Raw genomic sequence first — 72,089 nt, forward strand, 5'->3', positions numbered from 1 at the left:
ACCTGGCTACAAATGATATAGGCACACTTTCACTCACGAAATTTTTTATCACATAATGCCAATAAAATAATCAATATAACAAGCATCGGGCAGAGAACTAAATATATAATGGCTTTGCCTTCACTAGTTTCTTTCAAGAATTGCCACTAACAATTTAACAACACATTTGAAAATCTGTTTTTTTCCAACCACTTTCTTCATCAGCTTCATGGCTGTTAATTGTCACCAAGATTCACCATTCTTACATCTATCTAGCAGACTGATACACCAATTTGTGGCGCCTTTCATAGCATCCCTCGATTCCTCACATGCAAAATAAATTATAGAGATTTCTTTTGTTTCAGCATACACACACACATATGTATATAAGGGCATTATGTCAATATGTGCAAAATAGATCTTCAATATGCAAGCTGGTTTCTGTTTGTTTTGATTCAAGAACCATAATCTCGAATCAAATCAATTCTAGTAAGATTAAACAAAACTAAGTTACCAAAGAGCATATATTTACAAAAGAAGAGTTGGAATGATAACCTGAATGGCTGAATCAAGACCTTCGAATCGTTTAACACACATAAGATTGTTGCTTAAATCGAGATGAACCTGAAGTGATGATGAAATCACGGTCTGAATGTCTAAATTTTCGATGATAAAACAAAAAAAAAATTGACGGAGGAGGCGTCTATTTAAACGAGTAAATATTAATCCCGACTAATCGCTAGTCAGTACCCACCGACTGACTAGTGCCTAGCGATTCCTACAACACGAGCATCATACCATTGTTGGTTTATTTTCCTTTGGCCTATCATTAGCAGTCCCAACACAGTATCATGCTTCTTGCCATCTGAGATTAAAAAAAAACAAGTATAAAACAACCCTATTCTAATTGGTTAATAGTAAGTGGATATGAAATCAAATGTTAAGTCATCAAACAACAGATAAAAATGCATTTCACAATCTTCTATGCTTGACTGATTGTACTTTAAACTACATACCAGAGATGAGATTGTTCTTAATGGCATATAGGGCTAGTACAAAGTTATCATATGCAACTTCTCTTCAATGCATCCAGAATGATCCCAAATTGACATAAAACTGATTTTAATTTGGTCTTTTTATAATCTCATCATAAAATAAATCCTGGGAAAACAATTAATATCAACAGTTTAACTCAAGAAATAAATACAAACAACTAAGGCCACAAGTCTAAATGTTTGTAATCTATAAATAAATAAAAAAGAACCAGCTATCATTCCAAATGTTTGTAGACATCATCCCTGATGGTAAATCAAGATACACCTGAACATGTACTACAGGTTTGAGTTGGGAAATTTTAATGGCATGGTGTTTTTACCTCAAAATTAACAGACAGAAAATCATTCAGTCATTTCTACAAACACCTTACTTGCAATAGAAACCGTCTTTCTGTAATACAAATTCATATAAAACCCTAGCTAATTTTTTAGCAGTTGATATGGTATGAGCAAAATTTAATAACTTTGTGCCAAATCAATTCATAGAAAACTGATTTGAGCAACGAGCTCATAGAGATTCACAACACATATCTAAAAATCAATCCAATGAAATTCTATGGTATGATAAAGATGCAACTGAAAACACACCAAAAATGCTCTATTAAATTCAACATATACAAACAACAATCTACTCGGTTAACAGACAGTATAAGACAAATCTGTAAGTTTCTCAAGATAGAAGAAACGAGAATGAGGCATACCTCTAAAGTTTATAATTTTGAAAGTCAAGAAAGTAACTGATTCACCCATAGGCCGGAGGGAGAATGTAAAGCGAATGAGATACGATTGAAGAAAGAAATTGGCCGGAGTAGGCAAGTAAAAATGACCATTACACATATCGACGCCGTCGCATGGAAGGAACCGACAATAAGAATGAGAGGGAAATCAAAAAAGTTTTGGGGAAAGGGGCGTTTGTTTGATATGTGGGGAGGGAAAATAAAACCACATGATAAACTTATACAAAAAGATATAATCTATTTTGAAATTGATAAAACCACATGATAAACTTATACAGTTTGAAAAGAAAATAGATTATGATAACAAGTTTTTTGGTGGGGTTTTTTTGTGGGTTTATCAAAAGTTGTTCAAACAATTTTTTATCAATTTTAGCATGTCAATTTAAAAACTACTTTTTTTTCTAAAAAGATTAAAATGTATTATATATTTCGTCAGATCCGTCAACAATTTATCATTGTCATATATTTCATAGCAAAAAGTATTATTTTAATATTTAATATCACCAAAACAACAATGAAAGTTTTTTATTATTTACAAATCAAAACTAACTATATTATTTTTGTCATATTTATTGAATTACGCAACCTTTTAACATAACAATTGCATCTAAGTTTTAACTATGAAACATTTCAAACAAAACTTGTATATATCCATAAAATTGCAACCTTTCAAGAAAAAAGTTGCATTTTTTAGAAAAATTTGTAACTTTTAAATAAAAAGGTTGCAATATCTATAAATTTTGCAACTTTTTATGAAAAAGGTTGCATTAGATCTTTTAATGCAACCTTTATGTTGAACGAAGTTGCATTAGAGTCAAATGCAACACACTTAAAAAAAGTTGCATTTAAAAAGTTGCATTAGCCTCATTTTCTAGTAGTGTTTGAAACACGTGGCATGGAGTCGTTTTGTAAGAATATTAGCAAACTGAAAATTAAAAGGCACATGAAGGACTCGTATATGACCAAGCTAGATGAAGTAGATGCTAATCTCAACATGCTTGGCCCGTTGATGTTGCACCGGATTCTCAGACAAGTAGACAACGAAGATGTCATAGACAAAAAAAATGTTATCATAGTAAACAATGATGGCTCCTCTAGACTGGAACGTAAAGTTCAAGTAGAAGGTTGCATACCAGCAATGTTTTAGCAATTGTGTTTACAAGAAACTAGCCTCACTGAAATGTGAGATTGTTGGTTGTCGTTTTGATGACCAAGAAATTAAGTTTTGACCTAAGTAAACATAATATATATGGAGGTCGATTGTAGAATCCAGGAACCTCACCAACCCAATCGCCATCTGAGTAGGACGTGAGAGAGTGACTTGGGAAGAGGTAAGGTGCAAACTATAGTCTGTGCCATTACTGATGTGATTAAGTAAAAAAAGACAAATTGGGCAGCTATATTAGTGAGATGTGAGCGAGCTGAGTACAAGTCACTTAAACTATTACAGTGGGAAAAAATGTATCCAATCTTAAGATCCTCTGATGAAAAACCAAACGAGACAAATCCTATGGAAACAAGGTTGTCACGAGTAAATATGCAAATAGAAAGAAAGTTTTTAACAATATTAGGTGCAAGGAGGATATTATTTAAATGGGAGATGTGATTGGGTGTATAGTAATAGCCATTTTTGGATCTTGTAAATCATAACTTGTAGCCATTGCAAAAAGTATTATGTTGAAACGACGATGAGAAAGGAGTGTGAATCTTAACCACATCTGACGTGAAATTTGAGGACGCTTGAGTATAGGTGCATGAGTCTATGTACTAATTCTAATCTAGACTATTGATATGCATGGTGTGTAGGGTTTTTTTTTTTTTTAGTTTTTGTGGGGTTTATTGCATCGACGGGAGTAGTGTGGAACCCCTTTGTTATGAACTATATTAATCTACCACGAGCCCATCTTAGCAGCCCATTGAAGGAGCCCATCAAGTGAAAAGCCATCACAAAATATAATGCAGGAGAGATTGGGAGAATAGGTGTCACGGAGTGATTCTCGAACTCTCGTGCGGCATTTAGAATGCATCTAAGTTCAGCCTTATCGTTGGATTTGGTTATGTTTCACAGCAGAAGTCTTTTTTTGTGCGAACACAAGAACGATTTTGTAGTGTAATACTACAAGAAAGATAAAGATGGTGTTTTGATTACTTGAACAAAGTTACAAGTATGGAGTTTACAAGAAGTTGGTTATGAATGAGTTATGAGGGGGTGATCTCAAAATGAGATCCTAACACCTATTTATACTAGTTTACTACTAGTTCTAGAGAATTCTCAATCTAGATAATATCCAAGATATTTATAAGTTGAATTCTAGAACATTCTTGCCAAAATATCCAGCATGTTCAAAGTGTTTTCATGAGTCTTCTAGAGAGTTCTTGGCTGCAACTCTTGGGCAGAATTATGCAGCCCTTTCTAGACTGTTCCGAGCACTTTGAAGGCTGATCTAGGACCTTCTAAGGGTGCCAACACGTTCCAGCATTGTCTAGATTGTTCCGGAGACTTCCGGGCAGCCCTAGACGCTTCCTTAGTGTTCCGGAAACTTTTGGAATGCTGAAATTTTGAGTTAAATTTTTGCAGGGCGTGACATCCTCTCGCACCTAAATTCGCAACATCCTCGTTGCGATTTCGGGTTATGCCTCGTTGTGATGAATGCGTGGTTGATCTTGTTTTTGAACCAACCTCCATTTGTATTGATTTTATTGACATACCTTGACGGCCAGTTTCATTGTGTGAACTTGGTTTCCGTTTGTGATGCAAAACTTGTTGGCAAACAGAATAAGGAAGGCCTGTTCCTTTTCGAAGAAATCCTGGCCAAGCACAAAGTCATGTTCTTTCATTGGCACCACTGAAAGGTCGATCATACCATTCGATTTGCCGATTGTGACTTTGATGTCGTATGCCATCCCAAGTATTGGTTTGACGGGTCCATTCGTGGTCTTTATCATTTCATCTAGTTTTGTGACTCGAACACCGAGTCTTATTGCTTCATCCATTGAGACAAAGTTATGCCTTGCTCCTGCGTCAACTAGTGCTTTAACGGGTCTCCCTTTTACCACCATGTTGATGAGTTGAAGTCCTTCTTCCGACTTCTTTTCTGGTTTTGCGGTTGTTGGTCTTTTCTTTCCCTTGTTCGGGAGCTTTTTGATGTTATGTTTTTCTCGTGTTTTGGGAGTTTCTTGCGTATTTAAAGTGTTGAGATGACTTACTTGCATGGACCTCAGGCATGCTTTTGGTTGTGCTTTGTTAGCGTCGTTCATTTTTGCTTCCAACTTAGTAAAGTTTTTGTGAAGGTTGTGGATCCTGTCGTCTTCCTCTCTCCGCAGCGTTGCGATCTCCTCTTGGATCATGGCTTGCATCCCGAGGCGTATGACATCGATAGCGGTTTTAAGATTTTTTAGTCCTTTTAACTCATCTTGCAATGTTCCCAAAGCGTCTAGCTTTTCCAAGGAACGATTGGCAAGAGTTCCAAGTTGTGTGACCGATGCTTCGACATTAGTCTTCATTTTGTCTAAGGATCCGGTCAAATCCATAGACCTGCTTTCAACTTCTTGTTGATTTTGGTTGTGATTGTGTGTCTCTTCTTTACTAGAGACGATTTTTTTGTTTGTTGCTCCCTTCTTGCTTTTCTTGTTCGCCATCCCAATGAACCGACGCGGCTCTGATACCACTTGTCACGGAGTGATTCTCGAACTCTCGTGCGGCACTTAGAATGCTTCTAAGTTCAGCCTTGTGGTTGGTTTTGGTTATGTTTCACAACAGAAGTCCTTTTTTTGTGTGAACACATGAACGATTTTGTAGTGTAATACTACAAGAAAGATGGTGTTTTGATTACTTGAACAAAGTTACAACTATGGAGTTTACAAGAAGTTGGTTATGAATGAGTTATGAGGGGGTGATCTCAAAATGAGACCCTAACACCTATTTATACTAGTTTACTATTAGTTCTAGAGAATTCTCAATCTAGAGAATTCCTTACATGATATCCAAGATATTTATGAGCTGAATTCTAGAGCATTCTTGCCAAAATATCCAGTATTTTCAAGTGTTTTCATGAGTCTTCTAGAGAGTTCTTGGCTGCAACTTTTGGGCAGAATTATGCAGCCATTTCTACACTATTCCGAGCACTTTGAAGGATGATCTAGGACCTTCTAAGGGTTCCAACACGTTCCAGTATTGTCTAGACTGTTCCGGACACTTCCGGGCAGCCCTAGACACTTCCTTAGTGTTTCGGAAACTTCCGGAATGCTGAAATTTTGAGTTGAATTTTTGCAGGGCGTAACAATAGGGCATGAAAAGATTGTTTAAGCTAATTCAGTATTCTTCTTCCTATCTTCTATTGTTCTTCTGTAATCCCATCTTCTTCTTGTGTTGCGTTCTTATTCTATCAATTAATCAATTCGAGATCTAGCTTATAACTTGTCAATTGATTAATTCTTAGTTAAGTGAATATCTGTTCACTTCATTGGTGCTTTCATTGAGTTGTTTGTAATCAGACAAAAAGCTAATCTATGAAATCATGGATAACATCAGAACTCTACTCGAGATTAATGTTGTGATGCAATGTACTCTGAAGAGAATGTCAGGACACTTGGATACACAAGTAGGTTCAATTGCTGCTATAGGGTTCGCGCTTGCTGTTCCTCTTCCTTCTGGCACAATTGCACTGATTCTATGGGAGTTCCTATTCAATCAGATGTTGTCGAGTCTGTTCCGCATGACAATCCATCCATCCACCATCACTGGAGCGAATTCGGCTCTATGGATCGTTTCTGAACCAAGCTTGGATGCCCCTGTTCTGAGTATATATTGCATATCGAAAATGGAGCATCAACTGCCCACTCTGTACTAGATTATAAACTAAACTTTATATTTATTATTATTATTATTATTATTATTATTATTATTATTATTATTATTATTATTATTATGTGACATATGTAATTAGGATGGTTTGTATTATTTATTGTATGTATTAACTTTGAAACGGTGGTGATGGTTGAGAGGCACCGGTTGACTGTCAACGACAGTTATTTCCTGCCGAACATAACCGTTAATAACCGTTTTCTATTATGTATATATGTTGGTTGCCGGCAATCTTTGCCGGGCACCAAGACAATTCCTACTATTATCAATTGTCCACTGTTTCTTATGAATATGCAATATGATTCGAGTGATTATGTGAGAGATATGAGTATAATTTCCGTTGCGACGATGATAACGGCTTCCGCTAACATGTGATATCAGAGCGCATGGTTAGAAAACGAAGAATTAGGATCAGAATTACATGATCATGGGAAGATACAGATGAAGAAGATGGAAAACAAACACGGGAAGAAGCGAGAAACAAATAGCGATTCAGATCACATAAGTCCGCGATTACGCGCGATTGCAATCTTAAAACAAGAGATTGCAATAATGGAATTGCAATACGAAATTGCATTACTGGAATACGAATCGGGACATCTCGAAGATATCGGAGATAAAGGCGAAGTCATAACACTGAAAGAAGAGAATTCAATGATACAAGAAATTGAATTCGAGAAACAGGACAAAGAAGAAGGCGATCCCAAAAATGAAGAGATATCCTGTAAAGATGTTCAAAAACTGAACGGTAAGATGCTGGAAGACAGGGACGGTTATTATAATAGAGAAGACCACAAGGATACGGAATCAAGAGAGAAATCGGTAATTAACTGAAAGCATCACAAGAGAAAAGAAAGGGATTACAACGATGATTGTAAAGATGATTGTGAAGATCAAGGAAGCAATCGGACACGAAGAACTAGAATGATAAAGGATGTGACGGCAAAAGACATGATGCTCTGTTTTTTAAAGTAGTTTATACAAGAGTTACTTCTGCAAACAAATCCAAAATAATGATAAAGAGAAGAAAGAAAGATTTAGTGACGAACTTTAGCGACAAAGAAGGGAAGGCCTTAGCGATAGCAGAAGAACTTTTAGCGACAGATGGACTATTAGCAATGGAAAGGAGATTTAGTAACCAGAATTACCTTAATTTCTGGAAATTTAGAAGACCTACAATGGAACGGAAAACAAGGGAACAACAAGCACATTATTGCTATTGACTACCAGGTCATACAATTCACAATGGTTATATCAAATTAAGAGATAGTGGGGTCTATGATAAATACAAGAGGAGAAGAGATGAGGAGGAGAGTGATGATGAGGATCGTAAAATTAGGAAGAGGGGACGAAAGGGTAAGGATAGAAGGAGCGATGACGAAGATGTTCGTAAAGACCGGAGGAGACGCGACCGGTATAAGAACAGGAGTGATGATGAGGATGATAAGTATAAGAACAGAAGAGATAGCAAGAGGGATAGGAGAAGAGGTGATGATGTGGCTAATAAAAAGAACGATAAAAACGGGGAAACTGAGAATGTGGACGAAGGCCCACGATTCCAAAAGCTGGCCGAAATGCAAGAAAACATGACCAATTTAGGTAAAACCGGCGGGGTGTATATTCCACCGTTTAAGTTAGCTCGTATGATGAGTGGAGTCCAAGATAAAAGCAGCATGGAATATCAAAGGATGACATGGGATGCGTTAAGGAAGAGTATAAACGGGTTGGTTAACAAGGTCAATGCAGCAAACATCAAGAATATCATCCCCGAGTTGTTTGCTGAAAATTTGATTAGGGGAAGAGGTCTCTTTTGTCGGTCCTGTATGAAGTCGTAAATGGCCTCTCCTGGTTTCACAGACGTGTTTGCAGCACTCGTTGCGGTTGTCAATACCAAATTTCCCGAAGTCGGTGATCTTCTGCCGAGAAGGATTAGTTTGCAGCTTCAAAGGGCGTATAAGCGAAATGACAAGCATCAGATTATACACTATATATGGGAGGTGACTAGAATGCAGCGAAGCGGCTTAGTAAGAAAAGAAGATATGACTTTACAGAAGTCGTGAAAGCACTCAACCAAGCCAACAAAACACTGCCCAAGAAGAAGCATGATCAAGTTTAGTTTAAGGGGTGGTATTAGATTATAAACTAAACTTTATATTTATTATTATTATTATTATTATTATTATTATTATTATTATTATGTGAAATATATAATTAGGATGGTTTGTATTATTTATTGTATGTATTAACTTTGAAACGGTGGTGATGGTTGAGAGGCACCGGTTGACTGTCAACGACAATTATTTCCTGCCGAACATAACCGTTAATAACCGTTTTCTATTATGTATATATGCTGGTTGCCGGCAATCTTTGCCGGGCACCAAGACAATTCCTACTATTATCAATTGTCCACTGTTTCTTATGAATATGCAATCTGATTCGAGTGATTATTTGAGAGATATGAGTATAATTTCCGTTGCGACGATGATAACGGATTCCGCTAACACTCTGGATGCCATGTTCATAGCGAGTCTACACGTCGCATATACATCAATCCTATTAAGTATCTCCTACCCCACCCACTATTGCAGCTGCGTGTGCAAAGCCTAGCACCATTGATAGTTTTGCTAATTTATTTTTTGGCTCTAGGTTGACTTTTGGGGTCGATTGGTTAGGTAGGACCTTCAGGTTTGGTCCTGGCCCGAATTTTATTAACACGTCTTATTCTATTGTAATAATTCACTCATGGAACCCGTACCTCGTGTTTTTGCTCCTATGGAGCATAATGTTGCACCTCCTGTTCATGCTGTTGGTTTTATAAAAACAAAAGATGATCCATGTGGTATTTGGGGAGATAATAAGGGTGGCACATAAAACAAGGGGTTCGTTACATCGTTATATTTGAGTCCTTCCACTGGAAATTCACATCCAGGTTAGGTTAATATCGATTGTGGTTCTCTTGTTGTTGTTACACATTTTAGTAGCCAACAAATTATTCATCACTTTGGTTTTGTTGACCTATCGAAAACTCACGGCATTTTCATACTTTTTGCCTCTTCGAATTTTGATTCAAATTACTCTAGTAATGCTTCGTTTTTGTTTAATGTTTGCGCCCCTACTTTCATTGCTACTTCAGGTGTTGGTATAGCTACATTAGGGCTTGGGAAGGGATTAATCCAACATATTTGCATTGTTACTGATTCAATTCTGGTTGTCGTGGTGCCGTTTCAATCCAATATCTTGACTATTTCCCTTAACAAGTCTGATGCTTCTAGTATAGGCTGCCATGATTCGCTTATGTGTGCGAATGACTCTTTTCATCATATTGTTTTCAGTGCTGCTGATGCGAATTTTGACACTATATTGCGATGGATTGACTTTGTTTTTGATCCTGGTCCGCCTTTTGTTAACATGCCTTATTATAATTACCTTACTAGCATGTTTGACCCGATTTCCACAACTTTGCTTGCGTCTTGTATGTCGTTTTTTGGACCCTATGCCTACTTTTATTGTTCCAATCATGATAAATTTTGCATTCCCTGCTCATAAGCTGTTTGTTTTGGATATAATGATTCGATCTCTATTCATTTTAGTACTCCTAATGATGTGTTTCAGTTCCAGACACACCTACTAACTTTAGTTCTTGATGCTTTGGGGTCCAGTCTTTATTTTAAAAATATTATAATCCAAGACTTACTAAACCCCCTTCCGTATGTCACCACACCACAAGATCATAAGGTGACTGATATCTGGTTGTTGCAGTTCAGTTGTATTAACTATGGATTATTCCAAAAGTATGTTGCATAGATCCTAAGGAAGGAATTCATTGAGGGCTCTCTCCAAGAAGTTGTACTTGAGTTTGCTCATTTGATTTTGGGTCCTACACCTATGGTTATTACTTAGATTGTGCCTGATTTTAACCAACCTCTGTGGATGCTTTGGGCTACACACCTTAATGCAGTATATATATATATATATATATATATATATATATATATATATATATATATATATATATATATATATCTTAGGCCACACATGTTTGTACGGGATGCTAAGGGCATTGTTAAAGCTAAAGTTGGTTATGGGGTTCTTTTGTTTCAAGTCAGAGATAAATGCCTTCGTCGAAAGGGGGTACCGCACTTACATATATGATGTCTAATAGTTTCTCTATGAATAAGGAAACCCCAACTCAGTTTAGAATAACTTTGGTCTCTTCATCACAGTGTCATGCTACATAAGTGGTGTCCCACAAGTCTTCAAGCTCTAGTTTACATGATTCCATGACACCGACTCAATGCCCCAAATCGGTTCTTTTTGTTACATGGGAATCTATTGCTTGCCTCGACAAGGCAAACCCTGATTTTCTAACATTGATAATCATGAAGGATGAGTTGGATGTACATAACATTAAACCAAAATAAGTGCACTCCGTCTGTCCAGTTGACTTTTTCAGTCAAGGACTGATGGTTTTGGAGGCTGCTAAATTGATATATAAAATTTCGCGGATGCTAGTTTGAAGATTTTGGGAGAATTACTGAAGAATTGTAGCAGCCTTGGAATTATTGTGGTGAAGATGACGCTTAAAGGTGCACCCCAATGTGCAGCACGCATCAAACTAATTATTGCTACTGTTTTGTTATATATGCATGTCAAATGTGGTGCCAATGCATACACTCACAAAGTATTCAACTTACTACCGCCTAATGACAATTTTGCTTGGAATACCATGGTACTTGTCATGGGAATGCATGGCCATGATTCAGATGCTCCATTTGTTGTATATCGAATATTTAAGTGGGGTCCATTACAAGATTCCCTAAAAGCCATTCAACTTTATGTTGCGACCTTAGTGGCAGATGACTACCAACTATTTCTTTTGGTCAACTTTTAGAGGCTTATGTGTTGGGGAATTTTGTAAACTCGGATAAACAGAGAGGCGTGTAGTCTCTCTCAGATCAAATTATTTTGGTGGTTCTTCCAAATAATTCAATCGGATACAACTTTGATTGAGAAATTGAACAACAACATGTGTGTATTGCGAATTCGTGAATGAACCAAAAGAACCTGTGAAGAAAACTGTTTGAGAATTTTATGGTTAGGGATGAGTAACTGCCATCAAACATTTAACTTTTTATTTTTAAATAAAAGCCTACAAAATGGCTTGTTTTTTATTTAGCTCGATCCAGGCAGGGGCTGCCGCCCCTTGGACCCTACTCCCAGGGCTGCTGCCCTCGGAGCCCCGCCAAGGGAGCATTGCCCCCTAGAGCCCCCATTTGGAACTGTGCCCGAACATTCGGAATTATAACCACTTGAAACAAGCGTGCACTTCCGTACCTCCTGACTTGTTCGATGTATATTATAATTCTCTTTGGTCACCATGTTAATCCCGATTACACTAAAATATCTAACAATCCTCCCCAATTTTAGCGTAATCCTTGATTAACTTAAAAAATTCGCAACAATCAAACTTATGCATAAATGAAATATCGTGACGATTGAATTTCACATTAGTATATTACACATTCCAAATATTCGAATATAGGGGTGTCGCTAAGGATTGAACACTTTCTATTCATAGTGAATACATGAAGATAATATACACACAAGTTTACATACTTTTTTGTTCTTTCTTGACACTATTTCTACTTACTTGTGTCCTATCCTTCATGAACATATCAAAGCCAAGTCCTAGCTTCTTAAAGCAGAAAAAATTCATGCTCATATAGGCAGCTCTTTATTCTTGCACCCGCATATGCAATTTCTCAAAGAATTATTAAGAAGAAAACCTTCAACCTCCTTTAACTTGCAGGTCTGAACAAATACCTTAGGATGATGCTAATAATGTGTTCCATGTTCTAGATGTTAAGCTTTCCACATTAAATTAAGCACCTACGTCATATTAGGTAGGAATTGGGTATTTTAACATGAGAAATTTCATATGGACTTTAATCCCATCGCTACAGCCGCCTTGTGCACAAGATCTCCACATAACTCTTTGGTTAAATGGTCGGCTAAATTTTGTTAAGTTCTCACAAACTCCCGATATCACCCCATACATGATGAGCTCACAAATCAAGTTGTGTTTAACACCTAAGTGTCTAGACTTCCAATTATACACTTGGCTATAGGCCTTAGCCAAGGTAGTAGCACTATCACATCTAATAGATATTGGTGATATAGCTTTAGGCAATAATGGAATCTCATAAATCAAGTTTCTTAGCCACTCAGCTTCTTTGCTAGCTGCTGCTAATGCTACAAACTCATATTCCATTGTTGAGTCAGTTATGCAAGTTTGTTTCTTAGATGCCCAAGATATGGCTCCTCCAAGCACAAAAGTCCATCTACTTGTGGAAGAATGATCTTTCTTGTTTTAATCCAACTTGTATCCGAATAGCCTTCTAAAACTAAAGGAAATACACTGTAACACAATCCATATTTCTTGGTTCCTTTCAAGTACCTGAATACTCGATCCATAGCTTGCTAATGCATTGCACTTGGATTTCTAGTATACCTACTAAGCTTTCCAACAACATAAGCTATATGCGGTATAGTGCTTATCATAGCATAGATCAAAGATCCAATAGCCCTTAAATATTCTAGTTGACTTACAACAACACCTTTATTAGGTGAGAGTTTAAACGCAGGATCCATCGAAGTGCTAACCAGAGAACTATCATGAAAACTAAACGTTTTTAGCATCTTCTCAATATAGTGGGTTTGAGAGATCGATATACCATTACTTCCCCGTTTAATCCATATACCAAGGATCACTTCCGCCTCCCCATGTCTTTCATGTCGAAGCAAGATGACAAAAATTTCTTTGTTGTTTCAACTTGAGCTTGGTCAGTACCGAAGATCAACATGTCATCTACATATATGCAAATTATGACTCCTTTTTCTAGAAGCATCAAATTTGCTATATACACCTGTCTGCTTGCTTTAATAGAAAACCATTAGAAACACCACATCATTAAACTTTTGATGCCATTGTTTAGGTACGTGCTTTAAGCCATACACTAACTTAACAAGCTTGCACACCTTATGCTCATTACTAGGCATAACGAAACCCTCTGGTTGTTTCATATATATCTTCTCATCCAAATCACCATTCAAGATGGCAGTTTTCACATCCATTTGGTGAATCACAAGATTGTGTATTGCAACTAAGGCAACCAACAATCTAATTGTGGATATTCTTGCTACAGGAGTGCATGTATCAAAGTAGTCTATTCCTTCCTTTTGTTTCTTCCAATACCATATCCAAATCGCATTCACCAAGGCACACCTCTATTTGCATTTTCCACCATGCAAAATCAGTACCGTTGAACTTCTCGATCCGAAACTTCTTGTCTTAAGCCATTGCAAACGAGAAAAAAAAACAGAAACAAAGCACCCAAAACCCGAGCAACCTTCAATAAACAAAAAATCCTAATTCCCAAGAGTAATACTAGTGATAAACCAGGCTTCAAGAACCGAAACCCTAATGGCAAAACACCCTTGAAACTGCGAACCAACAACACTAGAACAACCATAAACCCTAAACCCTACGGGCCGTACCGAGAAACTGGTACGAGTCGTACTCAAGTCGACGACGACACAATAACAAACCTCTCTTGTTTTTCCCTCTCACTCTTCTGCGATAACCTTGTGAAATTCGTGTGATTAACTGAAACAGAAGTTCTGATACTAGTTGTTAAGTATCATACCAAAGTAAGCTCATGTGGAAGCGAAACAAACACACACACGCACACTAACAGGTACTTTATTACTTTGCTTTTTAACCGAGGCAAAATAGATATTTTACATCCACTTAACAAAAAAATTTAGCAGCCATTAGGGGTAAGGATCACTTGAGTGCAATATTGTATATTACTAGGACCATCTGTGTTAATTGGGGGCATGTATACAATCCATGCATACCACAGAGACTATAAATGTAGTTAACTCTTGAAATATATGCGTGAGTATAAAATATAAAGAATTTAATCTCTTAGGTATACTTTAAATTAGGTTATAAACCCATGTTACACAGGTTGTAGAATAAAAATCGATATGATTCACAAATTTGTAATTGCTTCTTATTAAAGCGATAAAATACATATTATACGGGTTTAATAATAAACGAAATGTTTAGTTTATAAAAAGGATAAATTACACTTTTCGTCCTTTATATTTGTATCGGATTGCAATGGATAACCTTTAACTTCAATAATTACAGTCATAATCCTTTATTTGAAAAACTTGTTACATCTTTGGTCTTTTGTCACTAACCAAGTTAAAAATTCTAGTTAACTCTAATGACTTAAGGGTAATTTAGTCATTATTTCCCTTTCTCTTTTTCCCTTTCCCTTTCCCTTTCTTCTTTCACTGTAATCACCGCCACCACCAATCTTCTAATCTAATCTCAGTTCTTTCTCTCCCCTCTTATCCCTCTCTCCAACCAACACCCACCACCACCTAATCCGCCGGATCTACAACCACCGTCGGTGACCACCACGCTGGATCTACCGCCACCACCACTTGTCTACCTCCACCGGATCTACAACCACCTCCATGGCGATGAAGCATTCTGCCACCACCACTTGTATACCTTTCGAAAACATTCATTTCGATCATCTTCCAATAAACTCCGGCGACAGCGATGTCAATGGCGATGAAGCATTCTGCCACCGCTGCAACTCATGTTATTTCCTCTGTACCTCCGCCTCCATCCTAACCGGAGACTTTCATGTAAGCACCATAATTTCACCCACTGAATCCCTTACCGTACTCAATTTATTTTCTCTATGTTGTCACTGTATTCATTGTTAATATAGCTAAAAATTTGTCTATTTATTAATCGATTATGTTAATGTTTTTTTTTTTTTTTTTTTTTTTTTTTTTTTTTGTGCTTATCTGCACTGAAAATCTCGATATTACTTTTGATGATTTAGATAATAAACTTCAAATCTTCAACTCTGTTTTTGCTTTGGTGATTTGGCTATTTTGGTTGTACGCATGTATATTCTGTCACATAAAATTGTGATCTAATTTTTAATTGTAAATTGTTGTGGTTGGGTCTTGATTTAGTTTGTTGTTTTAATTTCCATGGCTTCGAATTTTGGTGGGGGAGTGAGAGGGGTGTTGGATGGATTTGATGGTTGGTTGGAGAGAGCTAGAGGTAAAATGACATAAATGCCCTCACATGAGGTGCACATGATCTGATTTAACATAAAATTTTAACATGGTTAATGCTAAAGGACGAAAGGTGTAACGAATTTTTTAAATAAAGGATTGTGACTGTAATTATTAAAGTTAAAGGGCATCTATTGCAATCCGATACAAATATAAAGGACGAAAAGTGTAATTTATCCTTATAAAAATGTTTCGTGAACAAACTTCATTTTTTATAAATAAAATACATTTTATAAAAAATTGTAGAAGTTATCATTATTTAATTATTTAATGGGAGAGAGATGGTGATAACAAATAAAAACATATAAAAAGAATTAAAGAAATATTTATAATGAATATGTAAAAGGAGAGGGAGACAGGAAAATACGGGTGAGAGTACACATAAAAATAACACGTTTCTTCAAACACTTTTAGAGCATCCACAATAAGGGAATATGTTGGTGTTTTTACGGAGAGAGAAAGTGATGTGGAGGAGAGAGAGTATGAAGATGTTTGTGAGGAAAAATAAGAAAAAATGGATAGGTGTGAGTTATGTGAGTGTAGAGAGGAGAGAGGAGAGAAAGAAGAAATGTGTTTGTGAGAGGGGCAAGTGAGAGAAAGAAGATGATTAGTTGGGCATATGCCAACTAGGCACCCTCAAAAATGAGAAAAAATACCCCTTATCGGGGATGATCTCATTTATTATAAAGCTTAGATTAGATAGGTATAAATTAACATATGTTTATCACTATGCGAACTGACCAAACCATTTATGGTTTTACAAAACCATCACCGGGTACTCATTCACCCACACATACATTAGAGAGAGAGGGGGAGGTGTAGAGAGAGAAAGATAGATAGCAAGAGATAGAGGATTGGAAAACAGGTGGGTTTATGCGTACCGAGAAAGTCAAATTTTTGGGCGGCCAAGGTGGCTCAAAGAAATTCAAAATAAAAATTAAAGATTATACATCACACGTCTTTGTCTCAACTCCTCGTTTTCTCTTTTTAACTTTCTTTCTCTACTTTCTATCTCACACATAATAGATACACAAACCTTCCATCCTTTATCCATCTCTTACCCAAAAAACTTCATCGATTTGTTAGTGGCTAGTCCATCGTTCATCTTTTGTCATTCATCGTCCATGGTCTTCGCTCAGGGGGACATTTTCAAGAGAGACGTCGTGGTCAGATTAGGTTGTGGTGGTTGACGATTACCAATAGAGTCAATGGTTCTTGTCATGACAATTGGTAAGCTGAAATGGTGGCTGGACGGAGAATAAGATGGTTAAATAAAAAAAATCAAACCAAACCCCTGATTCTGTCAATTTCCCCGCTTTGATTTGTGACATTTCAGGTGAGGAAACCAAAAGTGGTTGTGGTTTTTTAATGCCGAATAGGGTTTTTGTGGATGATTTCGGTTTGTACACATAAGCTGAGGCAGTGGTGGTTCAGTGATTACCGACGACTATGGTTTTCGGGAAGACAACGGAGTTGTGTGTGTGAGAGAGATAGAGAGAGACTTTTACCAATTATCGCATAAAACACTTGTACAAATTGCAAATACAGTGCCAATCGACGTCTTAAAATTGATCTGAAATTCCAGTTCTCTCTTGAAGAGATCAATTACACACATATATAGGACAAAGATCCGTTAGGAACCACCCTTTATTGCTAGAACCGCGAAAACCAATGTGAACACAACCAAAAATACTTAAATATAGCTAAAAAACACACCAATTTTTTTTAATATTTTTTATATAAAAATCGCTACTAGAAGTAGCGATTTTAACATAAAAAATATTAAAATTTTTTTAGGTTTTTTAAGGGTTTAGTTTTTAGCATTTTATCTTGGGATGGGGGGGGGTTAGGTTTTTTTTAGGTTTTTTTGAGGGTTTAGTTTTTAGCATTTAGCTTGGGGGGGGGGGGTGTTAGGTTTTTTTTTTTTTTTTTTTTTTTTTTTTTGGGGGGGGGGGGGTTAGATTTTTGGGGGGTGAGGGTTGGGTTTTTTTAGGGTTTTTTTTAGCTATTTTAGGTTGTGTTCACATTGGTTCTCGCGGTTCTCGCAATAAAGGTGGTTCTCGCATGAACCTTACCCTATATATATATATATTATATATATATATATATATATATATATATATATATATATATATATATATATATATATAGGCCCATGATCATTTCCGAACCATTTGTATTTTCAGAACTTGCAGAACTTATCTGAACCATTAGATGCTTTGATCAAGGACTAATATTAAAGATGGCATTTTAGTAATAAACCAGAAGTTTTAAGAATGATATATTAGCTAAAAAGGGTACTTTAGGGATATCAAACAATAAAAATATAAAATCACTAAATATTTCCCATTAATAAGGTTATCAGTTATATTTTTTCATCACTTTCGTACAACAATCTTCTCTCGCGAAACACAATCAAGCTATTAAACCATGTTCTGTATGTTTCACCGTCCATTACATCAACGGTGCTTCAATTCTTATGATGACCTCATATAATCTATTTCAGTTTAGAATTTTTTTTGGTAGCATTCTATTTATAATGTTGCATATGATTGGTGTTGTATTTTATTATTTTATTGTGGCATACTTTTGTTTATGGAATTGACAGAACTAATAGCATATTATTGAATATGTTATCGCAAATGGATTCTCTATTATATTATGTTGAAGAGTGAAGACGGTATTTAATAACTTCAATCAGTAGAATAATTGAAAATATCTCTTTTTCTTTATGGTTGTTGTTGCGTGTTTACGTAAATAGTTGATGTTTTAATTGATTAATTTAGATCGATATATAACAAATCTTTTGTTTAACTACAATAAATGGTATTTTTTTTTAGGCTCAACTCAAGAAGATTCAAGATTTTATAAATCTAGTACTTGCATCATCCTAAACAATATTTAGATCTACAATTATGGGTGTTGCGAACTTTCTCATGTTAATTGCATGTCTGTAAGCAATTTACTTACATGTAAAAAACAAGTTACACTTACGTACTTAGTTAACAACTTACACATATGTAAATAAGTGTCTTACATGTAAACAATTTACTTACATATATATTAAAAAAGTTACACCTAGGTAATGAGTTAACTTACACATATGTAAAAAATTATCTTACATACATGTAAACAAGGTTCAAAGAAGAAGAAACTCAATATTAGTTTGAAAAAAATTGATTATCACTAAAGTTACGTACATGTAAGTCTATGTAAATAGTACACATAAATATATAAAAAAACTAAAAATATATATAAATAGACTGTATTAAATTAGCTTGTATAAATGAATGAGCAATGAAAATACTTACATATGTATAAATATTAGGCATATGTGTATGTGCATTTACATATATGTAAATAACGTCCAATATGAAGAAAATGTGGACCAGTGTAGATATATGCATACTGGTAAATATTAACCTTACACGTATGTTAAACATGTCATTAAGTGGCGGAACTAGACCTTCAACTCAGGGGTATCCCAAAATTTTTTAGGGGTGTCCTCGTACTTGTTCAGGGTGTCCTGTGTATAAAAATCGGAAATTTTTTTTTTTTACACTACTCGTAAAAACTTGAGCCGTAGCCCGGGCTACGCCCGTTTACACTACAGGTCCGCCCCTGTCATTAACATATATAGGTAAACAAACTATCGGTTCGAAAGATGAACGATCAGTATGAAGATATACTTATAGCCACATAAGAGATGAATTTAAATAGTTAGCTAGATTTTCATACGATATTTCATTAGTTTGAAGAAATGAAAAATTACCATAAACCCATAAAAGTTGGAGCATAATAGATAATAACTAATTGTCAGAAAACAAGCAACAATTTATTAAAGAATTAGTCAACATAAGAGAGAAACAATTTTCTAGATTACTATTATACCCTTTGTAGTTTATTTCTATATTTATTAAATTATAAGATATAAATGGTTCATGTTAGTTCTGAATAAAAATGGGTTCTGAAAAGAATCCAACCCTATATATATATATATATATATATATATATATATAGGGAGCCGCTAGAATGAAAACCACTTCCAGTTGTAAGAACCGCGAGAACCACTTTCAAATAATCAGGTTATGCCAACATAAAGGGTATGTTGGTCATTTACCTCAAATGTTAAATCTCTCATCTCTCCTCAATTAAAATCACTATCTCTCCTCAATTAAAGTCACTCACTCTTTATATATCCTCTGTCCTCTCTCCTCTCTCACCATTTTCATCTACCTCAAAAATCTTCTCTCTGCACAAGAAACCCAATTCATTTCTCTCATCCCTCTCTCTTAAATAACCTTCACCCCCTAATATCTCTCTCTCTCTAAAATCGTTCAACACCTAATCTCTCAGTATCAGACCCTCCTCCGACACCCAACGTCCCTTTCGCCGCCACCACCGCCGAAGATGCAGACTCCAACTCCGGATAACAGCCTTCAAACCGTCGTGTCGTGGTGGCTGTGGGGGCGGGGGTTTTTTCCGACCCCCGATGATGAACTCGCCGCCGACATCACCTGGAGTTGATGAACTCGCCGCCGACCCCCGATGAACTAGCCGCCGACATCACCCACCCCGAGGTTGATGAACTCGCCGTCGGTTCTCTCTCTCGTTCACCACCAGGTTTCTTCGGCGGAAGCGTCGCCGTGAGCGGCGGCAATGAACAGAAGCAAAAATGAGCAACCAGGTGGTGGGTGGTGGGTAGAGGTGGTATCCATGGTGCTGATTCAAAGATCATCTTCATTCGTAATACCATTGGTGGTGGGTGGTGGGTAGAGGTCGTGCTGGTGGTGCTGATTTCTAAATCAGGAGGGGCAATGGAGGTAGGAGGAATCATCCATTGCTTTTGCTTTAATTGAGGAAGAGGACAAGCAAGTAAAATAAAAGTGGATGGGTGTCTGTCGAGTGTGGGGTTTGCACTTTCCATCCATTATTATTATTATAATTTTTATTATTAATGGGTGAATGAGATAATTGTGAAGGGGTAGGGTTACAGAAGGTTGGGGTGGAAATATATTTGGGTGGTTTTTGTTCTTTCTGTTGGTTTGTGTTCTTTGATTCTTTGGTATTTTTGTGACAACTGCAATTATGTCGACGACTCCGATGTTGGGTTTTGACGTCGATGGCTCTGATGTTGGGGGTTGAATCCGATGGTATTCTTTGATCTCTGTGTTAATTTGTTTTGATTTGGTATGTTGGGGTTTTTTTATTTGTATTCTTGAATCTGATGGTTTTTTGATATGTTGTGGGTTTTGATTTGTGTTCTTTGAGTATGTGGGTTTTGATCGGTTGGATTTTGGTGGCGATGATGAAAAAAAAAATTCGTAGACTTTGATGACGATGGCGCGGCAAGGTCGGCGGAGGGTAGGTTTTTTGAACCTGCAACCCCTCTTTTGCAGCCTTTTGATTATCGGATAATCTGAGCCGAACCCCGTTTTTTTTCGAGATACACTTTGTTTTGATGTTGTTGGTTTTTTATTCCCCCCCTAGTCGATGATGATAACAATATATCTGAGACACCTCCAGAGTTTGCGATTTCTGGGTGCATTCGTTTTTTGCGTAAAAATGTTTTATAAAAAAAAAGTTATACCGTAAACTTTTTAACGTAAAATGTAAATTTTTTAACGTAAAAAACGTTAAACGTAAAATGTAAAAAGTTTTACGTAAAACGTTAAAAGGTTTACGCAACAGTAAAAAGTTTTACGTAAAAAGTTTTACGTAAATCGTAAAACGTAAAAAGTGTTACGTAAAACGTAAAAACGTAAAAAGTGTTACGTAAAACGTAAAACGTAAAAAGTAAAACATAAAACGTAAAAAGTTTACGTAAAACGTAAAACGTAAACAATAAAACAAAAAAAAACCGGCGCGTAAAACGTAAAATGTTGAGGTAAAAAACCGGCACGTAAATCGTAAAAAGTTTACGTAAAACGTTTTTCTAAAAAAAAATTAAACCGTAAACTTGTTAACGTAAACCGTAAACTTTTTATCGTAAAACGTAAAAAACGTGAAGCGTAAAAAGTGTTACGTAATTTTTTTCGTAAGTTTTACGTAAAACATAAAACGTAAAAAGTTTTTCGTAAGTTTTACGTAAACCTTTTCGTAAGTTTTTTTCGTAAGTTTTACGTAAACATTTTCGTAAGTTTTTCGTAAAACGTAAAAAGTTTTACGTAAAACGTAAAAAGTTTTACGTAAAACGTAAAACGTAAAAAGTTTAACGTAAAACGTGAAAATTTTAATGTAAAACGTAAAAAGTTCAAATTTTTAACGTAAAATGTAAAAAGTTTTACGTAAAACGTAAAAAGTTTACGTAAAACGTAAAACGTAAAAAGTTTTACGTAAAACGTAAAAAGTTTAACGTAAAACGTAAAAACTTTTACGTAAAACGTAAAAAGTTTAAATTTTTAACGAAAAACGTAAAAAACGGCGCGTTAAAAAAACGGCGTTAAAAAACGGCACGTTAAAAACGCCGCGTTAAAAACGGCGTTAAAAAACGGCGCGTTAAAAACGGCGGGTTAAAAACGCCGATTGAGAACGGCGCGTTAAAAAACGGCGTTAAAAAACGGCGCGTTAAAAAACGGCGTTAAAAAACGGCGCGTTAAAAACGGCGCGTTAAAAAACGGCGCATTAAAAAACGGCGCGTTAATAACGGCGCGTTAGAAACGGCGTGTTAAAAAAACGCCGATTGAGAAAAACGACGCCTTAAAAAAACGGCGCGTAAAAACGGCGCGTGAAAAACGGCGCGTAAAAAACGGCGTTAAAAACGGCGCGTTAAAAAACGGCGTTAAAACGGCGCGTTACGCTTGAAAACGGCGCGTAAAAAAAACGTCGCGTTAAAAAACGGCGTTAAAAACGGCGCGTCAAAAAAACGTAAAAAGTTTAACGTAAAACTTAAATTTTAAAAAGTATAAAAATCTTTTAAAAAAAATCTGAATTTAAAAATGTTTTTAATAAAGAAATTATGTTTAAAAAATAAAAGTAATAAAAAGTAATTAATAAGACAAAAAAGGTAATTTAAAATTAATATATATAAAAAGACAAAATTGAGTTATTTTACTTAAATACCCTTTTGTATTATATTATAATATTAAAGAGATAATAAGACAAAAAGCTTTTAATATTAATATTAACTACTTTTAATCACATCCATCCATCTAGTTGATCTAAGGGCCATAAAGTGGTTCTCATTGTTTTTACAACTAGAGGTGGTTTTCATTTTAGCGATCCCCTATATATACATATATATATATATATATATATATATATCTACTACTTCTAATAAAGCAAAATAATTTTAAGCTATTTGTCATAGTTTTAACCTATTACTTGCCACTTGGCAATTGACTAATCCATTTTTGTTTCTAATGACCGCCAAAACCAAGAATCCTCACTTTTCTTTTATTTTCCTTTTTCTTTCTCTAACCTAATTAATTCACCACCGTTTCACAAAGAAATCTCTTCATCTTCACTCCAATCATCTTCCCAAAATACATTTGGTTTCCTTACATAAGAATGAAAATCGCTGGATCTAAATTCGATTGTTCTGCTTCTTCATCGACGCATACTTTTTCTTTTATCGGCGATTCATAGAAGATTCTGAAATCGATATACAAATCCGTAAGTTGTTTATGTTAAATTTCTTCTTTAATCATTATTTTGTGTTTCTTCGTTTCTTTACTTTCTTAAATTTATGTTTATGTTGAATAAACCCTAAATATGATTGTCATTGATAAATCTGTTGATTTTGGGGTTTTAATTTATGTTTACCTTTACAAATACGATGTTTATGAATAACCCTAAACCCGATGCATGCTGCTGAATTATCTTAATTTATATTGTTTTTTCATTCATTCAACTTTGTATCAAACCCTATTCCCGATTTGGATGCTGAATAACTTTGAATTCTATAATTTTAACTTTTGTATATTAATATTATTTGATTTTTTGATCTGTAATTGTTAATAATTCTGTGATTCTGATTCAACAGTCTATATCCGATTTTGCATATAAAAATGAATTGATTTTGGGGGTTTAACAATTTGTTTTGAATTAATATGTTTATATTGGTTTTTCAACTTTATATTTTCCTTACTTTTTGTGTTATAGAACTACTTATTAAACAGATTGTAATGTGTAATCAGTTTATTTTTTATGCTATCATAATATGATTATATAATTAGTTGTCATAATTTTTTTCCACATTATGTTTATGAAGATAGTTGTTTACAGAAATTTATGTTTGATTGCATAATTTGATTATTTTGTTTGTAACTACGTTGAATGCATAATGATTTATCTGATGTCGTTTGTTTATGTAAACTGTATTTTAGGTATTTACTATGGGTGATAGTTCATCAAGGTATTTTTGTATTCATTTTACTTATTTTGTTGCAATAACCTAAACATGTTTTACTTTATTAACATTTGTTTTTGTATTGTATTCTAATTCAGTTACAGAGCACCCTGGTTCTGTAGGGAAATGAGTCGAGCAGACCAAGTTATTATGGTAGGTGAATAATTTTTTATTGAGTTTTTGTTTAGTTTTTTTCTTTTTATTTTATAAAGTTTACTATAATTTTTTTTAAACCTTTTGAGTATAATTATAATTCGTTTTTCCATTCTATTGTTACATTAGGCCATACCAGATGACGCTGCGTCTAAACTATGGGGTGTTGACAAAGGCCCTACTAATGTTACGATACACACTGAAGATGGCAGTGTCTTTAATGTTTTTTTAAGCGCTTCTAAAGGGAAGATATTTTTTTTAATGGTTGGTCCAATGTTGTAATACACTTGGGACTAACCAAAGGGTGTTTGGTAGTTTTTAATCCACTGGATCCTACAACTTTTAAATTAACAAGTTTCATTGATGGGGTTAGTCGTGGCTCTTTCTGGACATATATGCTATCTCCGTCATGTAATTTTTATGTAAGATAAACTCATATATTACTTTTTCCTAATGTGTAGAATTATTAATTTATTTATATTAATATTAACCTTTTTTTCTTTCCTTTTGTATCATCCTACAGGACATCCCTCAAAGTACTTTGCCCAAAAGTTACGATTATTCCTCAAATGACGTAACCTCTACTGTAATGATAGACAACAAAACATTTAACGTTTCTATTGTAACATACGACGGTAAAGTCGGTTTTACCGTTGGTATGGACGTAATTGTTAGTCTGTTTCAGTTGGAGGTTGGTTGTTTATTGTTATTTACTAAAGGTTTTGGTCATTTTTTCTATTTAAAAGTTTTTGGAAAAAACGGTGTTGAAATCAATTATCCTGATGTAGATGCTGATGAGGTAAATTACATATTGATAGCAATTTATACATTATATATATATGCGAACATGCTAATTGATTACAAATTATATTTATTACTTTTCAGGCTGAAGTTCCACCCTTAGATGCTGAAAACGAACCTGATGAACACATAGATGGTTGTGTTACAACGTTTGTTCGTATGGCTGGTGAAGATTATTTTGTAAGTTTGAATATACTTTTACAAACTCCTTAAAAACAAGTTATCTCATTTTATTTTACTCTATAAAGATATAAAGAATAAAGATATAAAGATAAATAATCATATCTATTGTTAAAGATATTTTTACAACAATGCAGAGAATCCCTGATCCTGTTTCACGCAAGGCTAGACTTGATGAAGGCTTAAAGGATTTGAACATAAGATTTTTGCATATGGATCCTCCACTGCAAATTACCAACGGTACAAGACGTGAAAAAAGACCCAACGGTCGTGGTTATCGATACGCTTTAACCTGTTGGAAGAAGTTCATGAAAGCCGCTCGGATTAAGGTCCGTGACCAGGTTCACTATTCTTTTGATGAAAATGAGCAGGTTTTGAGTGTTGAGAGGGTTGTACCTTACGTTAAGCGTACTAAGTAGTTATATGACAATTACGGCATGTTTTTTGCCTTATCCATTTATTTGGTTTTAACATTGGTTTTGGTTTTCAATTTCAAGGTTTTTTTTTTATTTTTCATATCTTAACTGTTATGTTATTCACTATATGCCATGTCTTTAAAGTTCAATGTATGTTATTACTATTTTTTAATCTCACTACATTAATGATGTATTTAAAACAATATACAAACTACTTATAAGGATAAAAGAAGCTGATATATTCCAATATTAACTGATTAATGTTTACAAATTATATAGTTTTTATATAACTCACGGTTCAAGTTGTTATAATAACATTACTGTATAATGTATATTTTGTTATTGTGATAATTTAATGTATTCTATATTTTTTTGGTTTTTAAAAAAATATAAAAAAAATAAAATTTTAAACATTAAAGTCAAGCATATTCATAAATGATTGATATTGATAGAATACCTTATTATTTTAACCATTTAACATGATTTAAAATAACCACGATCCTATTCATGATTTTATCAACTTACTTTCTGCACATAGATTATATTGTTGTTATTTCTAGATTGTAGAATATTGTATGTTTTTCATTTTCATCTGTAAACCTTGCATTTTAGTTTGTACCTGTTATATTATAAACTTTTTAATTTTAATATAACATTTAATTAGCATAAAGAAAGTATTAATATTCTTTTTAACAATAGAAAGTCAACTTTCTCTTAATTGCTTGAACAAAGTCGAAAATTTTTACTTTAGTAAATGTTTAGTTAATTATGGAAACTGTTGAATCATAATAATTTATAAAAATGTAATTTTTTTTATTTTAGTAAAGTTTATCAATTATAATTAAGATAAATAAATAATATTGCTACCATAATTAAGTGACCATTTTATTATATAAATTAGTTTCATTTGTTATTATTCATACACATCACAACTACTGAAGTTGTCTCTTTCGATATACATATCTTCGGGTATGAGTTTTGAATTTGTAATGTCTTTGATGTAGTTATTTTTAAGTTGTTTTAGTCATCAGCATACATAGGATGTTTTCATGTTCTTTTCTTCAATTATTGTTCTATATCATCATCAACTAACATATTTTAACTGTTTTTTTATTTATTTTAGAGATGGAACAGGCTGCTGTCACACTTTTGAATAATGTTGATCTTAATGTTGATGATTACACCATCAGAATCCGCATTGTCAGGCTATGGACAAGACCTACTTTCAATAATCCTAGAAAGATTTATTGCTACGACATGATATTCATGGACCAGGAGGTTTTTTTTAGACCAACTCATACTTTTGTTTGAATAAAAAATATTTAGTTTCAGATTATAATTACTTATAAAACTGTTTTTTTTCAGGGTACGAAAATGCAGGCGTTTGTTTTACAGAAAAACACTACTGGTTATGAACATTTGCTGAAAGAAAATCAATGTTTAACCATTCGTAACCCTTCGATGGGTGAAAATCGTCAAAAAGTCAAATATGTTCATACTTCGTTCAAGATCAATCTAAATCCCAACACTACTGTCCAAGAATGCAATGAGCCTGTTGGTGCTGAATGGGGATTTGACTTTTCTCCATTTGATTCTATTGTGGATGACCCTCTAGATGATAGCAAGTCTTTCAAAAGCCCTATTGGTAAATTATTTTTAATTTTTCTTAATTTTTAATAAATTTAATATTATATATCTTATGTAATATTAATTTCATTATTCTGTGATGTTTAGATGTTATCGGTTTTGTTGTCAAGTGTCTTCCGTCAGATGATAAGAGTGATAATAATAACGGCAAAGACGAGAAGAAGACAACCTTTATTTTGGAAGATTTGCAGTACATCCTTATATATATATACATATACCTTATATTACTTATATATTTCTCCCGTTTTTTATATATTTTACAACTATCAAGTTAATTCTTTACTTTTTGTTTTTTAGACACCATCAGATTTACGTCACGTTATGGGGTTGTTATGCTGATCAGATTTTGGATTTTGAGAAAAACAATAAGGACGAAAAGAATGTTGTGGTTGTTGTTCAGTTTGGGAAGTACAGATTTTGGGGAGGTATATTCTATACCTACATTCAGACTTTTCATTAAACTACATATTGATTTTTATACAACTTTGACTTTTATTTTTATGTTGTAATAATGAAACAGGTAATATGTATGTCTCAAATTTGTATAATGTAACTCGAGTCTTGATAAACTCTGAGGTGAAAGAGATAATGGATTTCAAGAAAAGGTTTGCAATCGTATTACATTTTTTTATAGTTTTACTTTTAATATGTATTACTTTCAATAATGTTCTAAATAATTATTTTGACATTTTTTTATTAGATTTATCGAGAGACTTTCTCCCGAGATTTCTTCCAGTTATTCTGGCTTAAGTTCTCCTGTTGTGAAGACTGTCACTGAAGAGTTCCTATCTGACTTGACGTTTTATCCCATTGGGTCGTTAAACTCAATAGATACGGTAACACCGATATAAATATCTTTAATATTTATTCTTTTATCTATTTTTTTATACATTATCTATATCTTAAACACAGACGAGGTTTGTTGTCATTGTTGGCACTATCAAGAGTTTTGCATCGAACAATGAGTGGTTTTACAACGCTTGCACAACCTGCAACAAAAAGGTTTCAACAACTACTGTTGTTAAACAGAAGCAGGATGGTACTGATGGTGTTGAAGAGGTCACTGTCTTGGAATGCAAGACTGATGTTTGTAATACAAAGAACGTTTCATCAGTTCCAAGGTAAATCTTATCCATGTTAAGTTTTTTTTTTCAAGATAATTAAATATCATTAATATATTTTGCAGAATTAGGCTTTATATACGTGTGCAAGATTGTACTGGTATTGTTAGCCTGACATTGTTCGAGCGTGAGGTGACAAAGCTTTTGAAGGTTAATGCTAATCAGCTTTTAGACAACAACATTGAAGTACGTAATAAAAATTTCCTTTTTATCATATTTTTTCGTTAGTATACAACATACAACAGTAAAGTATATTTTCTTTTTCAACAGTTAGCAAACGAAGGAAGTTTTCCAAATGAGCTTAATTCTTTACTCAATATGAAGTTTGCGTTCAAGATTGCTGTTTCTTCTTTTAACATTACCAAAAAGTCTGATGGCTACTCAGTCTCCAAGATGACTAATAACCCTGTCGTTTTATCGGAGCTTGATAAACATTTTGACACTATTCAGGTATATTTTTTCTAATTTACCTTTGTACTATTATTACAAGTTGTCAATAATTTTTGTGTATTAATTATTATCATTTTTTGGTTATTTTTTTTATACAAATTCAGCCTATTGATGAAGAAGCCTTCAGTGTCGAACCATCTGATTCAAATCGTACTGAAGATTTGCCTATTAAGGTTTACTATACTATACCTTATGTTTCAATTAATTCTTACTCATTACCTGTTAAATAAATTAATATTTTTAACTCATCCCTACTTATTTATTTACTTTCTTTTTATAGGATTCCATATCCCAAACGGGAGACGATGTAACCCGTAGCTCGAATGTTTTTAAAGTTGGCTTTACAACATCGTTTGATCAGAAGGATGCTGACTTGGATACGAACAGCGAACGTGACTTGAAGCGCAATTTGGATACCGTGTATGACGTGGATGCTGTTTCTTCCCAGTCTTCATCAAAGATGCGTAAAGACGGTGGTGTCGATGAAGTTATTCTGATTCCAAATAAAGAAGCTTAGTAATCTATAATTCAAACATTTGATATCATCGTTTGTTTTGTTTTCATTTTTTTGGATATTTTTGTTGGGATTTTTTTGGATTTTGACAATGATTTGACTATTGTGGTTAATTTATATGAACGTGATTGTTTCGTGGTTTAGTTGTTTATTTCTGGTTACAATTTTATTTTTGCTAATTGTTGTTAATTATACTTATTTTTCTTATATATATTTTTACGATACTTTATTGTTTGATGTTATATATCCATTATTTTTAAGTCTAATAATGTTTTTAACCCGATTATATTATTAATAAAAAAGAAGAATAATATTTTTATTAAAGTTCTAATGTATGAATGCTGCCATATAAACCAAATTTATATACGATGCATTTAAAGCATAATTTTTATATTAAAGTTTTTGTTTTGGTAAGTTATTTACATATGGTAACTTGATTCGGTTTTATATATATTATTTCCAAAAAAAAATTTAAACTGTTGACTTTCCAAAATGAAGAATATTAATATCATTAAATATTAACATTAATAACGTTTCCTTAAAAAAGAATTTTTACATCATATAAATCTCTTCATCTCATTTCAAGTCATTTCTACTATTTTGTGCTATGAGTACATCCCTTTCACTCCAATGGTATTTTAATTCAATTTGAACAAACGATAAGTTTGATATTCCAAAAGCTTATTCCGCAATGTATAAACGGTCAAAGCATGATTCCAATACTTCCCGAAACCAATCAAACCAGGGAAACACTTCAGGTTTTCTTATTTGATTTATCTTTAACATTCCTTTGTTTGTTTATGTTTATTAATGATTTTTATTATAGTGTAATTCATTTTATTTACTTCAATGATAGGCATTTCAAGTAAATGCAAGCGTAGATCTTCATTTATCTCCAGTAATGAAGTTAACATAAACAACTCAACAGGTAACACTTTTTTGATTAATGTCATGTTTGTCTACTTTGTATAACTAGAATAACTATATCGATATGATTTATTTATGTTATGTTTCTCTAATTTAGATGTTGCGGCTATTACCTCAAGAAGTCCTTTCTCAGACATTACCAATGGTATGGAACTTCTCTCATTTCTACTATTTTGTGCTATGATTTATGTTATGTTTCTTTAATTTAGATGTTGCCGCTATTACCTCAAGAAGTCCTTTCTCAGACATTACCAATGGTATGGAACTTCTCTCATTTACTAACTTATTTTCTTATTCTTCAACATTTATTTACCAATGTATATCGATTTTATGTTATTCAATTCATGTGAATGTACAAAACATGTAATAAATATTAAATATAAGCTAAAAAATAAAAGTACAACACATGATATATATATATAAATACGGTTACATAGTAGCTGTCCAAACTACATAAAGATCGTAACTTACGCTACCTTACTTTTAACACATACATAAAGATCACACATGTTAACAAAAACTTTACAACTTTTAACACCACATAACTTACGCTATCTTACTTCATTAGCCAAAAGAACAATATGTTATTCTTCTACAGTCGTTCCAACTTTCAGACATTACCACTAGCCGAAAACATTGGCAAGGAACAAAACACCAATATGTGGAAAGTACTGGAACTTGCAATGATCACCATCTTTTATGTTGTTATCCTTAAGCCATTTCGCCCATCCTTTGACAACGTACTTGATACTGTTTTTATTTGGCTCCGCCCTAACATCATGTTTTGTCTCGACATTCTCCCTGTTGACGATCTTAACTTTCAATGTTTCGTCAACTCCTGTTATCCGTGCTACCTCAACTGGTATGCGCTTCAAGTTTCAAAACATATTACCAATTTCCAATATTAATGTCAAATATTTTAAAAAATACCAAACTTATTCAAATTATGTAAACATATTAGAAATGTACGAACATATAATTTAGTATCAACTTACAAACCGTTTGGTGTATGGGACAATGAATATCAGCGGACCAGTTTCATCGTCATCATCATCAAACTCTTCTGAATCAGCCAAAGACTCTTCAGAATCCGATATAACCACAACATTGTTCTCTACTCCGGCCATGCTAAGAAACAGTTAAAAGGTTGACATATTTTAAAGGAAACATAAACTCATAACATATAATCCAATCATTTGTATTTAGTTAAAAGTATTGTTAATTTTCTAACTTTCATTATCTTCACACACTTTAAAGTCATTATAAGTAAAATCCTAACAACCTTTGTTCTTACATTTCATCTTACCCAATAACATAACAATTACCCCTAACAAACATTCTTATTACATTTCTTTTTACCCCCTAAACCCATATCCGAGAACAACTTAACTTCACTACCTAATCATATAAAACTCCTACTTATTATTTGTCTTTTTAATTTTAAAAAATGATTCTTTTGTTAACTGCAACATTTTTCATATAGACATTTATTCAAACACCTGGTGTGCATTGTATTCTTTATGTCTTATTGCATGTCATTATATTCAAATCACAACCTAAATCAGTTATTTTCATAGCAGAATACAGGTATGCACCAAATACACTTACAACATCATGTATGTTAACTAAATCAATGAAAACAAAATTGTCAATGAAACAAGTTCCGTTTACCTTCTGCTATCCAGATTTGGTAGTTTATCAAATAAATCGAATCCGATAATTACAGATGAACATCAACATTGAATTTAAAGGATTTATGTTACCTGATTTTCGTAGACTTGGGAACCGTATAATGCACAATTTCAGAATGCAGATGTTAGCCGGAAGTTTTCAACCCTTAATGAGGTCGACGTAGAAGCAATTAGTAAATGTTGACTAATTTTTATGCATATCAGTATGTCATATTTGAGCACAAGGTTCCATGCATTGAGAATCATTTTTAGCCATATATTTATATCTATTTCTGCATTTTTCTATTTTATATATTAATATCTTTTTTTAATTTTTATATACCTATTGTGGCATCAATTATTAGAAGGTAATAATTTTTTGTTTACCATGATAACATATATCAAGTATGATAACATTTTTATACAATCTTTAAATATTAACAAAGTTTTATTTATACTTATTGATTGATATACTAATTCTCTTAATACAACTAATCGTATTATATTGTTTCATTTGTTTTACATGTTACTACAGTTTTAACTCCGGCAATTACACAAGACGTGTGCAGAGAGAGGCGTAAGCAACGGAAATTGTATTTGGATAGTAAAAGATCTAATGTATCAAACGTGTTACCGCTTTCTAAGAAAATTGAATCGTCGACATCTAATTTGTCTTCCACTTTATTCCGCACTCCAACTACTTCACATCATGCATCTACTATTTCGCCAGGTTTATTTATTTAATTTATTTAAAATTTTCATAATTTTTAAATTTGTATACTTAACTATTTGGTAAAACGTATATATGTCTAAAATTATTATATATGTCAAATATGATAACATTTTTACGAAAAATTAAATTATTATAAAATTTCATTGCACCTAATGGATTTTTATATAGTTACTTTTTTTATACAACTAATGCTATTATATTGTTTCTTTGGTGTTATATGCTAATACAGTTTTTACTCCGGTAATTACACAAGACGAGTGCAGAGAGAGGCGTAAACTACGAAAACTGTATTTGGATAGTAAAAGATCTAACGTATCACACGTTTTACCGGGTTCTACGACAAAAGAATCGTCGACTTCTAATTCTTCTTCCATTTTACTACACACTCCGAATACTTCACGACATTCATCTACTATTTCGCCCGGTTTAATTATATATTATCATTAAGCTTTTCAATTTTTTTTAATTTGCATACTTAACTATTTTTATACATATTTATGTCTAAAACAATATACTTATTTTTTTTATTTTATCAGTTGTTTTCACGCAAAGTTATCAAAGTTACACTAAAGAGAGACGGAGATTAAGGAGACTTTATCTAGATAGTAAAAAATCTCCTATCTTACAAGGCAAATCCAGGGCTATGAACAGTTTACAATCTTCTTCTATTACAAGGTCCTTTCAATGTAACACACAAAATGGTAATTTTATACATTTGTTAATATTTACAAGTAATATTATATCCGATTTTCTAAATTGATATTTTGTCTAGGTGATTACCCATCTGCTTCAAACAACCAATCACTTTCAACAAGTGTCCGTTGCTTTTCTATTTCTCCAAACATAACAACAATGAATACAACTCCTATTTTACGCAAAACGTCTCCAAAGCTATCTACTGGTAAATCTAAGTTATTAGGCAGACAAAGAATTACATCTCCTATTCCAATGGTTGATTTGACTACAGATGCAGCGTTAGATGTAGATCCTTACAAAGGTGTTTCACCAGGTAGTCGCTTCATTTACATATTGTCGACATTATTTTGTATACTATTTTTTTATTTTTAAATACATCGCTTAATTTCATTTATTTTTATTTCCTGCTAATCTACAGATTACTTAGATCATGGGGACCAGTGTATTACGTGTCAAGTATGCAATGCAAAGTTTTGGGAAGTAGAAACGGCGAGAGGCAGAACCAATAATCGGAAGACAAGTTATTTTTTATGTTGTGGATATGCTAAAGTAGAGCTACCCGATTATAAAGATGCGCATCCAAATTATCAGAAACTGTTTACGTCTTTGGATAATGAAAGCAAGCATTTTTTGAAAAACATTCGCCGTTATAATTCTATGTTCGCTTTCACATCTATGGGTGGTAAGGTCGATCCGACTGTTAATAGAGGTAATGGCCCATTTTGCTACAGGATTAGCGGTGAAAACTATCATAGTATTGGAAGTCTGTTGCCGGAGAATGGCAATAAACCAAAGTTTTGCCAGCTATACATATACGATACAGAGAACGAAGTTTCGAACCGAGATTCTATATTTAGGTAAGTATCTTACAGTATAATTTGATTCAATTGTTTCTGAATTAATAATTAATATTTCATTTTTAAAAATTTTGTCAAAACAGTCGATCTAAGGAGTCGGATACATCATCTTCTGCTTCAGTTGATCGTCACTTGATCCAACATATCAAGTCTGTGTTAGACTCCGATAATGTATTGGTTAAAGTTTACAGGATGGTTAGAGATTGTTTTCATGACGATCCGCAGCTTACTCTTAAGGTACGTCTTATTGGAAGAAGGGACAAGGATGGTCGAATGTATAACTTACCAACATGTGGCGAGGTTGCTGCTCTAATTGTTGGAGATGTTGAAAACGCATTTGAGAACAGAGACATTGTTGTTGAAACTAAATCGGGGACTCTTCAACGAATTAGTGAATTACATCCTTCTTACCTTGCTCTTCAATACCCAATTCTCTTCCCGTATGGAGATGATGGTTACAGAGTTGACATCCCTCATAGAGGTGTCGTAGATGTAACCAACAAGAAGCGTCCAAATTGTACGATGAGAGAGTTCTTTTCGTATCGTATTCAAGATAGAGTAAACCAATTTTCTCTGATTCTAAATTCAAGGAGACTTTTCCAACAATTTTTGGTTGATGCTTATACGATGATTGAGAGCGAGAGACTAAACTACATACGTTTTCAACAAAAAAATCTAAGATCTGATACCTATGAAAGTCTCCGGAAATTGAGAAATAATGGTCAGCAAGATATATCTAATGTTGGTACACCTCTTATATTGCCTTCTTCGTTTACCGGTGGAGCTAGATATATGATGCAAAACTATTTAGATGCAATGGCTTTATGTAAATGGTTTGGTTATCCTGATTTTTTTATAACCATTACATGCAATCCCAAGTGGCCAGAGGTAAAACGGTATCTTAAAGACACCACTCTGAATCCAGAAGATAGGCCTGATATCCTGTCAAGGCTGTTTAAATTCAAACTGGATGCAATTTGTAAAGATTTAAAGGAATGTCATATGTTTGGAAAAGCAGCAGCAAGTACGTATTGCAATCCTTTATTACTAAATATATTTTTTACATTTGCTTTTATTGATTTTAAATTATTTTTATGCAGTTATTTATACAATTGAGTTTCAAAAACGTGGCTTGCCTCATGCGCATTTGTGCTTATTCATGGAACCAGAAGCTAAAATTCCCACTGTTGACCAAGTTGATCCGTTCATATGTGCAGAAATTCCAAACAGAGATGATGACCCAGAGTTGTATACGCTTGTGAAGGATTTTATGATTCATGGACCGTGTGGTAATGCTAATATGAGCTGCCCATGTATGGTTGATAAACAGTGTTCTAAAGGCTTTCCTAAAAGATTTCAAGATACTACGACAATTGACGCCAATGGTTTCCCATTATACAGAAGGAGAGATGATGGAAGAACAGTTGTCAAAAACCGGATCGAGTTAGATAATAGAAGTGTTGTACCATACAACAAAAAGTTATTGAAAAAGTATCAGGCACATATAAACGTTGAGTGGTGCAACCAAGCTGGGTCAATTAAATATTTGTTTAAGTATATCAACAAAGGTCCGGATAGAGCAACAGTTGCTGTTTTGCATAGTGATAATCATAATGAACAACATGAAAAAGATGAGATTAAAGAGTATTATGACTGTCGCTATATCTCAGCATGCGAGGCATCATGGAGGATTTTTAGTTACGATGTAAATTACAGATATCCTTCTGTTATGAGGCTTCCATTCCATCTTCCAGGTCTCCAACCGGTTGTATTTGGAGCAGATGAAGACATCAATTATGTTCTTAACAGGCCATCTGTCAAGTGTTCTATGTTTCTGTCTTGGATGGAAAGGAACAAAGACCCTGATGACCATTTGGCGCGTACACTAACTTATGTCCAGTTTCCAACTTGGTATGTATGGAAGACTGAAAACCGTTGTTGGCAACCTCGGAAAAAAGGTAACACAATTGGCAGAATTCATAATGTTGCTCCATCTCTTGGAGAAGCTTATTTTTTAAGAATCTTGCTCAACAAAGTCAAAGGACCTAAGTCATATGACGATATCAAAACTGTTAATGGTCATGTACATGATACATTTCGAGATGCGTGTTTTGCACTTGGTCTTTTAGATGATGACAAAGAGTACATCGAAGCAATTAAAGAAGCAAATGAAACAGCAACAGCTTCTTACGTACGAAATTTATTTGGCATGATGCTATTGTCCAATACTATGTCAAGACCGGAGATCGTATGGGAAAGCACGTGGAAATACATGACAGATGATTTCATCTACAGATATAGTAAACTACATCGTGTTGAAGGTACATTATCAAACTTTATAAAATCCATTTTGCTTTTTTAATTTTTTTCATACAAGGTTTAACTTAAATATCATACTCATTGTATCAGTATTTGAACATCTAACAGGTTTATCAATTCCAGACGATGAACTTAAAAATTACGCTTTGTTGGAAATTGAAAAGTTTTTAGGTATGAATAGCTCATCGCTACGCAACTTCTCAACAATGCCTTTTCCAGATTCTTCTTCCTTATCTGATCTCGACAATCGTCTGATTAACGAGGAGCGTACTTACGACGTATTAAGTCTCGCAGAGGAATATGTTAATCTGTTTAATATGTTAACTGAAGAACAAAGGTCAGTGTTTGAAGAGATAATGAAATCTGTTGATGGTAACACTGGAGGGATGTTTTTTGTTTACGGTTACGGGGGCACCGGGAAAACCTTTTTATGGAAGACGTTATCTGCTGCACTTCGGTCAAAAAGAGAAATTGTATTAAATGTTGCTTCGAGTGGAATTGCATCGCTGTTATTGACAGGCGGCAGGACTGCACACTCCAGATTTCGTATTCCTTTGAATCTTAATGAAGATTCGGTATGTCATATAAAAGCTGATAGTGATGTTGCTAAATTGTTGCATCAGACCAAACTTATTATATGGGATGAAGCACCTATGGTCCATAAACATGCGTTTGAAGCCTTGAACCGCACGATGAATGACATCTTCAATTTCGACACTTCGAGAAATTCTGAAACCTCTTTCGGTGGTAAGGTTATTTTTTTTGGTGGAGATTTTAGACAAGTACTTCCCGTTGTTCGAAATGGTGGAAGACAAGAGACGGTGAACGCATCATTAAGTTCGTCGTATTTGTGGAGTAAATGTAAGGTGCTAACGTTGTCAAGGAATATGAGGTTAACCGTTGGAAGATCTCCATCCGAGATTGAGGAAATAAATAGTTTTGCAAAGTGGCTTTTGGACATAGGAGAGGGAAATGTTGGTGGTCCTAATGATGGAGAAGCAACAATTGAAGTGCCATCTAATCTTATAATCAATGATACTTCCGACCCCATTTCCAGCCTGATCGAATTTGTTTATCCTTCAATTCTCGATAACTTTAATAGTCCTAATTATTTTAGTGATAGGGCTATACTTGCGCCGAAGAACGAGGTTGTCAACGAGATTAACGATAGGCTGTTAGCGTTGTTTCCCGGTGAAGAAAGAGAGTATCTAAGCTCTGACCGTCTTTGTGCAACTGAAAATGTAAGTTCAATACAAGAAAGATTATACACACCGGATGTTCTCAATGGTCTTAAGGTTTCAGGCTTACCGAATCATCGGTTAGTGCTAAAAGTTGGTGTCCCAGTCATGTTGTTACGTAACATTGATCAAAAAAATGGTTTGTGCAATGGAACAAGGTTGAAGGTTACAAAGTTGTATAACCGTTTAATAGAGGCTGAAATAATATCTGGAACTAACATTGGTACTCGAACCTATATTCCCAGAATTACTTTAGTACCTTCAGACAAGAAGATTCCCTTTTCATTTCAAAGAAGGCAATTTCCGGTTGTTGTTTGCTTTGCTATGACTATCAATAAAAGCCAAGGTCAATCACTTTCTAGAGTTGGTCTGTACCTAAGACAACCGGTTTTCACCCACGGTCAGTTGTATGTCGCGTTATCGAGAGTTAGAACAAGAGACGGTGTTAAAATGCTAATACTGGACAAAGATGGGAAGCCTACAAATAAAACAACTAATGTTGTGTATAAAGAAATATTCAACGACTTATGATTTTTCATTATTACTTAATATGTATAATTTCAACATGAATATTTACTGAATGTTAATTTTTTTAATAAACGATTTGAAAATAATAACATTTTTTTGGCATTTGTTGTCTTATTACTCCTGTTATTTGCATTAATTTTAATTTTTGTTTATATATACACATATATAAATATATATCGTGAAAACCTTATTTCTGGTTTAGTCTTTCATAACTTCATGTTCTTTAGTATTTTGAAATCCATTTAAAAAAACCACGCTTACAGTTCCCTGTTTCCTTATTTTTCTTCCAAAAATTATCATTGCATCTCTCCAATCTATACATAATCACATCAGTCATTCCAAAATTACGAAGATCGGTGTTTTAATATAATTTATAATGATGAATTTTTGGGGATTTTCATACCGTCATTCTTCCTTAAACTCTAAACGGTTTATCTATCTACCATCGCCTTCATCATCTTCGCAATTTAGTTCGTCGTTTTTGCCTCCGGTAAGTTTATTACAGGTTCGATTCTATATTTTGTGAAGCTCTGATTCTTGATTTAGTAACTGATTTAAAGTTATTTACGGTTTATTTAATAAACCCTAATCTTTTTGCATCTTGATTTTTTAGGTCATAATGTTTATTGTAACTTTCTATTCATTTAATGTTGTTGTTTTAGTCATTATCTTTAACAGATTGCTTTCATTATGTTTGGATTTATATTCATATACCCGAAATCTTCGGCAATTAACTTTTGTTGATATGCACATCTTTAGTGTTATTTTTGTTTAAGTTGTTCTATTTTGATGATAACCAACTATTCTGTGTGATTTTTTTAAGTTTTTTTTTCTATTGAATGAATTAATTTTTGTCTGATTGAACAATAATTGAACCATACCATGTATCTTTGTATTTCTCATCACCTTCTGTTATTAAAGTTTTGTTTCATGATGTTTTTTTTCCAATTTAGGTTAATATACTGGTATACTCTGTATTTTGTTGTTTTTATTGACTTTTATTACATGCCCTTGCTACCACTTAAGTCTTTTAAGATTGATCAGTGCATATGTTAAAAGTATATTTGACGATTACTTGACGTTTTTAACATTTTATTAAATCAGTTAATGTTATGTCTATTATATTAAAGTAACTTTTACTATACAAAAGAGGCATGAATGCATTTATAAATCTCCAATTTTACCAATAATGTTAATCATACTGCCTTAATATCATTTGTTTGGCTTTCTAATTTACTTTTCGATGGATTTATAACTGTAATCTAGATATATGAATGTTCTTTATAAATATCTTTACAGATATGGAACGTGGTTTTTATGTTTACATCGAGGATAGAAAATTGGAAGAACAGGTTATACGTTTGTTCATAACGTGTTATATATTATTATATTGTTAAGTAACAATCTAAGTTTTATGGAACCGTTTAAGTAGCATTATATGTTCTTTTTATTATTTAATCACTTAAATGATTCTTGTAGCCTTTACCAGCTTGGTATAACAAGTTTAATGAATTAGATGGATATCCTGTTGGTAATGTTTTCTTAATAACTGATGATAAAGCAATATTTGATGTTAAAATCAAGGAGTCTACGGACGGTTATTGTTTGTCAAACGGTTGGTCAACTCTTATAAATGTTCTTGAAGTAGACATTGGAGACTATGTTGTATTTGAACTTATGGATGTACTGACGTTTAGAATAACTCATTTTAAGAGTTATCCACACCCGGATCATGGTTCAAAGTTCCACATTGTTATGAAATACCCTGAGAACCAAAATCTGGTATGTTTTAAACATATATTTTTATTTTAAGTAAAGATTTACATTTTGTACTTATTCAATGTTTTATAATCAATTGCAGTGGGTACCGAGAGACTTCATGCAAGAGCATTTCAACGGTGATAATCTGTATGACGATTTTGTTATTGTTTTTGACAAAAACCACACGTGGACCGTTAGTATGAGTAGACTCTGGGATATGAACCATTTCTTTGTTGATTTTACTCAAGTTTCCAATGATCTATGTTTAGTATCTGGCGATGTTATTGTTTTTGAGTTGGTTGATCAATATGTCTTTAAAATTAAACTGTTCCGTACTAATGGTCTTCAGTCTCTTAGTCCCGACCTTGCCGTACCAGTGGTTGAATCCATTAAGCAGGAGGTCCTAAACTTTTATTTAGACCGTGGCTTTTATATTCTTATTGCGGACTCCTCAAAATCCGAACAGGTAATTGTTATTTAATTTATTGCTAATTTTTAATATGTCAAGCGTATTAGCATTAACTAATGTAATCCCTGTTTTTAATTTACAGTCTCTTCCTTTATGGTACAATAAGTTTGACAACTTGAAGGGCTATCCGATTGGTACTGTACTTATGACAAATCAAGAGGGCAATGAGTGGACTGTTTGTGTTAAATCTACTGCTAATGGTTATTGTTTCTCGAATGGTTGGTCTGCTATGGTTCGTGATGTTGGTCTAGAGGATAACGATGTTATTGTTTTGCATGTGGTTGATGATCACAAGCTAAAGTTCACTCATTTTAAGGCTGATGGTCTTTCCTGTGTTAAGAACAAGTTTTATGTAAAGATCTTATTTCCCGAGAACGCTAACTTGGTAAGTTATACTTTTGCTACTTATGATAAATAACCAACTCAATTTTTTTTATTGACCATTGCATTTATTGTGTATTCAGTGGTTGCCAAAGGAGTTTATGAACATGTATTTCAAAGCAGACACATTGGACGATAACTTTTCAATTCGTTTTGGTAGTACATACATGTGGACTATTAAAGTGAATAGGCTTTGGGGATCCGATTACTTCATTCATGATTTCTCACAAATCACCCAAGATCTTCATCTCATATCAGGTGATGTCATCTTTTTTGAGTTGGTTGCGAGACGCATTTTCAACATTATGCTTTTCCGTCCCAATGGAATACAATCTGTTTTTCCCGAGTTTGCAAATAGTGTTTGTGTTCAAGAAGAGGAAGACACGGAACAAATGGATGTTAGTGAAGATTGCATACTCGACACGGGAAATCAAGACACGGAAGATGAGTATGTAGACGTTGATCCTGTGCCCATCTTTATTGCCGATCCTGTCCTGGAAGCAGGCGTGGTTGACGTTCCACACATTCCGGCAGTTGTTGATGAAGGCAACGTATACGAACTAAGATGGTGTCTATCTTTTCGTTTTGTAAGTGTTTCATAGTTGAAATGCTTTATTTTTTATATTATGTAAACCTTTCAGTGTTTATATTTTTATTTAAAATTCTTTATTTTTCCTTACTTTAATGCAGCGTATCCCAAAGGACTTTGCAGCAAATGTAGATTTCTCGGTCCTTGATGAGATGTTGCTTCAAACTGAAGACGGTTTTTCAATGACACTCGGGATCCGTCAGGAAACGGCACGTGGGATACCTCGGTATGCTTTCAGAGGATGGCGTAACTTCATGCTGCAAGCTGGGTTGGAAAATGGAGCTGAGTTTCTGCTTCGATATTTTAGGGATCAAAACATGTTGCAAATTCTTAATCCGGACCACTGAACGATGTGTTTATTGAAAGATGTCGTTAGAAGTAAACATATAATATCGTTACCAACGCTATCCTATATGTGGTAACAATTTTGGAACAATTATTAACTATGTTTTGTTTAGCAATGTTTAACCTGAAACGAACATTATGTTGATGTAGTTTTGGAACGTATTAAAGTGTCTCAAAACATTAGGTTTAACAAAGCACGATTTACGTTTTATAGTTTTAAATTGGTTGAATTTTTTTATTTTGTTAAGCCACCCGCGAAGCTCGCGGGTTCTTAGGCTAGTATATATATAGTGAAAGATTCAAATGAGAAGAATTTTTTTTGTAAGAAGAAAAAAGAAGGAGTTTCAATCAATAAGAATTTTTCATTTTACTCCATTAAATATTTGCATTTAATTTTAAATAAGGGTGTATTGGTAAACTTACATAAATCATTAATTTGTATTCTTCTCCTTTAATAACTAACTAAATTAAATTTGTAACTCTTTTTTAAAATATATACTTTTTTCAAATTAAAAAAACAACTTAATTTATAGTGTAGAATAAATTAGTAGTTGTGTAGTATAAATTACGAGTTGTGTAGGATATATTTCGAGGTGTGTAGGATAAATTTCGATTGTGTAGGATAAAAATCTATAATGTGTAGAGTATATGTAGGAAAATTTTGATATGTGTAGGTTTTTGTAGATTATATGTAGGATAATTAAGGATTAGTTGACTAATTAATTAAAGAGAGAAAAAATTAATGATATGAGTAATAAATGAAATAGTATTTTACTAATATGTCATTTCTTCTATTTCTTCTCACATTAAATTTCTTCTCAAATGAACATTCTCCTATATATATATATATATATATATATATATATATATATATATATATAGAGGCCAGTTAGCGTACATTATGACTTAACGTACATCACGTACGACAGGTAATTACGCACGTTCATTTCAAAATCACGCACATTATAAACTAAAAAACTCAAATCACGCATGTTGGAAAACATTAATCACGCATGTTATACACACAATCACGCACGTTGTAGTACGTGATGTACGTTAAGCCGTAATGTATTTTACACTTTTCCTATATATATATATATATATATATATATATATATATAGGACAAAGATCCGTTAGGAACCACCCTTTATTGCGAGAACCAATGTGAACACAAACAAAAATGCCTAAAATTCTTTTTGGCTACTAAAAGTAGCAATTTTAACATAAAAAATATTAAAAAAAATTTAGATTTTTTTTTTATTTTTTTAGATTTTTTTTTAGATTTTTTAGGTTTTTTGGGGGTTTAGTTTTTAGCATTTTAGCTTATTGGGGGGGGGGGGGGGGAGGGGTTAGTTTTTTTTTTAGGTTTTTGGGGGTTTTAGTTTTTAGCATTTAGCTTGGGGGGGAGGGGGTTGGGGGTTAGGTTTTTTTAGCGTTTTTTTTTAGGTTTTTTTTAGCTATTTTAGGTTTTGTTCACATTGTTTCTCGCGGTTCTCGCAATAAAATTGGTTCTCGAATGAACCTTACCCTATATATATATATATATATATATATATATATATATATATATATATTTGGTTCAATTAAGAACCAACACGAGTTGTGGCCACTTTTTTTTGCACAAAAGGAAAATGTCATAAACACATTTGTAAAAAAATAAAAAAAAAATTGTCGAGTCGTTAGTTACATGTAAAATTTGTTTACGTTGATGTAAATGTTTTTACATTACCAATAAAAATTTTCTACAACCGATGTAAATTTTTGCATGCGTTATTTTATATGTATATATATATATATATTTTCTTTTTCTTTGGAACAAGTGATTTTTAAAAGATTTTTGAGAATTCTTTTATTGGAAAAACCTTTTGGAAAGCCTAGTTATCATAGTTCTCACAACTCAAGATAGTTCTCATATTTTTCATATTTTGAGAGTGAAAACAATATGAATACATTGATTTTTTAATACAGTGAAAAACTAAATTCAAAAGAGTTGTACTAAATTCACACCTGTATGAATGTTTATAATATACACATAGACATAAATTTAAAGTAAATTCATATAGATCATCGCCTCATTTAACACACAGGTTTGCAACATTGTTTTGACGTTATTTTTTTTTTCGGTTTTATGCTCCCACTACAATGTAGGGTGCTAAGACTAGTAAAACCAATGCTCGCAAATGTGTCACAATACAAAGATGCATCTTTGACAATATCCAATTAATAATAATAATAATAATAATAATAATAATAATAATAATAATAATAATAATAATAATAATAATAATAATAATAATAATAATAATAATAATAATAATAATAATAATGAAAAATTATAAGTTTTGTCCTTTATCTTAATATCACTTATCAGGCGGTGTCTTTTTTAACAAATTTTGACAAGTTTTAGTCTTTAGACCATGTGTAGTGGTTAGCTCAATAATGCCCCCACCATGGGGCGTTTTCTGCCATGTGGCAGCTCAGTCAGCAAGGGGGCATTATTGGGCGTTATTGCAAAAGTGTCGTAGTGGGAATAATGCCCAATAACACCCCTTCCAATCATATCATAATTATTTTTTTAATTAAAAATTTAAATACTTCATTAAATAAAAAAAAAATACAATACTAGAAATAAAAAAAAACCGGAAAAAAGTATTTTTGAAACTTTAGGGACTGATTTAGCATTTTTGAAACTTGAAATATTAAAGGTTTTGAAGTTTAAATCTTTTTTTAAATACAATCAAACTTTAGGGACTTAATGTGCAAAATATTTTTCTAAAATCGCTTTCTTCTTTCTTGAGTTACAACCTGCAACTTTCTTCTTCCTTTTGTAATTAAAACTTCAGAAAAAACCTTTGCAAAAATCACACAAATATTATACACACATGGCAAGATTTTTAATACTTGAAATGCCCGTTTATTACATAATTAGGGATAACTGTAATTTACAATAAAGTGATTTCACTGGGAAATTTTTATTGGGCAAACAAATGAAGTTTTGGGGAGCTTCGGCGTCATTTGAAAAATGCCAAAACAATTTTTGGCTCGGAAAACGCCCGAAAATGTCGGGCCGTAATGGGCTGAGGGCGTGTTTCGGCGTTTTTTTTTGAATTTTTTTTTTATAAAAAACGCCCCACTACGGGCGGTCTTACAAGGAATTTTGTTGCACGTTTTGTCCTTTTGACTTAACCCAGTTAGATTTTCTTGTTAAATCTTGTCACCCAAGGGCATTTTAGTCTTTTTACCCATTTATTTAATATTATTTAAAAGAACAAAACAAAATATTTTGGGGTTGACTCTTGAAATAAATGGGTAAAAAAGACTAAAATACCATTGGTTGACAAGATTTAACAAGAAAATCTAACTGGGTTAAGCCTAAAGGACAAAAGGTGCAACAAAATTCCTTGTAAAGGGCAAAACTTGTCAAAATTCATTAAAAAGAACACTGCCTGATAAATGGTATTAAAATAAAGGACAAAACTTATAATTTTTCCTAATATATAATAATAAAGTTAATTATAATAATAACTAAAATAACGTACAGGAAACGCGTAGCAAATGCGTAGGAACCTGTTTCGTAAGAGGTTTTCTCCACCATAAAAGTTTGGTCTTAAATTCGTCCAAAAGTGGACTTACTGACATTTCTTACTAAACTAGGAGTGACGCTTTGCATCTGAATTAAGCAAACTGTTAAAATGTAAGTGCAATTGTTTAAAATTTAACTTGGCTTCATGTCAACATATACCTTGTTTGGCTGAACCAAAGTAGCCTTTCAGTTGGTTCCAAGTATCTTTGGCCGAAACACAATCGACAACGATTCCAAGTACTTCTTCGCTAAGTGATCCAAGAATCCAACCTTGAAGAAGACTGTCGTACTTGATAATTTTGTTCATCGTCTCAGGATCTCTTGCTGGAATGACATCGTCAACAAGGTTATACAAATCATGAATCTTCATGAGGCAACCCATTTGCTTCTTCCAAATATGGTAATTGCGATCACCAGAAAGCTTCACAGAAACAAAGTTAGACACATTAGTATTTGATGCATATAGATACACATCGTCTTGCATTCTTGCTGAGGCATCAGGAGGGTTTGATGAATTGGCCATGTGGATGCAGTACAAACACATGAATGGAGAACTGATCGAGTTGAATGCAGTATGCTGGCCCTTATATATATTGAGACTTTTAACACATTTTTATTCTTTTGAGCTGTAAAATGCTACTAAAAACAATCATCCTCTCTTACCCTATCGTAAAAAATCACTTGTTTTAGCAAAAAAAAAAAAAAAAAAAAAAGAAAAAAAATTAAAATGCCATGCCGCATACACAAGTTTACATGAGGTGTAAAAAAAATATTTATTGTCGTACCAAAATTATATCAGCAGGTAAACAAAATTTTCATCAGGCAAATTTCCGACTCGACAAATTTTTTTTTGCTTTTTTCTTTATAGATGTGTTTATAAAATTTTCATCTACGTTTGTGCAAAAAAAGTTGTAGCCCAACTCGCGTAGGAAGTAGGAGTTCTCATGGTTCTCACAACTCGTAGTGGTTCTAATTTGAACCGAAGCCTATATATATATATCTATATATAGGGGAGGGTTCATTGGGGAACACTAAAAAAGTGGAGAACCGGGGAACACAGAAAAATTCAACTTAATGTGTTAAAAATCAATTTTTTTCTAAATTTTTTCGATGCCTTTCCTTATAAATACATGTAGAAACATTTTTAATAAAAAATCAAAAACTAAAAAAATATAAAAAAATGTTTAAAAACAGTTAAAAATATATCTTATAAAATTAACATGACATGTTAAAAATCATTTTTTTAAATTTTTTTCAACGCTTTTCTTTATAAAAATGGGTAGAAACTATTCCAATAAAAAAACTTTTGTAAAAAAATAAATTTTAAGCCTTTTTTTAACTGTTTTTTTTATATTTTTCGTTTTTGATTTTTTTTTATTAAAAATGCTTCTATAAGTATTTATAAGAAAAAGCGCCGAATTAAAAAAAAAACAATCTTTAACATGTTAAATTAATTTTTTAAGAGTTTTCCCCGGTTCTTCACTTTTTTATTGTTCCCCAATGAAACTCAGAGTATATATATATATATATATATATACACATATATGATGGGTAAAATAGGAACCACTTTTAGATGCGAGAACTATAGGAACCATTATCCACCCTAAATCTCTCATGTATGAGTGGTTGAGATTGAATTGTATAAGTTTGATTTGTCTTGTAGTGATTTTATCGATCAAAAATAAATATTATAAGAAGGGTATTTTATGCCTTCCGGTTTTACATACGTTTGAAAATTAGATTTACGCGTGACGTTTAAAGGAGCTCGGGTCGGCGATCAGGGGGTAAAAAACTTTTTTTTACGGAGTAGTCAAAACATTTTTTATTTATTTTTTTACATAATGGTGATCTCATACTCAGCTCGTGTAAATGTTTACGCACATTGTCAAACTTTTTTTTATGCACGTTGTCAAAACTTTTTTACGCACGTTGTCAAAACTTTTTTTTACGTACGTTGTCAAATGTTTTTTTTTTAAAGTTATAGTGCAAAGTCATCAAAGGTTAACGAATGAAATAGGAATTCTCAATAAACATATTAGACAAATATAGCTTTTATTTTATAAAGAACATTATGTCTAAATTAGGGAAAATAGAATAAAAAGAAATTGATATCATTTTCGGTAATTTTGTATTTTCTAATAAACATATAAGACCAATATAGGTTGCATTTAAATAAATAGATATCATTTTCGATATTTTTTATTTTCTAAATTATGTAATATTTTTTGTGTTTGAATTTAAAACTTAAGATATTTTTCCCAATTTTAAATATATAAAGTATAAAAGAGATAAAAGGAGAGAGATGTTGTTATATAACTGATGATGTGATGTGTTTTAGAGATACGTGAGAGGGGATATGACTGAGAAAAAGACTTAAATATTCTTTTAAATTAAATTAATTATAGGTGATGTGTTAAAAATCTATTGAATGAGAGTAGTTCTCATGGTTTTCGCAACATGGTTTTCGCAACTGTTAGTGGTTACTCCTTGAACCGAATCATTTATATATTTATATATATATATATATATATATATATATATATATATATATATATATATATATATATATATATATATATATATATATATATATATATAGGGGAAGGTTCATTTGAGAAGAAAAAATTGAGAAGAAAAAGAACAAAGGGTAATTTTGTAAAACATTAAATAGTTTTTTCACTTATCTCATTTATTATCATTTTTAACTAATTAATTAGTCATAAAGACTAGTATCCTCCACACTAACTTTTTTTTGCCTACACACATCAAAAGTTATCTTACATATTTCGAAATTCGTCCTACATGTTGAAATTTATCCTACACAACTCGTAATTTATCCTACACAACTCGTGATTTATCCTACACTTTAAATTATTTTATTTTATTTTTTTGAAAAAATATATATTTGAAGTTAAGTTACACAAAAATTTAATGTAGTTAGCTATTAAAAAGGAAGACTAGAAATTAATGACCTATGTAGATTTACCAATTTACCCTTATAGTAACACTAAATACTTATATTAAATGAAGTAAAATAAAGCATTCTTATTAGTTAAAATTTCTTCTTTTTTCTTCTTACAAAAAATTTCTTCTCATTTGAACTCTCCACTATATATATATAGGGGGTCGCTAAAATGAAAACCACCCCCAGTTAAGAGAACCACGAGAACCACTTTTCAACCATTGATTTTCGAAGATGGATGGATAAGATTAAAAGTTATAAAAACAACATTAAATTCTTTTTTATCTTATTATGTTTTAAAAATTTTAATGTTAAAAAATCAGTTTAGTAAATTTGCTTGTTTTGTCTTATTGTATATAAATTCTTTTTATTACTTTTTTATCTTATTAAATTAATTACTTTTTATTAAATCAGGTTTTTTTAATTAAAAAACATTTTAAAATCTGATTTTTTGTTCAAAACACAATTTTTGTCAGGATTGTTTTACAAAAAAACGTTTTCACGAGCCGGTTTTTTTACGAGTCGTTTTTACTCCCCGTTTTTTATGCGCCATTTTTACGCGCCGTTTTTTTACGCCCCGTTTTATGCGCCGTTTATTAACGCACCGTTTTTTACGCCCCCTTTTTACGCGTCGTTTTACGCCTCTGTATTCACGCCTCGTATTTAGGCGTCGTTTTATCACACGGTTTTTTTAAGAGCCATTTTTATGCCCCGTTTTTAAGCGCCGTTTTTTCGTCCCGTATTTACGCACCGTTTTTTACACACATGTTTTTAAACTTTTTTTACTGTTTTAAACTTTTTTTACGAAAACTTTTTTTACGGTTTTAAACTTTCTTTTTACAAAAAAACTTTTTTACAAAAAAAGCTTTTTTAAAAAAACTTTTTAACAAAGAACAAAAGTTTATACAAATTTTTTTTACGGTTTTAACCTTTTTTTACAAAAACTTTTTTTACATACACGTTTTTAAACCTTTTTACGTTTTTTTACGAAAACGTCTCTTACAGTTTTAAACTTTTTTTTACAAAACTTTTTTACCAAAAATTTTTTATAATTTTTTTTTTCATAAAAACTTTTTTTTTACAAAAGACAAAATTTATACAAAAACTTTTTTTGTAACACCCCGAAATTTATTTTAATATTAGAATAAATGAAAAATGGATAAATTAAATCATGGGAGGTGTTTAAGTCAACATTTAATAAGCTTCAAGGGGGTAATATGAAAATTTTAATTAAGAAGGGTTTAATTATGTCTAAACCACAAAACACACACCTTGTGCGTGTTCTGAGTTCGATCAGGAGCAGGGAAAACAAGGGTTTACCCTTGTTCTTGCAAAAATTCACCAATTGACAAGGAAAAATCAATGTTAATCAGCTGCATGTTTTAAAGTTTCGATCATCTAAGCATACCTAGTGAAATGGTAAGTCAAATTTCTGGATTTTGTGAATTTTAGGAAGAGGGTTTCAACCCAATCATGAATTCGTGGTATGATTTATGTTAATTAGATGTTAGGATTACTCCCTAGAATAGAAATTATGCTTGATTTTAGTTAATTAGAAGAAATTTTATGAAACCCACATTGTGAAATTTGTATTATGAATAGGAAGATCATAGGGATTATGATTACATGAAATCTTGATATGTGATTCTACTTGTAACACTTGAGTGCTAGATGAATTGGTGTAGACTAAAGAAATTGTAAGAACTAGGTTAATTATTGATGGCATGTATAATGAACTAGTAAAGTCATGCTTTAAATGTTGTACATTGTGCTTTATAAATGTAACGCACACTAGGTGCTCGATGAAATGCTTGAAAGAATAATGATGTGTAATTTGGAACATAATAGAATGAATTGTGGGTACTAAATGAAAGAATGAATGTGTTGGTATAGGCGTAAAGGAAGAAGGTTCAAATTCCAAGAAATCGGAAGGATCACAAGACCGAGGTATGTTCCGTTGCATACAAAACTTCACTTAAATTTTGTTAGTATTTGTGTCGAACAACCCTTGTTCTAATGATTATTCCTTAATATAATGATTACGGTGTTTAGTAAATAAATAGCAAATCCCTTGTGGAATTGGCTAAGTTAACGAAGGTTATGCTAAGCTAAGTAAATTGACCAGTTCAAATAAACTAGGCCGAGTAAGGATATGATATCATCCGTCTAGAACGGGTGGCCGTGTAAGAAAAACGGATGTATGAAGTACAATCCGTTATACGGATAGAACGAAAGGTTTATGTCGAAAGTAATTAACCCGATGATACCGAGTCGAAAGCGGTATGCTTGAATCTCTTTATGAGAATGTATGCCTACCTATTTAAATGGGTAATCGAATGCATAAGGATAATGAATGAATAAAAACGAATGCATCTATAAGTGGTATCGTAAGCAAAATGAATAATAAAACTAACTTTCTAAAGCTTGTTGTCAAATGTAGGTAAATCCTCGGCTTAGGCGGTTGGACGGCTTGGAACGTGCACACTTGATTCATGCCCGCCTCACGCTTCCGTTATAAGTTACTTTGATATGGGTTAAACTTTTGGTCATATGTATTTAAACTTATGTAGTATGTCGATGTCCGTGTCGTTGGGTCGAACTTAGTAGTTGTAGCCTTGTTATATACAATGTAACCCTTGTCCGTCTTTGGGTTTTGTCAAAAATGTTTGTTGTCGAAGTTTGATTGTGTAAAACAGGAAATAGTGGTTTAAAACGAATGGGTCATACCGAAATTTTTGAAAAATTTCCCTATATATATTTTACTCATTAATTAAGTAAGGTTTGGGGTGTATCAAGTTGGTATCAGAGCCAAGGTTTGAGGGATTCGAGCATAAGATGTGACGCTTGAACTCAAACCGATGGCTCGTTCAAAAGTGTGCTCGCTCCTAGATCGCCAATGAGGTAACAATTTAAATTTTTGGTAAATACGGGTATGTGTAATGTGCTTATGATGTAAATATTAAGTTGAATAAGTGAAGGGATAATTAGGGAGGGCGAAACGATAAGTTCTGGGATCGCGCGACTGGAAACGGAGCAGAAAAGGATTAAAAACATGTAAAATAAAACTCAGCAGCGAATTAACAAACGACGGGCCGTCGCCGACGGCCAGATACCCGTCGCCGACGCCCCCCTGGCTGCCGACGCCTTACTTACCTGTCTACTGGCAAAGTGGCCGACGCCACGTTTAGGAAGCCCGTCGCCGACGGGGTATGATGTCGTCGCCGACGGGTAGTGGAAACTGATTCCGCTGGGAATTTTTATTTTGTTTTGCCTTTCATATTTTGAGTTTCCAAATAGTCTAGATGCCATTAAAAGTTCGCTTAGGGTCTACACAAGGCCTGAAAGAATTATGTAACCCCGACTAGTGGTTACGATAGAAGGAAGTGTATAAAAGTCGAAAGTAATGTGTCGAAAGACACGAATGAGTGATGAAAGTTTAAAAGACGAGTAAAGTTTAAAATGTAAGAATGTGAATGAAACAAACACGGATTAAAGCACCATGATGTAATGAAAGTTTGAGATTTGTACTAAACATAAACATGACAATGTGTAGATGGCCGATACAAGAAACGTTAATGAGGATGAAGATGATACTGCTAGACAAGAAGCATTTAATAGCAAGGTCATAGAAGTGGCTGAAGGGGTTATGCAAGCTAACCTTCCACGATTAGCTCAAGAAGTAGAAAGTCGGGTGTTGGGAGTTGTGGATGCCATGATGACTAGCAAGATCGAAGAATTAAAGGAACTGATTGAAGGATCTAAAAGTAAAAGCAAGGAACGACGGTGCACGTACAAAGACTTCATGGCGTGCAATCCTGCAACGTATGATGGTAAAATCGATCCGATTGCGTGCCAAAGGTGGGTTTCAAACATAGAGGCGGTATTTATACGAAGTCGGTGCGATAGAGAAGATCAGGTGATGTTTGCTACTGGCTAACTCACCCTCCAGGCGAAAGATTGGTGGGATGCGCATAACAAGGAAATAGGCAATGAAAGACTCCAAATGATGACCTGGCAAGAGTTTAAGGAGCCCTTCATGAAATACCACTGTCCTCAGTCAGCCATTGATAAGATTCAAGAGGATTTCTTACGCCTCCTACAGAAAAACGAGACGATAAATGAGATATCGAACACTTTCTTGGATAAGATGAAGTTTTGTGGAGAGTTTGTGCAAACTGAAAGAATGAAGATCAATCGCTTTTATGGCATACTGAAGGCGGAATTTAGGGAGTTCATCACTCCCTTGAAATGTGAGACTCTTGACGAGCTTATTAATCTGGCGCGGGAGAGAGAAATTGAAATTAAGAGGCAAGAAGAACGTGGGGAGAAGAGACCAAATGAAAAAGGTGCAAGTTTGGCCCCGTCTAAAAAGGGGAAGTATCAAGAGCAAGGCAGAAAAGATAAGTCGAAGGGTGGTATCACGCCTTGCAAGACTTGTGGAAAACTTCATACGGGAGAATGCTTGCTAGGCAAAAAGGGGTGCTACAAATGTGGTAAAGAAGGGCATTCGTCTTATTAATGTCCAAATAACCCGAAGACCTGCTTCCATTGTTTTGAAAAGGGGCATATTAAATCGGAATGCCCAAAACTCCAGCAAGAGTCAAAAAAAGAAGATAAGAAGCAAAAGGGTTCTAGGGCTAAAGGGAGGATGTTCCAAATTACATCCGAAGAAGCCAAGTCTCACCCAAATGTGGTCTCAGGTATCTTTCTATTAAACTCCATACCGGTTTATGTTTTGTTCAATACTGGAGCCACTATGTCATTTATTTCGAATGAAATTGTACAACATCCTTCATTTAAGATTGAACGAATGCCAATGCCTCTAAAAGTAGAAATAGCCGATAGTAAGATCTATATGTTACATGAGATTTGTAGAAATTGCAAATTCACTATAGAAGATGAAGAATTCGATATTGACCTCATACCTATGGTTTTGGGGGAATTTAAAATGATAGTGGGAATGGATTGGTTGGCACGGCACCATGTAGAGATTAATTGTGAAAATAAGATAATGCTTGTCCAAGCTCCAAGTGGATGGCAAATGAATATTCAAGGAGAGAGAAACGTGGAAACCAAATTGTGCACCCTTGTCCAAGCTCTCAAATACGTACTTAACGGGAGTAGAGCATACCTAGCTTATGTAGTAGATGCTCGACAAATCCTCCCGAAGCTTGAAGTCGTTGTGGCCGTGAATGAATTTCCGGATGTATTTCCGGAAGAATTGCCGGGACTCCCTCCCGAAAGAGAAATAGAGTTTCGCATCGAATTAAATCCGGGTGCGAAGCCAGTTGTGAAGGCTCCCTATAGACTTGCTCCCACCGAGATGCGGGAATTAATGACACAATTACAAGATCTTCTAGATAAGGGCTTCATACGCCCAAGTGTGTCGCCTTGGGGAGCACCTGTCCTATTTGTTAAAAATAAAGATGGGTCGATGCGCATGTGCATCGACTATAGAGAATTAAATAAGCTGACCATAAAGAACCGCTACCCTTTACCTAGAATTGACGACCTTTTTGATCAATTACAAGGGGCGAGTTGGTTCTCCAAGATAAACCTGCGTTCGGGGTACCAACAAGTTAGAGTACGGGAAAGAAGATATTCCAAAGACCGTGTTTAGAACCCGTTATGGGCATTATGAATTTCTAGTCATGTCGTTTGGATTGACGAATGCGCCGGATGTGTTTATGAATCTTATGAACCGGGTATGCCAACCTATGCTAGATAAATCTGTGATCGTGTTCATAGATGATATACTAGTTTACTCACGAAGCAAGGCCAAGCATGCAAAGCACTTGCGTAAAGTACTTGAAGTTCTCCGTAAAGAGAAACTCTACGCGAAATTCTCAAAATGCGCCTTTTGGCTCAGAGAAGTGCAGTTTCTGGGTATGTGATCAATTCAGAGGGTGTCTTGGTAGATCCGTCAAAAATTGATGCCGTAATAGAGTGGGTTTCCCCGAAGAATCCGAGTGAGATAAGAAGTTTTCTAGGCCTCGCGGGATATTACAGACGGTTCATACAGGATTTCTCGAAGATAGCTTTACCCTTAACCAAACTGACGAAAAAGAAAGAAAAGTTTGTATGGGGTACAGAACAGGAAGAGGCCTTTCGTATATTAAAGAAGAAATTGTCGAGTCCTCCGGTTTTGACCTTGCCAGATGGGATTGAAGATCTGGTTGTTTATTCAGACGCTTCACGGCAGGATTTAGGTTGTGTTTTAATGCAAAGGGGAAGGGTTATTGCATATGCTTCGCGACAACTAAAACCTCACGAGATAAACTACCCAACACATGATCTGGAATTGGCAGCGGTGGTGTTCGCCTTAAAGATTTGGAGACACTACCTTTATGGTACGAAATGTACAATTTACTCGGATCATAAAAGCCTCAAGTATTTCTTTGAACAGAAAGACTTGAATATGAGGCAATGAAGGTGGTTAGTACTGATTAAAGACTATGATTGCGATATCCTTTATCACCCGGGAAAAGTGAATGTGGTGGCGGACGCACTAAGCCGAAAAGAGACTCCACCTTCAATTCATGTGAGATCCATGAAAATGATAGTTACACCACGTTTGCTTGAAATGATACGGGATTCCCAAATAAAGTCGCTTGAAACGGAAGACTTAAAGAAAGAAAGGTTAAAAGGTGTGGCCGATAAGCTAGAAGAAAATTTGACCGGACTCAAGATGAGATTCGGCCGAATTTGGATACCACGTTTCTGCAAAATTAAGACTGCGTTACTTGAAGAAGCTCATAAGTCACGATATTCGGTTCACCCCGGGGCTACAAAGATGTATCGGGACTTGAAGGCCAATTATTGGTGGCCGGGTATGAAACGCGATATCGTCAAATATGTCGCAAAATGCTTAACATGCTCCCAAGTGAAAGCGGAACACCAAAAACCCTACGGAGAATCACAACCTTTGGAGATACCGGTATGGAAGTGGGAGGAACTAACGATGGATTTAGTAACCAAGCTTCCTAAAACGAGAAAGGGGCATGATACAATATGGGTAATCGTAGACCGACTTACGAAAAGCGCTCACTTTCTACCCATCAAAGAAGCTTATTCTTCCGAGAAAATGGCGGAAATTTATATGAACGAGATTATATCTCGACACGGGGTGCCCGTGTCAATTGTCTCGGATCGGGACACTAGATTTACTTCTCGTTACTGGCAAAAGTTTACGAGAGTGTGGGTACGAAATTACACCTAAGTACCGCCTACCACCCTCAAACTGACAGCCAGTCAGAAAGAACCATTCAAACACTTGTTGATATGCTGAGGGCGTGTGCCTTAGATTTTGGGGGAGGTTGGGATGACCATTTACCACTAGTGGAATTTTCTTATAATAATAGTTACCATAGTGGTATTCAAATGGCACCATACGAACTCCTATACGGGAGAAAATGTAGAACTCCCGTATGTTGGGGTGAAGTGGGGCAAAGGGAGCTCGCGCCAAGTGATTTAATAGCAGTAACAAATGAAAAGATTGAATCGATTAGAGCTCATTTGAAAGTAGCCCAGGATCGAAAAAAGCTTATGCAGATAAGAGAAGGCGTCCTATTGAATTTCAGGTCGGAGATTATGTTCTATTGAAAGTATCACCTTGGAAGGCCATAATCCGTTTTCGCAAACGGGGTAAGTTAGGTCCTCGTTACATCGGACCGTTTAAAATCTTAGCTCGAGTTGGAAAAGTTGCATATCGATTAGAATTATCGCCTACTCTAGACGGGATTCACAATACCTTCCATGTGTCGCAGTTGAGAAAGTGTCTTGCGGATGAAACCGCATTAATACCTCTCGATGACATCGAGTTGGACGAGGGGTTGAATTATGTCGAAAGACCAATAGCCATTAAAGATGTCAAGGTGAAGAATCTCCGCAACAAAGCTATTCGACAAGTGTTGGTACAATGGCAGCACCGAAAGGGGTCAGAACTCACATGGGAAGCGGAAAATGAAATGAGGAAGCACTATCCGTTTCTCTTTGGTATGTAAATGTTCGAATTTGTTATGTGCACAGGTTTTGGGGACAAAACCTCTTTTAAGGGGGGTAGACTTGTAACATCCCGAATAAATGAAAAATGGATAAATTAAATCATGGGAGGTGTTTAAGTCAACACTTAACAAGCTTCAAGGGGGTAATATGAAAATTTTAATTAAGAAGGGTTTAATTATATCTAAACCACAAAACACACACCCTGTGCGTGTTCTGGGTTCGATCAGGAGCAGGGAAAACAAGGGTTTACCCTTGTTCTTGCAAAAATTCACAAATTGACAAGGAAAAATCAATGTTAATCAGCTGCATGTTTTAAAGTTTCGATCATCTAAGCATACCTAGTGAAGTGGTAAGTCAAATTTCTGGATTTGGTGAATTTTAGGAAGAGGGTTTCAACCCAATCATGAATTCGTGGTATGATTTATGTTTATTAGATGTTAGGATTACTCCCTAGAATAGAAATCATGCTTGATTTTAGTTAATTGGAAGAAATTTTATGAAACCCACCTTGTGAAATTTGTATTATGAATAGGAAGATCATAGGGATTATGATTACATGAAATCTTGATATGTGATTCTGCTTGTAACACTTGAGTGCTAGATGAATTGGTGTAGACTAAAGACATTGTAAGAACTAGGTTAATTATTGATGGCATGTATAATGAACTAGTAAAGTCATGCTTTAAATGTTGTACATTGTGCTTTATAAATGTAACGCACACTAGGTGCTCGCTGAAATGCTTGAAAGAATAATGATGTGTAATTTGGAACATAATAGAATGAATTGTGGGTACTAAACGAAAGAATGAATATCTTGGTATAGGCGTAAAGGAAGAAGGTTCAAATTCCAAGAAATCGGAAGGATCACAAGACCGAGGTATGTTCCATTGCATACAAAACTTCACTTAAATTTTGTTAGTATTTGTGTCGAACAACCCTTGTTCTAATGATTATTCCTTAATATAATGATTACGGTGTTTAGTAAATAAATAGCAAATCCCTTGTGGAATTGGCTAAGTTAACGAAGGTTATGCTAAGCTAAGTAAATCGACCAGTTCGAATAAACTAGGCCGAGTAAGGATATGATACCATCCGTCTAGAACGGGTGGCCGTGTAAGAAAAACGAATGTATGAAGTACAATCCGTTATACGGATAGAACGAAAGGTTTATGTCGAAAGTAATTAACCCGATGATACCGGGTCGAAAGCGGTATGCTTGAATCTCTTTATGAGAATGTATGCCTCCCTATTTAAATGGGTAATCGAATGCATAAGGATAATGAATGAATAAAAACGAATGCATCTATAAGTGGTATCGTAAGCAAAATGAATAATAAAACTAACTTTCTAAAGCTTGTTGTCAAATGTAGGTAAATCCTCGGCTTAGGCGGTTGGACGGCTTGGAACGTGCACACTTGATTCATGCCCGCCTCACGCTTCTGTTATAAGTTATTTTGATATGGGTTAAACTTTTGGTCATATGTATTTAAACTTATGTAGTATGTCGATGTCCGTGTCGTTGGGTCGAACTTAGTAGTTGTAGCCTTGTTATATACAATGTAAACCTTGTCCGTCTTTGGGTTTTGTCAAAAATGTTAGTTGTCGAAGTTTGATTGTGTAAAACAGGAAATGGTTTTTTAAAACGAATGGGTCATGCCGAAATTTTAAAAAAATTTTCCCTATATATATTTTACTCGTTAATTAAGTAAGGTTTGGGGTGTATCATTTTTACGGTTTTAACCTTTTTTTTTACAAAAACCTTTTTATTACACACACGTTTTTAAACTTTTTTAAATTTTTTACGAAAACTTTTTTTACGGTTTTAAACTTTTTTTTTTTTTGCAAAAACTTTTTTACAATTTTTTTTACAAAATAACAAAAAGAGGAGAGATAAATGTGAAGAGAGAAATTGAAAATATTTTAAAAAGAGACTTTAATGAGGAGAGATGGATGATTTAATAATTTTAATTAAATGATTATATTACCCTTTTGGTTGTCATTATCTGATTGGTGGAGAGTAGTTCTCATGGTTCTCGCAACTGAGGTTGGTTTTCATTTTAGCGGCCTCATATATATATATATATACACACATTTATATGACATGACCTAGTGTAAGTATCTATGAAAAACCCATTTAATCAAGAAAACTTGGCAAACCTTAATTGTGTGGCCAAGATTGATCCACATCATCTTTTTAAAACACATGTTAAAAGGGCATATTGGTCATTTGATCAAGATATCATTTCACTCTCTTCACTATCACATCAACTCATTTATTACCCATCATTTCTTCCCTTTTTAAACAAAAAAATACATACAGAATCCATCTCTTTCTTTCTTCTTCATACCCCATTCCTTTCTCTTCAAAACCCTAACTCCATTGCTTTCACCCCATTCCTTCCAACCTTTGAAATATGAAGATCGAAGCCACCATCAATGCTCTGCCACCATCAAAGCTCTCAAAGATCGAAGATCAAAGCCACCATCCCTTCCAACCTTGAAATCTGAAGATCGAAGCCACCATTGAAGATCGAAGCCACCATCAAAGCTCTCAAAGAAAAGGAAGCTCGGTGTCATTTTAATCACATCTTTGTTTCTGTTTTTTAGAGAGAGAAAGCTAATGTTTTGGAAGGAGAGATAACAATTTTCATGTTGTTCACCTAGACACCAAGAACACACGCACAAGTGTGTGAGAGAGAAACAGGTTTAAAGATCTTACTTTTGTTAATTTATGTAATTTGTTTAGATTTATACTTTGTATAACGTTTGGTAGATTTAAAATCAGAGCTAGTTTGTTTATTTTATTTTTTAAATCAAGATCTATAAGAAATTTTTGTATGTTGTATTTCTCTCTTCAAAGTGCATTGATTTTTTTTTGAAGATTAAAGTTAAATTTCTAAATTGTTTGTCCAGCGATTTTGAGTTAATGATTGCTTTTAGTTGGATTTTTGTGTGTGTGTGGGGGGGGGATGTGGGTGAGCTGGGTTTTTTTTAGGGTTTATGAATTGGATTTGGTTTGATTTGTGTTCTAGTTTTGTTTAAATTCAGCATCACCATTGATGGTAGATAATTAGTTTGAAAATCCATAATTTTTACGATGTATGTTTCAAATTTCTTTGTTTTTTAGTTGTTTTTTTGAATAAATTCACTCCGATATTACATTTTCATTACCTTTAGAAAGTTCATAATTTAATCGGATATCGGTTTTGTTTTACAAATAGAAATTCGTGTTTTTTACTGGCATAATTTGTTACATATGTTACATTTCTATCAGCTACATTTATGCGAAGAGTATATTGATATTTTTTACGAAGATTAATGTTGACTTTCTAAATTGTTTGTACAGAGTATATTGTTATTTTTACGAATATTAATGCTAAAATTTCTAAACTGTTTGTCATATATGTTGTAACACGTGTTACACTGCGGGTTACATATGTTGTATATAGGGTGTTACATGTGTTACACCCAGTATATGAGACCAGCTTATTGTTTTTTTTAGATTGGCTGTTAAATGTTAAAACGTACAAACTTCATAATTTATTCGGAATATCTCGTTTATTTTACAAATAAAAAGTCGTGTTTTTTTGTGGGATAATTAGCTACATATGTAGTAACAACATTATGCAAGTTACTTATAGATACCCCAACCCTTTTTGGACACAAAGGGGGGGGTGCACATATGTAACACATGTTTGTAACATGTGTTACACTAGAGATGTAACACATGTATAGCCCCGTTACACATGTTACATAGAAGATTAATAAGTTTTAACTATAGAATATTTAATATTGATGTACTTGTTTTGTTCATAGGTGGAAAGATGTTTTGTGTTCAAGATGAAGATGGTTATCAAGAAGCGAAACCCGCGGAAGGATTACAACGCATCATCAGGTTTTCGTGGTGACGATGGTGTTGTTGTGAAGGCAATTTTTAGAAGACCATTTTTGAAGCATTACAACTATTGATATAAAATTTATTTTTATTTTCATTGTTAGTATGCCAATATTTGGATGAATACGGATGTTGTTGTGAAGGCAATTTTTTTTTTGGATGCAACAACTATATGTAACATGTGTAACCTTGACGTTGTAACACATGTAACACCTATATGTAATATGTGTAAGATTGCTATACATGTGTTACATATATACCCATATTGTAACATATGTTATAAACATGTGTTACATATGTCAGCCCCTTTGGTGTCAATTTAAACTTAGCAAATTACATATGTAACAACATTACATCATCCAAAATGTCATATCAATGAACAAACAAGTAATATATGTAACTATAAGTATATGAGACTAGTGTAACAAATTAAAGGGACAAACGATACACTTCATGTTACATAAGTACCTAGACTTGTTATTAACAATGTTATTAGTAGATAAAAAAACTGCATTAACGTATATTTTTTACATTGAACCCAGCTTCTTGGTTATAAGCCTTACACATGGCAAGAAGTTCTTCCAGTGTGACGTATGATTTAACAATAATAGGATGATATTGCTCGTTGACATTCGGTGTCCACAATTTAGTGCCATTAGAATACTAGTAAATATGGTAACGTGGAGTATGTTCTATATCATCTGTGGACATAGGGACGGATGTTAGTATAAGTTTACGTGTGTTATGAACGTTGTAATACGTTTAGCACCCTAGGGTAACAAAAAAAGATCACACATGACACTTGTCGTGATGTTACACATCTTAATTGTGTGTGCACATGTAACATCTTCTCTACAATGTATGTAACATCCTTAAAAGTTGTGTTCCTACTCTGCTTTATATTTTGTAAGTACTTATAGGTAAACATGTTTTAAAGATACAACCTGTAAAATGTGTTACACCAAAATGTTACACAAGTGTTTCCAGTTTTACACATGTTACATCTTCTGTAACTCTGCTTTATACATTGCAAGTGTTTCCTGTTTCCAGTTTAAACATGTTTTAAAGATACAACCTGTAACATGTAAGTACTTATAGGTAAACATGTTTTAAAGATACAGTCGTATCACCTTACAAGTTATATGTTTTACTAACAAACGCCATTTCACACATGTTACACACTATAGAGTGAAACAACAGTATTGAACGTTGCTACACATTTCCCATTCTATCGTAACATGTGTAACCTTTTTGGGGGTATCAATGTTGTAGGTTTATACAGACTTAAATATATACAAATGATCCAAAAATGATCATACATGTGTTACCCTCTAGTGTAACATAAGTTACAAACATGTCTTACATATGTGCAGCCCCGATTTTTGGTAACAAAGGGGTTGAACATATGTAACACATGTTTGTAACATGTGTTACACTGGAGGGTAACTTCTGTACAACGTCAAAGGTACCCACCACCTGCCCTTCATCGACTTCTTGTTCCCATTCTTCATCGGTTTCTCCATCTACCTTCTTTCGTTATCGTTCTGTTTCTTTATCGTTCTGCTTTCACTTATTAGCCAGCCTACCCGTCACGGACCTGGTCATTCTCCTCACTCCTGCAAATACAACCGCCATAGTAAATACATAATAGCACAAGTAATATTTCCGGAGTTATTTGTAAAATAAACGAGATATTCCGAATAAATTATGAAGTTTATATATTTTAACATTTAACAACCAATCTTAAAAAAACATTTTAACATTTAAACTTACTATTACATTAAGTAAAAACCTTTTGTAACACGTAACAAACCTAACACGTGTTGCATTGGATGTATCTTCAAGCTGAAGATGAGATAATAAAAAGGAAAATGCACAACACTAAAAAAGTTGTAACACGTGTTACAACGGTTGTTTTAAGAACTTTCAAATAAACAAGTGTTGCAAAGTGGATGTTTTTAAATAACTGTTTAAATCAACGTAATAGAGACGTGTAAGTAGGTAATTTCCTTTTGTAACACGTGTTACATTGGATGTATCTTTACATTGAAGATGGGATTATAACACGTGTTACAACGGTTGTTTTAAGAACTTTCAAATAAACAAGTGTTACACCGTGGATGTTTTAAAAAAACTGTTTTTCATCCATTTGTAATAGAGACGTGCAAGTAGGTAAAAACCTGTTGTAACACGTGTTACATATGTGCAGCCCCGATTTTTGGTAACAAAGAGGTTGAACATATGTAACACATGTTTGTAACATGTGTTACACTGGAGGGTAACTTCTGTACAACATCAAAGGTACCCTCCAGTGTAACACACGTTACAAACATGTGTTACATATGTGTAGCTCCTTTTTATGTCCAAGAAAGGGCTGGTTTTAACATAAGTAACACGTGTAACCTTATTACAACATATGTAGCTAATTATGCCAGCAAGACATTTCAACTAACAACCCATTTAAAATAACATTTCAACCCATTTAAAAAGATATAGATTTGTAAACACATAATATTTTGTTAGGTTTCTTCCCAGTCCCAGTCCTGCCCAAGAAATGAAAAACACAAATATTAGTAGTCAGCAAAAGAGTACTTGCTAAGATGAGGATACAACAATTACCATTCACCATTTCAATATCCACTCATATCAAAACAAAATGTGTAACACAATGTATGCACCATATATTGTCCGAAAGTGTAACATATGTTACAACATACAGGACAAACAGTTTAGAATCTAGCTGGCAGAAATGTAACATACGTAACTAGTTATGCCTGCAAAAATTTGAAACATTTAACACTAATTATAAAAAAGAACAACTTAACCAACAACATTTTGAAACCTTTACTGTAACAATTATGGATTTTCAAACTAATTATCTACCAATAATTGGGATGCCCAATTTAAACAAAAAACAGAAAACAAAATAAAGCAAATCCAATTTATAAAACCCAACACAAACCCAACCCATAAATTATTGGTCAACAAACTGAAAATATCAAAAAACTAAAAATCATTTTAACATAAAAACAAAAACCTGCAAAATACATGAACATTAACCCATTACTAGAACACTTTGAGCACACAAAAAGTTATTGACAACCTTTTTAACAAAAAAATCAAGTGTGTTCATGCAATTAGTAGAACACTAACCGGATCTAGACCCGTCTGATGAACACGATGAAGATCTTCAAAAATGATTCTCTCACACACACTTGTGTGTGTGTGTTCTTGGCGTTCTAACAACTTTCTCTCTCTAAAACCCATGCACCAAATGATTTCTGACCTGCTTCTCTCTCACACACTTGTGTGTGTTCTTGGTCTTGGTGTTCTAATAACTTTCTCTCTCTAGAAACACATGCAACCGAATGATTCAGGCCTGCTTTCTTTCTCACACACTTGTGTGTGTGTTCTTGGTGTTCTTCATGAACATGAAGGGGTTTTAACAATAACGATTCTCTCACACACACTTGTGTGTGTTCTTGGTGATTGAAACATGAAGAAAGAGAGAGGATGAGAGAAGGGATGATGATGATGGTGAATGCACAGAAGTTTTTTTGAATTCTCAAAGAAAAGAAGAAAGAGAAACAATGATGATGGTGATAGTGACAATAATAAAGAAGAGAGAGAATGAAGGTCTGAGAGAGAAAGAGAGAAATGGGAATCTTGGTTATAGGTAATTGTGCTTCTCTCTCCTTTTCATATCATGAATGTCTAATCAATATGAATATAATATATAAAATGTCATAATATCATAGGTAATTTTACCCATATGCCCTTGAAGTACCTTTTTGACTTTACCACTCTATTTAATTTAATTCAAAAATGGTTCAAATTTTATGAGCCATTGGATGATCATGATCAATGGTCTAGATTGGGTTTCCTAAGTTTTCTTAGTAGAAATAAGTTTTCTGTAGATCCATGCCCCATGACCTACTATTTTCATTCATATAATTACTTTTGTTTTTTTCATTAATAGTGAAAGAAACAAGACAAGAGGTGGTTGTTGTTATTTTGAATATTAATATATGTTCAAATTATAATAACTAGTTTTCCGTAGAATATTCTTAAAATATTTAAAAAATCATAGTAACTCTATATGATTCCCTCAGTCCTATTCCCAAACAAATTTAATTATCAGTCTCATATTTATGAAATTACGCATATGATACTTGAGTCTGCATGTCGGTCCTAAGAATTCGTGTACTCTATTCGAACTCGAAAAAATATGTCTTTAGGTCTTAACGAAATTGGATATTGGGAGGTGTAAACCTAATGACAATGGGCTAATAACTAATCTAAACCTAAAAAATAGTTTTGTAAGTGAGCCTATATTGGTGTTTGTATGAGTATAACTTATTAATTTATTTTTTTACACACACACACACACACACACATATATATATATATATATATATATAGGGTAATGCTACACAAAAAACCCTAAAATTCTTAGAAAACTCTGGAAACCCAAATCTCCCCCCATTTTACCCAACCTCCCGACATTTTTTTTTTGAAAAAAATTACACATGTAATATACATGTTTTAGAGTGTTTTGGGCCAAAAAAAACAAAAAAGCGTCGAAAGGATTTTTTTAAAAAAAATAAACAAAATTCAGCGCCTAACACGTGTTAGACAAAAATGCTGAAAGTTGCTGAATTTTTTTTTTTTTTAAATTATCCCTTCGGCGCTTTTTTTATTTTTTTTGGCCCAAAACTCTTAAAAACATGTATATTACATGTGTTATTTAAAAAAAAAAAAAATGTCGGGAGGTTGGGTTTTCTAGGGTTTTTTATATAGATAGGGTTTTCTATCTAGCCCTACCCTATATATATATATATATATATATATATATATATATATATATATATATATATATATATATATATATCATTTTTTTTAAATAAAGTGCCTTTCGAAATATCAGGCCCTGATCGATGGTCCTCCCCGCCCACCTTCGAGGCTGGCCATGCATGTTCTTGGTGTGTGGTCTTAATCTAGCTGGTTTTAGCGTTTTTCACATTGTATGGACTTGGGGTTTAGTTGGATAAGTTTCAATTTTTTTACAGCCACTGGTTGTCCACAGCAGTTATGAGAGCGTTGGTGAAGGTTGAATGATAACTTAATTCAATGTTTTAAAAGTCGGTTGTTATACCGGACAGGATTTGACTCAGAAATGCTTTAACCAGGTGTATCAGGCGGTTTAAACGGTTATATCAGACGGTTCAACTGGTACAACCGGCCGGTTTAAACTGGTTTTTAAAACATTGACTTAATTCATTCATTTGGCTTTCTGTTTATTTGGTTTAAGTATTTTTGTCAAAGAAATCATAAATCAAACAAACCAAATTAAGGTAGTTCATTACCAAGCCAAAAAAAAAAAAAAAAAAAACCAAAATATGTCGGTTTTTGGTTTCAACAGAATAATTTTTAAATACTGAACATGTAATTATGTTCTAAAGGGCTTAAGTTTGGTTTTTGGTTTAATCTATTTGAAACCGAATTGTATATATATATATATATATATATATATATATATATAAAAGGAAGGTTCAAATGAAAACCACTTTTAACGTGAAAACTCGAAAACTAACTAAAAAAAACTTAAAAAACATACCAATTTTTTTTTTACAATTTTTATTAAAAATCGCTATTTTTTATATATAAAAAAACTTTTTTTAAAAAAAAATTGTAATGCACATGTGTAATAATACACATGTGTATTACACATTACACATGTGCACTAATTTTTTTTTTGAAACAAGTTTTTTTATATACAAAAAATAGCGAAAATTTATAAAAAAATGGTATGTTTTTTTAGACTTTTGTAGTTAGTTTTCGGGTTTTCACTTTAACTAGTGGTTTTCATTTTTAACCTTCCCCTATATATATATATATATATATATATATATATATATATATATATATATATATATATATTAATTTTATTATTATATTAATTTAAAGGTAAAAAAGAAAATTAAAAAAAAATAAAGTAAGTGTGTATATATAAATGGGGATGGGTTAAAATGTGAGAACCGTGAGAACTGGCCCATAAAAAAGGTTTTTCCGGATTTTTTTTCTCAAAGTTCATAAAAAAATCACATGTTTCAGCAAAAAAAAAATTAATAAAATGCAGCATACTCACATTTACATGAGTCGTAAAAAAATATTTATCTTTCAACAAAATTTACATCAGCGCGTAAAAAAAACTTGCATCAGTCAAAACTACCGAGTCGACAATTTTTTTTTACTTTTTATTACATATGTGTTTATAATATTTTCATCTACGTTTTTGCAAAAAAAAAAAAAAAAAAAAAAAATTGGCCCAACTTGCGTGGGAAGAAAAAGTTCTCGCAACTCGTGGTAGTTCTCATTTGAACCGAGCCCTATATAAATGTGTATGTATATATATAAATGTGTGTGTATATGTACATATGTACCACCCAACCCGGGACAGGTCGAAGAGTCACTATTACAGATATCATAACCAAAACACCTCGACTTAATATAAGATAAGATTCAAGGTGACATATAAGTCTTAAAATACCAAAATACCCTAAGTCTCAAGTTCATTTAAAAGTACATGATTTAACAAAATAAATAGTCTTTGAATACTCTTGAACATTCATTAATCTCTCATTATGGATTCCCCGTATTATCCTGGATTACCTGTAAACAAGACAAGAAAAGCAAACAAAGAAAACTAAAGCTGAGTAACGGAAAGATCAATAGTACAAGTAAGGATGGACGAAAAGAAAGAAACACGAAACTATACTGGATTAACGAATCACATACAGGTACAGAAACTAAATTGAAGATAGCGCTGAACCAAATCAGAAAAAATGTGTATAGTATAATCAACACAAAATCGGACGTATCTGTTTGTGCATAATGTCTGCTGCCAACGTCGTCATGTCGTGTCAAATGTAATAGGGCTTTAATTGTTAGATTTAGAATTTTGATTATGTATGTATATCCGCACGAAGGAGGTTGGTCCGTCCCAAGGCACTTACCAAGTCTATAAATAGTGGGAGTGACCAAGTCATTTGTAACTTTTGCAATCCAACAGCGAAGCCCTATCAAATATTTTTGTCCTTCGTACGAACGAGACTGCGGCAACATCCAAAGGGAGTCTGTGATGCGTGGTCGAATCGGCATTCCTATATGTTTAAGTTTATGTTTTTACATAGCTTTTAGTTTCGAATAGCCTACTTTTGATTGGAATTGTGTTTCGCAGGTCTAACAGAGTTTAAGGAGCTATTTGGAAGCTATTCGGAGCACCGGGAGTGAACAGGATCAACCGAAAATGCGAAATACAAGAAAACAGGAAAGCATACCCTACAAGGGCCGTCGGCGACGCCCCAAGGCCGTCGGCGACGCTCCCCGTCGTCAAGAATCAGCGAGGCAGCAGCTTTATGCATCGACACAAAAGTGGACTTTACACGCGCGCGTGGGCGACGCCAGGGGGGGCGTCGGCGACGCCTACCCCTGGTGCCCGACGGGAAATTTTGGTTTTCGCACTGGTTTGACGAGATAAAACGCATTCTTGGGGTTCCTTTCGAGACATTACGAAGTTTTTGAGTTTGGAACACCACTTTGGAGCCAAGAACACCAACCCTTTCAATTCCTTTCACCTCTAATCATCCTCAATCATCCTGAATCATCTGTATCATCTCACCAATTCATAACCCTAATCCATCACCAACCTTACCATCATCCATCCCAAACCCTAAGCACCATCTTCATCACTTTCAAGGCTTCAAGATGTTCGTGCTCAAGTTCCAATCATCCGGTGATCGCATTCCTTCAACCATGAGCGGCTAATTCTCATGGGTTTCACCGCGGTGTAGACTTTTGTAATGTTTAGGGTTTGCTAGTTGTTTAATATTTGGTTTGTGACAATTTGAATTACATTTGAATCATTAGATAATTATCTTACGTTTGTACTGAATTTACAAATTGTCGAATGAGTTATGAAATTTGACTTTGTGAAATGAATATGCGTATTTATGCCTTGTCTTGTGATAGGATTTACTTATCCTAGGTAACGAAGTGCATTGTGGTCCGTCTTGAACGTTGATAGCAATTGGCACCTAAGCCTTGTGATTCTAAAACGGTTAATGAACTAATTCATCTAAACCAAGTTAAAATGTGTAGTAATTTTAGGTCTTACAATTGTCGAACCGGGTGTGAACCTTGTTCTCCGTTATTGTTTAAAATCGTTTAATCAAGTTTTCGTGCAATTATTCTAGTTTTTATAGTTAATTAGTTAAAACAACTTCGTCGGTGAATTCCGACATCACTTTCAACCAAACAAACCTTCAAATTAAATCATACGCAAGCTTCATAAGTGTGACATCCTTTAAAATCAATATCGTCTATTTATGGGGAGAAGCCGTATATGCCCTATAGATTATCAGTCGTTTGAAGGCACGAAAGTTTTGCGTAAAAGGTGTATTACCCTCTTGGCTCATGTCGTGGACAAAGAAGCCGAAGAACCAAAGCTCGAAAAGATCCCTGTGGTAATGGAATATCCTGAAGTCTTCCCGAAGACTTGCCAGGATTATCTTCTCAATGACAAGCCGAGTTCCACATTGACTAGGTTCCAGGCGTCGCGCCTGTAGCTAAGACACCTTATCGACTTGCACCTTCAGAGATGCAAGATTAGTAAGCGCAGGTCCAGGAATTGTTAGATAAGGGATTTATAAGACCGAGCTTCTCTCTTTTGGAGCTCGAGTGTTGCACGTCAGAAAGAAGGATGGTAACTTTCGAATGAGCATCGACTACCAAGAGCAACAAGTCAACCATTAAGAAACGGTATCCCCCGCTGAGGCTTAACGATTTATTTAACTAACTGCAAGGATCCAACTACTATTCTAAGATTGATCGTTGATCGAGTATCATTAGCGGTGAATTTAGGAAGAAAGTATACCAAGGTACAGTGAGTCAACAAGTTGTGTTGAACATACGCTAATACTGTGTTTTATACACGATACACAAAATAGTTGCACACAGGATACAAAACCTTGAGGGTTTAAGAATCATGCACTTAAGACCTTCGGGAACTTATGTCGAGATCCATTAAAGGTTATCACATAGAAAATACGTCGGGTTAACTCAAGCAAACCTCATTATTCTAACGTATATGCTATTTCAGTTAACCGAACAGATAAAGTACTCGAAATTCTTATATTGAAATTTCCACTTTTGCTTCTAGCAAGTAGAATTTTGCACCTCTAATTCTCTTAATGGTAGTTGCATCACGACAATTTTTCTTCACTAAAGCAAACACTCCTTTGTCTCGATACTTGATCATTTCTTCATAATAGCGAATACTCATTGTTTCATTTCTTGGAAATTCATATGTTACGCATGCATCATTTGTTACGCATGCACCATCATTGTTTCATTTCTTGATATTCATTTCTTCTCAGTTACGTACATGGTTTATCACTGTAACCATGCCGAAATCCCCTTGTCGATACATACATTTATTATCAGATTGCGCTGAGACCAAGTTCAATTGCTTGAACTTGTCCATTTCGCATATTCAATTCAAGACACCATATGGTGTATTGAGAGCATCATATTCAAATTCATTTTTGCAAGCATTTCATTTGTTCAGAGTCGCAGTAGACTTGTTTACTCTACGGCTCCATTAAGTCGTTTGTTGGTTTCGGCACCTTGTAGTGATGTTTACACTAAATTGAAGCTTGCGCTAGTCTCGGTTACGCATTTCATACACGGATTTAATTGTTCATTTATTGACTAGCTCTAAATCCGTTCTGTTTTATCATGATTAAAGCCGTCTTAACACAATCGTGTGTTAAGACAATGGTACATAAATTCGTTTCATATTCCAGTGTACCTCCTAACAGTTCTTTCATTATCGATCGAATGCCTGGCTGTATTTATTGCTTTTTCATCTTCAATCGAAAACAGTAGTTCTTTGATGTTCTGTATTCAGTTGAAAAATCCTACAATGTCGTTTGAATCAAATTTTCAGGTTTGCTTCATTACATTTTCATTTGATTTCAAACACGGTGAACTTGTTCGATCACCACTATTATTGAATTATGTCATTACGAAACCTTGTGGTGTCGGTGCAAACTTGTAGCTTGTGCTAATAATGGTCAACCATTTCACATGAAACTATACATACTTTCGTCTGACTTGTCATTTAAACATTCTTAATGCAACTACAAATTAAGACACTGATACACCAGATTCGATTGTATTTCATTTCGGTGTATTCTCGCAACTCAATAAGGCCAACGCATAAATTTTATTCGTTTATTCGTTCGAAAGTGACAGATCACTTTCACGTTACAATTACCTTTGAGCTTGCTGATTCTGAGTTCATCCAGCGAATGTTATTGTTTCTAGAACTCATTTGCATATTGTGAACAATCGTTTGGAATTCTATTGGTTGAAACTCCCCTTTTATTGAACCTCTGTGAAATAAGTTACACTAGATTATACATCTATACGTCTCTTGTCCTTTGACATCAAATTCTAGAACACATACCTGTTAACCATTTGATTCTTGTTGTTGTAATATGTCCTTGGATTCACTTGATTCGAATAAGTTTTGATGCGGTTTCGTGGTTAATCACTTTGGTATTATTCATATCCATGGACGCATAAGGTAACTCTAAGGAGTTAATGTAGTTTAAATTTCGAGGACGAAATTTTCTTAACAGTGGGAGAATGTGACAACTGTCAAAATTCCAGGTATCCGTACAATTATTAAACAATGATTAAGTGCCTAATGTATGTGCTGAATTACAATCAATGACTTGAATTGCTTTCTGATTATTGTTATCATACATACATGTGCATCATATATTGCAAATGACATACCATTCTTGCTTGCAAACTTTGTTGATTCAAATGATGCACGAAACTCCGGCTGCACAGTTATCAGTCAAATCAGAAAAATGCTGACGGACTTCAGTAGATAGACAGACAATGTGTTGGGACACAGAATGAGCTAGAAACCATGTATTACAATGTGTGTTGTGTGTAGGAAAGTAAGGATCACAAAACTGCCTTCCTAGTGATAGCTTAAGTGCCGGAAAGTGCCTAAAACTCACTTAAACTACAGAATTCTGCAGAATTCAGCAAAATTCAGCATTTAAACAATCTAATATCATGCAGAAATATGATTAAATGGTCCTGAATGCTTTCCTAAGTGTCGAGAATCGAAACTGTCACAAAAGGTAACAAAAAGCACACTAAACTGCATAGTTTAGCACCTTAACGAACCGGTAACCAACCGAACAACCGGACACTACCCGAAACACCAAATTTTCACTAGAAGCATTGTTTCAATATTACCAAGCTAGTTATGGTCCCCGAACATCGTAACACACTATATAACATCTAGTAACTAACTAACCTAACTATACACTTGAAATCTAACTATGTAAGCTAACCAATACTTACATCCTAACTCTAGACCCCCCCCCCACAGTGGCCCCCACTTGTGGATTTTCTTTGGTTAAATTAATAGATCTTGTCTAGTCTTTTAGAGGCATATTATACAAGAGATAACATAATGTTGTGGGTTTATAAAAGAAACCACTAAAATTAAACTCATCATTCTCATTTCAACACTCCACACAAAACTCTCTCCTTCTCTTCATCATGCTCACGGCCAAGACAAGCCACAACACTACCACCAT

The 72,089-nt window shown here is 33.8% G+C and overlaps 3 protein-coding genes and 2 long non-coding RNA genes across 8 annotated transcripts in view; 2 read left to right on the forward strand and 3 right to left on the reverse strand.

Moving 5' to 3' along the window:
• Positions 1–2,009, reverse strand: part of LOC110927610 — a 3,001-nt gene extending 992 nt beyond the window's left edge. Inside the window, exons 1-3 of the long non-coding RNA XR_002585764.2 lie at positions 1,736–2,009; positions 778–844; positions 535–603 (exon numbers count right to left, since the gene is read on the reverse strand). This is a non-coding gene — a long non-coding RNA (uncharacterized LOC110927610). The remainder of the gene's footprint in view (positions 1–534; positions 604–777; positions 845–1,735) is intronic.
• Positions 2,010–20,000: 17,991 nt separating this feature from the next.
• Positions 20,001–29,592, forward strand: LOC110928811 (replication protein A 70 kDa DNA-binding subunit B-like). 4 transcript variants are annotated; one of them, XM_035987889.1, is made up of 18 exons: positions 20,001–20,721; positions 24,137–24,165; positions 24,258–24,312; positions 24,442–24,734; positions 24,836–25,111; positions 25,198–25,293; positions 25,431–25,622; positions 26,833–26,987; positions 27,075–27,354; positions 27,444–27,546; positions 27,654–27,781; positions 27,877–27,961; positions 28,057–28,192; positions 28,269–28,477; positions 28,543–28,663; positions 28,748–28,927; positions 29,032–29,100; positions 29,208–29,592. In XM_035987889.1, the coding sequence occupies exons 8-18, from the start codon at positions 26,835–26,837 to the stop codon at positions 29,442–29,444; spliced, it is 1,701 nt and encodes a 566-aa protein (XP_035843782.1). In that variant the 5' UTR covers positions 20,001–20,721; positions 24,137–24,165; positions 24,258–24,312; positions 24,442–24,734; positions 24,836–25,111; positions 25,198–25,293; positions 25,431–25,622; positions 26,833–26,834; the 3' UTR covers positions 29,445–29,592. The 4 variants fall into 4 exon arrangements, with proteins under 4 accessions (XP_035843782.1, XP_035843784.1, XP_035843783.1 ...); XM_035987891.1 differs by having other exon boundaries at positions 20,001–20,632; XM_022171844.2 differs by lacking the exon at positions 20,001–20,721 and adding an exon at positions 23,034–23,423.
• Positions 29,593–30,760: 1,168 nt separating this feature from the next.
• On the reverse strand, positions 30,761–32,280 carry LOC118490335. The gene is made up of 2 exons (XM_035987892.1): positions 31,364–32,280; positions 30,761–31,237 (listed from the first exon to the last, which is right to left on the reverse strand). The coding sequence occupies exons 1-2, from the start codon at positions 31,493–31,495 to the stop codon at positions 30,992–30,994; spliced, it is 378 nt and encodes a 125-aa protein (XP_035843785.1). The 5' UTR covers positions 31,496–32,280; the 3' UTR covers positions 30,761–30,991.
• A 1,343-nt stretch (positions 32,281–33,623) lies between these two features.
• Positions 33,624–38,412, forward strand: LOC110931318. The gene is made up of 5 exons (XM_022174717.1): positions 33,624–33,780; positions 33,886–34,324; positions 34,408–35,348; positions 35,425–36,645; positions 36,752–38,412. The coding sequence occupies exons 1-5, from the start codon at positions 33,624–33,626 to the stop codon at positions 38,410–38,412; spliced, it is 4,419 nt and encodes a 1,472-aa protein (XP_022030409.1).
• A 23,049-nt stretch (positions 38,413–61,461) lies between these two features.
• LOC110927595 lies at positions 61,462–63,802 on the reverse strand. Its single transcript, XR_002585746.2, has 2 exons — positions 63,553–63,802; positions 61,462–62,015 (listed from the first exon to the last, which is right to left on the reverse strand). It is a non-coding gene; the product is annotated as an uncharacterized LOC110927595 (long non-coding RNA).
• Between the last annotated feature and the right edge of the window lie 8,287 nt (positions 63,803–72,089).

The sequence above is a fragment of the Helianthus annuus genome, chromosome 3, assembly GCF_002127325.2.
Source record: "Helianthus annuus cultivar XRQ/B chromosome 3, HanXRQr2.0-SUNRISE, whole genome shotgun sequence".
Taxonomy (NCBI): Eukaryota; Viridiplantae; Streptophyta; class Magnoliopsida; order Asterales; family Asteraceae; genus Helianthus; species Helianthus annuus.

Coding starts and splice junctions, on each gene's coding strand:
- LOC110928811 (XM_035987890.1), top strand. CDS start 26,835: ATGGAACAGGCTGCTGTCACACTTTTGAATAATGTTGATCTTAATGTT. Junction 27,547..27,653: donor TTTATTTTGGAAGATTTGCA/GTACATCCTTAT, acceptor TTTGTTTTTTAG/ACACCATCAGATTTACGTCA. Junction 28,928..29,031: donor AACATTTTGACACTATTCAG/GTATATTTTTTC, acceptor ATACAAATTCAG/CCTATTGATGAAGAAGCCTT.
- LOC118490335 (XM_035987892.1), bottom strand. CDS start 31,495: ATGGCCGGAGTAGAGAACAATGTTGTGGTTATATCGGATTCTGAAGAG. Junction 31,238..31,363: donor TCCCATACACCAAACGGTTT/GTAAGTTGATAC, acceptor TGAAACTTGAAG/CGCATACCAGTTGAGGTAGC.
- LOC110931318 (XM_022174717.1), top strand. CDS start 33,624: ATGAATACAACTCCTATTTTACGCAAAACGTCTCCAAAGCTATCTACT. Junction 35,349..35,424: donor GTTTGGAAAAGCAGCAGCAA/GTACGTATTGCA, acceptor ATTTTTATGCAG/TTATTTATACAATTGAGTTT. Junction 36,646..36,751: donor TAAACTACATCGTGTTGAAG/GTACATTATCAA, acceptor AACATCTAACAG/GTTTATCAATTCCAGACGAT.